Source organism: Alosa alosa, chromosome 16 (assembly GCF_017589495.1).
Source record: "Alosa alosa isolate M-15738 ecotype Scorff River chromosome 16, AALO_Geno_1.1, whole genome shotgun sequence".
In the NCBI taxonomy this organism is placed as follows: domain Eukaryota; kingdom Metazoa; phylum Chordata; class Actinopteri; order Clupeiformes; family Clupeidae; genus Alosa; species Alosa alosa.
Window position 1 is genome coordinate 31,037,871 of NC_063204.1, and position 72,089 is coordinate 31,109,959.

General features: G+C 42.6%; 1 protein-coding gene and 1 long non-coding RNA gene across 4 annotated transcripts; one reads left to right on the plus strand and one right to left on the minus strand.

Annotated features, from left to right (window-relative positions):
• Positions 1–18,176: 18,176 nt before the first annotated feature.
• On the minus strand, positions 18,177–24,822 carry LOC125309688. The gene is made up of 3 exons (XR_007196172.1): positions 24,739–24,822; positions 19,008–19,109; positions 18,177–18,638 (listed from the first exon to the last, which is right to left on the minus strand). It is a non-coding gene; the product is annotated as an uncharacterized LOC125309688 (long non-coding RNA).
• Positions 24,823–33,498: 8,676 nt separating this feature from the next.
• On the plus strand, positions 33,499–40,769 carry slc35b3 (solute carrier family 35 member B3). 3 transcript variants are annotated; one of them, XM_048266980.1, is made up of 10 exons: positions 33,499–33,548; positions 34,823–35,047; positions 35,251–35,372; positions 35,642–35,796; positions 37,154–37,261; positions 37,951–38,048; positions 38,906–38,998; positions 39,391–39,502; positions 39,759–39,828; positions 39,990–40,769. In XM_048266980.1, exons 1-10 carry the CDS (start codon positions 33,516–33,518, stop codon positions 40,138–40,140), a joined length of 1,167 nt encoding a protein of 388 aa, XP_048122937.1. In that variant the 5' UTR covers positions 33,499–33,515; the 3' UTR covers positions 40,141–40,769. The 3 variants fall into 3 exon arrangements, with proteins under 3 accessions (XP_048122937.1, XP_048122939.1, XP_048122938.1); XM_048266982.1 differs by lacking the exon at positions 33,499–33,548 and adding an exon at positions 33,902–34,011; XM_048266981.1 differs by lacking the exon at positions 33,499–33,548 and adding an exon at positions 33,908–34,507.
• Positions 40,770–72,089: the final 31,320 nt, after the last annotated feature.

A 72,089-nucleotide genomic window follows, 5' to 3' on the forward strand; every position in this document is an offset into this window, starting at 1 on the left:
AAACATGTCTGACCTCAACAATAAAGACCCCCTGTATGCGGTTTTCTTTGTATAAAATGACTCCGCGGATTTTGCAACAACACGCCAACACACACACGTATGCAGTGGCTCTTCAAAATTACGTAAAAAATGATGTGCAATAAACGGACACTTCGAATAGCCCAGGCTACTTTGGACTGTCTTTAGACTTTAAATAAGCAAACGACAATTCCAACTGCAAGGTCCTAAATTGAAACGAGCGATAATGGTCCCGAATTAAAAAACGTCTCAGAATGCCACACATGCAAAGCATAACCAGCGACAAGCAACGAGTGGCAGACAGAGTCACTTATGTCACTTATAGGCACCCAGAGACTATTTTTGAGTCACACCGTTGCAAGGTTGGGTTGCAAATTCCATACGATATGATGCATCATTCCACAAAATGGTTTGTTTTCTCTATCAAGTTATTCAATAGGCTAAGCATATAGCCTTGACTCAAAACAGCTGTTAGGATTATGTCATTTTGATTTGTAAATAATGTCACGTGCAGCTATTCTGCTCACTTCACATTTATTATATTATTATATTATCTGTATTCATTATTGAATGCTTACCTGGAATTATGTTTTTCCCTATTTTCGAAGCAGACCTACCTGCAGGCATGTAATTGGGCTACAGGAATAGCATGTTTGAACGGACACTACACTAGTACAGGGAAATTACAACTAAGAATATAATTATCCAACTTACGTTCCAATTCTTCATTGTATTTACTTGTAATTAATCAGATTTTAGCGTGCAAAATAGCATACATTACATGCTCATAATAATGTGATTAAAATAGAAAAAATGCAATTAAGTTATGAAATGAGACGTTGCCAGAATAGTTTGCAATTACACTATGGAGGCAGCACATACAGTGGGGCACTCACAAGTAGCAAAGAACAGGCATGACAGAGTAGCCTAAGCCTATGTCCATACATCATGCAACAAACATGAAAACAGTGCCATAATCTAATCTTAAATAATTAATATTATTTATGTCTGTGTGGTATGTAGCCGGCTGGGGGATGTTTACATGCAGATGCTAAAGTTTTTCTATTTTCATATGGAAGTAAATTAGCCTTATGTAGCCTAGGCTAGATCCAAAGTTTACTTCAATTCATCGTGTTCCCTTACTCTCTGACGACATATGGTGATCATTTTTGGAATGGTTACAATTTATTTTCCATTATTTTCTACATACTGGTCCTTTAAAGGAGTGGTTTGTAGGATTGTTACCAAACGTTCTATAGGCCAAAATCAAAACATTCTCAAGACTACCTAGACGTGAGCCTCTTCTGGGTTGCCAGATGTAATGAAGACTTAGCTAACGTTAGTTGACCTGCAGCTGCTTTAACGTTTCTCCAGCCATGACCCAGCTACACATTACGGAAACATTGAACAAAAAATACCTCTCTAACCAACGTAACATATTTAGCTAAAGTTAGCAATGCAGATGAAGTTTAGCCTAGGCTACCTGTCGTGGAGAAATATGGCCAGCTTTGCGTCAGACTTCTTCGTTTGACCAAGACGCCGCCATGTCAGGAAGGCTCCTCCGATGTCCACTTAATTGGTTTCTGGTTTTAATTTTGGAAATTTGCCTGCCTCTCGTAGGCTACTTGTTCATGACTACAACTGACAGCTGTTGACAGTTAGCCTTTGCTAATCTGGCAACCCAAATAGGAGAACGTGCCAACCCATTATTAATACGCTATTCTAGAATTAAATCGCTCAAAACATAAACAAAAATTCCAAGAGATTCTGCCCGTAACTCATTTTTTTACAGGTTTATACTGGAATAGTAATGTTGTCAAATTTACTTCAATTCATCCTGTTCCCTTACTCTCTGACGACATATGGTGATCATTTTTGGAATGGTTACAATTTATTTTCCATTATTTTCTACATACTGGTCCTTTAAAGGAGTGGTTTGTAGGATTGTTACCAAACGTTCTATAGGCCAAAATCAAAACATTCTCAAGACTACCTAGACGTGAGCCTCTTCTGGGTTGCCAGATGTAATGAAGACTTAGCTAACGTTAGTTGACCTGCAGCTGCTTTTAACGTTTCTCCAGCCATGACCCAGCTACATTACGGAAACATTGAACAAAAAATACCTCTCTAACCAACGTAACATATTTAGCTAAAGTTAGCAATGCAGATGAAGTTTAGCCTAGGCTACCTGTCGTGGAGAAATATGGCCAGCTTTGCGTCAGACTTCTTCGTTTGACCAAGACGCCGCCATGTCAGGAAGGCTCCTCCGATGTCCACTTAATTGGTTTCTGGTTTTAATTTTGGAAATTTGCCTGCCTCTCGTAGGCTACTTGTTCATGACTACAACTGACAGCTGTTGACAGTTAGCCTTTGCTAATCTGGCAACCCAAATAGGAGAACGTGCCAACCCATTATTAATACGCTATTCTAGAATTAAATCGCTCAAAACATAAACAAAAATTCCAAGAGATTCTGCCCCGTAACTCATTTTTTTTACAGGTTTATACTGGAATAGTAATGTTGTCAAATAAGCCATTACTTCAATTCATCCTGTTTCCTTACTCTCTGACGACATATGGTGATCATTTTTGGAATGGTTACAATTTATTTTCCATTATTTCCTACATACTGGTCCTTTAAGTCTAAAATTCTCTGTTGAATTCAATGAGCCCAGATATTCTTTAGAATATTCATTTTCCAACATTCCCGTCACACCGGTGTGACGGTACACCTTTAAGGGTTAAGAGCATCTTAAGAGCAGTGCACACGCGTAAAAACCTGAAAACAATCAGAGCTACCTACTGTAGTTTGAGTTGCTGCAGCCAATAGCTAGAGTAGCCGGGCAGCTACAGTGATTGATTTTAAAGATGCCCCCAGAGTATAGCACTGTAGCTGCCTGGTTTCTCTAGCTGTTTGCAGGGATCGGCAAAAATACATCAAAATGTATTTTAAAATAAAATATTGAATACACTAATACCCTAACACCATGTATCAATATAAAACATTTTGTTGTATTTGGAAAGTGCTAAAAATACTCTTTAAAGGGAGCATGATATCACTTTGCAAACCTTCCATATCTGTCTATTGAATATATTCCTTCGTCAGTACACTGACTCTGTTGATTAAGTGGACAGTGTTTAAGAGCTTTTCTCTGCCTAAGAGACATGCCATAACCTGCAAACAGTCAACAGATCAACTATGCTGACCTGTCTGTTACATCTCAGCCTAAATACTGTATCAGAGATGCACTCAAAAGGTCACAACTGAACTTGTCAAGTGGTACGAAGTGGAGCCAAGTCTCTGACATCGTCAATGCATGCCCAAATTGAGCAATATTACATTATTACCACATAACCGGTTCCATGTCTCACAATTGAATGATTAAAGTTCTAAAGAAACTGATCGTTAACATTCTCAAGAAACTTGAAGTTGGTATGAGAGGGAGTGTACTGTATGTGTGAGCAAGTTACTCATCTTGCACTGAATCATCTTTCTAAATCTCAATGTTATGATCACAAATCTGGGCAAATTACTAATAAAACAGAGGCTTCATTGTTTTGTACTTTTATGATGTCATCACATCACTAAAAGTAGGCTATTGGTTTTGATACAAAATACAAAGCCATTTTCTTCAACAAAATAAAAAAAGATGTCAAAATACTATTCTGAATTTAAAATATTTAATTTAATACATGTATCAGAAATACTGCCCATCCTTGGTTGTTGGCTGCAGCAACTCGAGCTTGGCAGTATAGCGTTTTGTTTGTGTTTGTGTTTTGTGTTTATGTCAATTTTGATCCAATTTCACCGCTTTGCTATGTTGCCCACCACCCAAAATTGATTTGGCTAGAACCGGCCCTGAAGTCAAATGCCAGAAATTTCCATATGGATGAGTTCACAGGGTTATAAACCCCATATACACCAATATTATGATCAATATTTCACTCATTTCCACTTCTTAATTGGTGATTAGTCAATAGCAGACTACAATTTAGCGTTATAAAGCACTGTAATTACAGTATTCAGAACAGACTTTACATGGTGAAAAACTATATCGATAGCAGACTATACTTTTCACAGGAGTGAACAGAGTACTTTTAAAAATGCACTTTCAACAACTGCTAACATAATTGCTCTGAGACTCACTGACCCTTATTTTACATTTTAAATTCCATTTTCAAGGTGCCTTTCCAAGGTAAAATTAGTGACTAATGAATAATATTATAAATTAAGCCCTTTAATTGACTTTCAGTAATTTTAGATTTTCTAGTCGGACATATACATTTTCTTCCCTTTTTTTAAAGAAGCCAACCATTCTGGCTAATAAAGTTATTAATCTTCCCCCATATAGTAATTATCTCTGTAATTATAATGTAATTGCACATATATCAAGGGCACTTCACGTAAAGCGCAGTCGTTTCCTTTTGATTATCCATGCTCCGGTTTGAGACATTATTCCTCCCTCCTTTCCTTCCCTCCCCTGTCCCTGTCCCTGTCCCTGTCCAGCTGACATCCTCTGTGGCCCCTCCGTATAGCCGCCGCCGACTGCACCAGCTCGTGGTGCCATCCGAAGCCATAAAGACACTAACATGATAATGCTGGTTTAATTACCCTTGGTCAGCCCACTTACAGACCTATCCGCTGCTGCAGTCAATATCCCAGAAGATCCATTCATGCCTCAGCTGATGGTTGACTTGGGAGCTTTTGCCGAGTGCTTTAGCCTAATTGATATCCTTATTTAGCGACACGAGCCAGTGGGAGAGGACTTGAGTTAAATGGAGCAGTTTACAGTAGAGTACTGTAAACCACATCCTATTGTAGCCATGGCTGACTGAAGGCAGGCATGATTTATCCACCTAATTTGTCATTTGTTAAAGCACTGAATGGATTGCCACTAGTGTCATAGTTTTATTTTTTTCTCCCTGGATGATATTTTGATCATGTTTTACAGTGAATTACACTTGATTATGCTTCCATTATTCCCAGGCCATTTGTCCTCTTCCTGACTGGTAAGCATGGTGTTTAGCCTATGGATATCAAGCAGACATTACCTCTAGCTTTTTCGTGAACACCAACAATGCCATCTTCTCTGGGGATATTGGGGGAGCAACTTTAGACTATTTTGGCATGGAGTTAATCATGTCTAGCATGTTTCAGGAAGAAATGAAAAACAAAAGCTAAAATTTGATATTTTTGTAAAAATTGTGCGGCCTCATTAAAAATGGAAATGGTTCAAGGTCAATCAACTTCATCATTCACCTTTAATAATACATAATAGCAGAACAAAAACTATAATAGATAATACAATATTTTTATAGCTTGAAATGTTGAAAGATATCTATATTTACCAAGCCCATTGTGACCTAACAACAATCAGTGATTAAATCAAGAACACAAAGACTACCTGCCACTCAATGGAGAAGAGTAATATGTAAAAGACAGTGGAAATGGAAGCATGATTATGCTGTTAAGTGGGTTTGTAGGTCTTTCTCCCTCCTGCATTTTCCCCAGATATAGTTCCCTTAACAACCCAAAGTAATTAGCATCGACCACATAGCAAAGGTATGGCAGCGTACACACTGGCTGGTCTCATCTTTAATTTGAAGTGATATGAATCCTCCACGGGGGCTTCCGATGGAGTTAACAATGAACATCCTCCTTGGGTCCCCTCTTCCAAGGTCAGCTTGTGTATGAAGCACTGTATTAAATGAACGAGAATGAGAGCGAGAGAGCGCAATCTTAAGTGATAACATAGATCACAGGGCGGTATCATTTCGGCAAAGCGTAACATTTCATAAAGGTAAACTGGCGGTGTCGAGGCCGAGTGTTTTCTCTCGTCTGCTGGTGAAAGTTGTTTGTGAGTGATACCGTAGACGCTCCTCCGGGGCCTAACCATTCGTTTTGGGTTTGAGCACAGAAACAGCCACAAATGGCCTCCAATTTCAGGAGCAGAGCCCATTGCATGCTGTCAGAAAGAAACAGAGCATAAAGTCCAGTCAATAAGGCCATCTGATAAGCTTGATACTAACATTGAACAGCGACTGATGAAAAAGACTCAAGACCCGCCATTGTTTTTCATCTTTAGGAAACATGGGGCTTATTAGTATTATCCTGTTTTTGGCCAGACAGGCATGCGGGTGTCTTAAGCCAGCAAACATCTGTTTTTATTACCGTATCAAAAAATAAATAAATAACAGCCCTGGATGAACACAAATTGCTCATATAAATGAACACCTAGTCCTCACTGTGTATGTCAAAAATTATCCCACATGTACACATACATGTATGTGTCCAGTGACAACGATTTTGTGTTGGAAGGAGAATTTTTGCAAAGAAGAGACAGAAGCTCCATTGGAGATTTACACTATTGATAGAATTACACTATTGCAACAGGCAAGACTGGTATTTGTAATGATGACATCTGAGTACAGGCCCTCATGACAAGACCACAAACTTTTATCATTGGCAGAACTAAATGTCAAACTAAACTAGATTCCTGTGGAATCTGGAATTTCCAGCTAAAATGTATTTTATACAGTATGAAATGTATATACAGTATATATACAGTATGTTTCTATAGACTATCTGAGTCAGCACTTGCTGAGTTGCTTTTGGGTTAACAGGTGCTGTGATGTAATCAGTGAGCACAAATTCCATCTGATAATCAGGTGTAAAACGTCATGCATCTTCACTAGTACTGACTATAACTCAGCTTGTCAGCATGAACTTCAGTCCTGAAGCTCTTTTATGTCCTCTCTCTCTCTCTGTTTCTCACACACACACACACACACACACAGTACACCAAAGTTCAGCTTCACACAGTGATGGAAGCCAATGTGGCTCCCGCTCGCTTAGCATCAGCGCTCGGAGGCAAACGATTAAGACAGGCTGCTCAGTGCTGAACATGCAAATGGCCCGTGCCATCAGCCAGCCAGCGAGTAAGCCAGCCAGCAGCTAGCGCGCTAGTCGAAGCCGACACTTCACCCAGCTGTCAAAGGCCGACCCCTCTACTTTTAATGCTGTTTGTGATAGCACTCGTCAAGTTGCCAGGCCTCTCGTTTAGAGAGGTGGTGAACCACCAAATAGTTAAGTCTCTAAAACAGAGAGATGTTTGTACATGCCCAGGCGTTAAAGCGCAGTGGTGACCTAATGCTAATGAGAAGTAATGGGGGAAAAAATGCGTTGTGAAATGGTTTTGAAGATGCATTTGCCTTCCACAGAGACAAGAGCTTGTGAGGGTTTAAGTCAGGAATTATTATTTAGTCATTTGTTTGATGTTGTTTTGTCTGTCGGATACGATGAATGGCTCAATTTAAGAAACACTTGCACACATACAGTGTAATGATACAGCATGTCAAACTTCTGTAACCATTGTATAGGCCTACATCCTATGTTGGTGACAGTTAAGTGTAGCAAAACCTGGGGGGGATTTGTTTTTTTCCCAGTTGACCTGAAATGAAAAACAGTTCATTTAATTCCAACTGACCCAGGCAATGAAGTTACACCCTAGTATGTTTAGTCATTCCCACACTCTTAACAGAGTAGCGGGGAAATAATCAAAAATACAGGCAGAAAAGTTGTGTGATTCATGGAGAGTGGCCTAATGTATTTTTATTGAAGTCAAAAAGATTTATTCTCTGATGTTGGGTGGACGTAAGGACCAAGTCACTGGGGATGATCACGTCCAATTTATGTATACTTCAACAAACATCCGTCAATATAAATGGCTCAATTCAACAAATAACCATATACAAGCCATTATGTCATATTTTGGCTATCCTCATGGGACACTATCAACTTCAATCTATTTAGAAACAAAGGGGAGGAAAGCCCAAAAGGCACAAAACCGCTGTGTGGTATATGAAATTATCTCACTAGATCAAGATATTGAAACTTATTAGTTTAGAACCAAAAAATATGTTTGTGTAAAATATAAAGGGGTTGTGGACCAATATACTGTAGCCCTGAGCTATTCTGTGTTCCCTGGTGCACTAGCATGGGAATCTGCTTCATACACTTAGACAGATATACATCTTTAGTAAAAAAAAAAGAACGGTTGTCAAAAAATCTTATTTTTTAAAATTATGGTGATTTGATTACTAAATGAAAACTGTTTAGAGGATCAACATGTTAACCACAAATAATATTTAAAAGAAAACCCAGAACAGTTTGTCAGTGTTAAACAGAATAAGACTTGGTTGTCATAAAGGGATCAGATTGTAACTTTAAAAAATGAAAATAAACAAATATATTTATATTTGTACCAAGAATTACCAAATGGAAAAACGTTTCTATTTTGTTTAGAAATGTTTTTTTCACCCTCAAGCCTAATTGGAAACATTCAAGATGAGCTAATCTAAATAACAACGGCAGATTTGCTATGTACTTACAGACTTCATGCTGTTTAGCCATGCTATCCAGGAACACATTGTTTGTGTTAGCAGTAATTCTCTATACTCAAATGCTGTTTTGTTAGATTTCACTGTGTTCAATATTTCTTAACATCAGGCCAACTGGACTGAGAAAGTTAAATGGAAAAAGTCTATAATACTGTAGTTCAGTTATTAGGTTTCTCCTGCAATAATGGTAAACCACTTAAAAACTAATCCACCAAATTCTGGCTCATTGTTGTGTCATTTGCAGATGAATAGCTATATGCCTGACTTCCCACCAATGTTTCAGTGTTATTATTGTAAGGCATCAATTGCTTAATGTTTGTTAATAAATCTAAATTTCACTGTTAATGATTGATTTAATAATTACAATAATGGTAAAACGCCACATTTTGGCTGATTTTAGTAAGCATTTTAAAGATTAATAGCTATGCCTTACTGGCAAGAAATCATTTAAGATAGACGTGGGTAGACTTCAAATACAGTTTATTAATTGGTTTGTGTGGTAACATTACTTTTCACCAATGATGTTGTCAGGTCTGTTTTTCTTGGAATCACTGAAAAAGTTATAGATGGTATTTGATATTTGCACAGACTCTAATTTAAAAAAAAAAAAAAAAAAAAACTATTCAACAATTTATGGCAGCAATTCAACCACAGTCCTGAAATGTATTTATAAATAGAAATGCTATTTGTCCTTGTGTATTCTTTAATAGTGATAAACATTCATTGACGGTATGTGAGTTCACATAGTTGGAAGATCCAGGTTGTAACTTTCATCACAGTCACAGACACAAAGGTAAGATGGCACCTGCGTATACACCATGTGATGTTGTTTTCCTAAATTTGACCAAAGTATGTGTGCCGAGTTTGTTTTTTTAAAACACAAGAGTAACCTCCCCTCCCCTACACACACACACACACACACACACACACACACACACACACACACACACACACACACACACACACACACTGGTGACCCTGTGCTTTGTCTTGGAGTGTGATTGCTGTTCTTACCCTGCCATCTGCTGGTGCCATGTCTCCTGTCAGGCCCATAGTGTTGTGTCCTCTCTTCCAGGCCACTGAGGGAGTTTGGCCCAAGTCTTACATAGCACTGTGTCATCTTTCTGTGGAGAGAGTGTGAGATAGAAAGAAAGAAAGAAAGAAAGAAAGAGAGAGTGGGAGAGAGAGAGAAGGAGGGAGGAGGGAGAGAGGAATAGGGAAGAGCGATTGTTATCGAAAAATAAGCATGGTGTTTGAAAGGGATTTTAATTGAGGCATTCGTTATATTTGAAAAGGTGAATTCCTCGGGGCGCTCACAGGAAACGCGACCTATTTCATATCCTCAGACATTAATAAAGAATGGCATCTTTTGACTTTGGCTTTTAAACCACAACCTTAAATGAGCTAAATATAGAGAGAGAGAGGGAGAGGCAGGCAGGCGGGCGAGCAGGCAGGCAGACGCGGTAATTCCCCCCTCGGATCCCAGGGGATGTGGCTCCGGACGGGACGGGCGGAACAGCCAGGGCCCCCAATTAACAGTGCGGGAGGGCGCAGTCCCCGAAAAAAGAGGGGTGCAGAGTATCCACAAGGCCCCAAAGGGAATCTCTGTCTGTATCTGTGTGTGTGTGTGTGTGTGTGTGTGTGTGTGTGCTTGCGCACACTTTTCTGTAGTCATGCCATTAATAATCCACAAAGGTCTGATCACCCACTAAATAAGACTCATCCGGTCTCTGTTGTGGCGGCTTATGTGCAGTAGGAAGTGGACAATGTTTACGTCTGGTCGCATGAGAACAGGGTCTTGGGGATGGGTTACATTAAGTGGGCTTGGCTTGCTATGTTGTCTCGTGTTTTTTTTTTATTGTCTTGTTTATTTTTTCTTTTGATTTTTTTTTATTACAGAAATTAGTCGTAAATGCAGGAGATGGATATCTGTGGATGTCATTATGCGTGTTTGCAGTCGTGACGCTCTGTTGTCAGTGTGTGTTTCGCTCTATCAGCTGACTCACCGGTTTACCTGACTCGTGTATTGTCATTATGCAAGAACATAGCCTTAAGTGAACTAGCGAGCAATTGAACTCATGCTTGGTTTCAGTACTGTACTATTTTCTTTTTTTAACCCATACTGCTGTGCTGGGGAGGTGCTCTCTTGTGAGGCCTATTCCTCCTCAAGCTAAGATAAATCCCTGGCAATGGCACCTTCATTTCAGAGGTTCAAGTCACTTATGAGATTCCAGCTGCAATGCAGCAAGTGAACAGTGATCTTGGAGGGCCTATAGAATGTTAGTGTGAGGCCCATTTGTTCTATTAAGACTGCAAAACATGGCCTTAAAGTAGGCCTAGATCCTTCCAAAGACTATTTGACGGGAAACAAATGAAATGTTTGAAAATGCAAGATGATGCTTATTTGTAATTTTCACGCTTTTTTTCTGTCCAGTCTTGTTCTTTTTTTCCAAATGACGATAATTCTCCACAAATGTTAGCGGCTGATGCCAGCTACTGCACATGAAAGACTTTGATTGCTTTGTAATTGTCAGGGCACAGACTCGGGCCTCTCTGTTCCCCACACGTGGATTGGCCGAGGAGCACATTTCACAGAGGGGGCAATTAATGTGCCTGACGGTAATCTCCGACAGGATCTCTCATTTTAAAATATGTGATATTACATTCCATGCCGGATACAACATGTTCCCATCTCGCCACTCTGGGATGGAAATTGTCTGACGGCTTTAAGTCGACTGTCACGGCAAGGGGAACTAAAGGTTATGTAAAGCGACGAACGTGGGTATTTCATCTCTGGGTGTCATTTGGGCGTTGCTCTCGTTGAGCTTAAGAAGCCCAGTCAGACGGATATTATAGGTTCCAATTTTTCCTGGCCGTGAATCACTATCGGCTGTGACAGGGTGACAGAAGTGGTCGTCATCAGAGAGCTGATTAAACAAAAGGTTAATAAAACACGAGTGTCATGAACGATGATATCACCTTTTGCCAGAGAGTCAACATTTAACTTTTTAAACAATTCCCATCAGATAAGACGCGGCGTGACTGCATTGCGTCATTTGAAATTACACCCATTGTGTCAATTGCAGTTTGAAGGTTGGAGAGTCATATTAACCTGCCATGCATGGATAGACAGGCCACATTTACACATTATTCAAATTGAAGAGCAATAGGTGCTGATCCTGAGACAGCTCCAAGTCAGAGGGGGTTCTGGGTTAAAGGTTCCCATTTGTCCTACTGGATCTCTCCCTAAGGAATAGAATTATAGAACTAAAGTGAGTCTTTGGGCTGAAAAGGGTTAATGCTTCGAGGCTTTGTTTTGAATACATAAACACTGACTTGTATCACTTTGTATAAATATGGCATTACTCTCAGTGCACATAATAAATATTTAAGAAATGAGAACAGAGCAGACAGTCTTCCCCGGTCGAAGCACACATGCAATATGCGCACACACTCGGAATAAGTGAGTGGCTTCAGGTGTGATCTGTTACTTGGACAGGTTCGCTATACCTCCTCAGAGCCGTACATTTCCCCCAGGCGTTCCGCCATTTTTCAGTGTCACAGATTTAAATCTTTGCAGTGCTAAAGCCTTCCAATTACTGAACATACATCACTTACGGTAGCAGGGCGGTGGTGTTTGCAAGTGCTCCAGATGAAGAGGAACATGGAGCACTCCAATAAAAGCTAATGAATTCTGCCCGTAACTCTTCATCGCAATCATTTTGTTTTCTGATAGTTATCTTTTGTCCTGGTGGGGGGGGCAGTGAACAGTGAAGTTAAGGTTTTTGGGGGCAGTTGTGTGGGCAGCTCACAGCTGGCATCTATTTGGCTGGACAAGTTTTCACACGTTGAATTTCAAACGTTTTCCTTGTTTGTTTTTTTGTCTTGATGGAAACAATTAATTAAAATTTTAGTTGCCTTTGTTTTGATTTGCATGAATGATCGCGTTATCAGGATTTTAACCTTAACCAACAAGCTGGCGGATCTTCATATAAATATTTAGGGGTGTCAAGTCACAAATCATCTTTTTTTTCACTCAGCTCTTACGTACTTAACATGGACAAAAGTAATAATGCAAAGCTAATTCATTTAACTTTCTTTAGCACCTCTTGTTTTAAGGTGTCTATTTAACTATGATCTAGAACACGTCAAGATTTTTTCAGCACCTCAAAGAGTGATGTTCAAGCAGAGTAGAGGTTGTCATCTCTGTTAGTGCCGCTTACTTGTTGAAGTCTTTTAACACTAATGCAGAAAGCATAAATATATTCTAATCTCATCAGGTGTCGATTTACACAGGTGTCACCCCTGACTTGATTTCTGAGACAGAGAGCAGGTTTCTCTTCGCCGCCTATTGAAGTCGGCAACGTTATTATCAGGCAAAATGTATTCATGATACCAGAAGTCCAAGTGCCTTCTGGGCTTTGTAATATAATACCGCCCTCTTTATCAAATTTAACAGTTTATTGGAAACAGCTTGTACACATGATTTAACCATGGTGCGGGAAGGCAGGGCCCAAGGACTCTCTTCTCTCACTCTCTCTCTCTCTCTCTCTCTCTCTCTCTCCCTCCCTCCCTCTCTCCGCTCCCTCTGCCCTGGCCGGCTCCATCAGATCTGCTGTGGGCTGGGGGCTGGATGAGGCCTGCTCCCTGGCATGGCCCCTTTTGTGCACTTTGTTGTTTGTTGCTCTGAAGAGCTCACGATAACAAAAGCGTGACGTGACAAATGGGCCCTGTGCCCCTGAGCCAGATTAAAGTGATATGTTGTTGAATGGTAGCAAGTCCGTCATGCTGCTTCTTCCAAACGCACACCCCTAATTCCGCTCTCTCTCACACACACGTACACACACACACACACACACACACACACACATACATTTACTCCATATTGAATAGAGTACATACGTCATTTGGATTATCTCCCAGTGCACTTGATGCACATGATTCCAACAGCAACTGATCAAATGTTATTGTTGATTTATGTCACTTGCGGCCCAGTTGCCACATACGTGCACAGAGACTCTCCTGTTTCAGATGCCATAATTACAGGGAACGTAAAGAAGAGCCTTGCAGTAGTATCTGATAAGCTGCTCTTTTTGGGGCCTGTAAATGGTTTAATCTCTTCCTCTGTGTCAGATCGTTATCTTTATCACCCCTCCTGAATCAGCAGGAGTTTCGAGTTTCACCATCTCTTCACCTCCGACATCATAACCCCCGTCGTCATCTATCTCCCCGTGAGGTTTCTCTTGAACCCGGGGTAACTCCAGTAGCACCCACAACAGCCACCCTTCTCCCCCTACACACACACACACACACACACACACATACAATAAGGAGCCATACCTAGGCCATGGGGATAGGCTATCAGCCCCTGGGTGAACCTGCAGGGAAGCCCCAGGTGTTAGGTTACCCAGAGGAGCAGCGTGGGTGTCTCCCGTATCAAGGCTCAAACACAGCGGCTGGGAAACGCAACACAAGCGGGTGCCTCCCGTGCCCACACCCCATCCTCCCAGGTGCTGCCCTGCGTGTGTGTGTGCTGTTCTTGTGCTCCTCTCATGTGGGATCGGCCGGGGCAGCCGAGGTGGCAGCTGGAACGGTCAGCTAGCCAATCTCTTGTGAATTCCTGGCGAAGCAGAGATGAAAGGTTTTTTTCATATAAAAAAACGGGCTCAAACAGTGCTCTCTCTCTCTCTCTCTTTCTCTCTCTCTCTCTCCCTCATTCTCTCGCTCTCGATCACGACACAAAACGACACGACAGTGTCACCCCCACGCAGCGTTCACGCCAAGTCCGCCGGTGTTTAGCTCACTGGCTCTGGGGGTGTTTTAGGTGCTGTCTGTTCACTGGGATGCTCATGAATGAGGAATGCTTCAATGAAGCCTTACATTAGAAAAAACTAAATACATACTACATATATCACTTTTCCGGTGTTATAGCCTCAAACTACCACCTGGTTCTTTATCAGTCATATAAGCGCTGTATGCATATTATGTGAGAAATCAAATAGGAGTTGTGTGAGTGCAAATCCACTTAGAGTGGCAGTGAAAAAGATCCAATTTTAATAAAACCAGATGTTGATCTGGTTGTAAAACATTAAAATGTGAATTCCTTTAAAAGCAGGAGTGCATGGCCACACTCTGCACCACCACCTGACAGCTTTAATAAAATCATATTATGATAACCATGACACAATAAATGAAATATAGCTATACAATGGTATAAAACTGTAACTGCCTAGCTGTTTGTATGTTAATGCAGATGAGGCTCACTTTGCTTTCCTGTGTTAAGCTACATGGGACAACTTTTTGAGCAATGTTACTGGTCAACCACATAGGCAGTTCCATTCATTCTGATTGGATGATCATGACGATTTGCCTACTGATGATTAAGCATTCAATACAATAGCAATGGAAACATACCCCACAATTATGAGGAACATTACTCATCAGCGCTGCTCCAAACATTGCCCCATGTATCATCATCTTTAGACACCAGGCCCAGAGATGCTGGACGATTCCAGCGAGGCAGTAGTCCAGGCCTGGGCCTTTAAACGCTCCCAGAGGGGTTTTTAAATGGAAACCATGAGGAACCTGTGCAACCCGCGCCCCTAATGATTTAACACAGAGGTCAAAGGCCTTTGCGCCTTGCTATTAATGATCCTCCCCCCTTCTTCATTTTATTTTGAGACAAAAGACATGCACAGAAATGAAGCGCCTGCTATCTGGCTGATGGAGTGTCTCCCAGGGCCAGTGGAAGATTCTGACAGTGGGGACGCTGAGGAACACCAGAGACAAACGAAGGCGGTGATTATGGAGGGTAATTGAGGAAGAGCAGAGAGCGTCTGGCTTCTTCTGGGAGCTGTGGCTGCAGGTCTGAACTCGGAGAGGAGGTCACTTAGTGGTTTGTCAGGGAAAAAGACATGTCAACTCCCCACACCCTCACTCTCACCCCACACACACAAACAAGAAGAGAAAACTAATTTTCAGCTACCCCTGTTTTGAAAATATTTGTGGTGGCTATTAAGGTGCAGGTGGATTTGTGGTGGTTTTTTTTCTGTCTAGTTCCTCTTTGGAATAGTAAACAAAGGCAGTTGGTGGCGAGCGACACTAAAATGTTCCCAGGTGTATTTTTCCAACAAAACAATGGTTCCCCCCACCAAGTTAATTATGGGACACGGGCTGTCAGGGGGGTTGAGGAGATCACTGCCCGAATCTGCATTGCAATACGAAAATCTGGGCGTGCACTGGGGTTGTCCGGCGTGATAAAACGCGGATGGAAGCGCCACCGGGTATATCGTTTATCAGGCAGGTTTAGCATGCACATGTGAAAATGAACGACTCTGTTATCTGCATAGGTGGCGTGAGCTTAGGTTAGTGTACCGCGCCACCATTTATTGTGTATAAGTGGCAAGCTGTCTGGCACAGTACCACATGATTAATCGGGCATCGCCGTCGAACGTAACAGCTGTGGGCAAAAAAAAAGAGTAAAAAAAAAAAAACACAGTTCAAAAACAACAACACCACCCGTGTTCTCAGGTTGAAAGTTGTTGAACATTGTATACATTTGTTGTATACATTTACCCCCAATGTTTTACTTAAGCCATAGATTTTGAGCTTACTTAATGAGTACACTAATCAAACTAATGTTTTAAAAGGTTAAGTTGGCGCAAAAGAATTTTCATTGAAAAATTGCTGAAATACATCTGGAAAGGCATGGCTTCAACAAAAAATTGATTGAATATTAAACAATTTCTCTTTTTGAAAGAACCCTTCAGAGTTAGCTCACCATAATCATAACACATGCCTAATATTAATTTCTGCCCATATGACTCTTGAGTCAAACACACCACACAATAGTGGTCTTTTGCTGCACAGGGTTTTATTAAACATTCTGGATTCGTTGTTAATAATGACAGGGGTAATTATGATAATTCACTCCAGGAGAAAAAAGAAAAAAAACGTTTACACTCATTACGATTCTCAAGTGCATGATATAGCATGTTCGTCCGCACCGCCAATAGCCGTCACCCTTGATGAATGAGCATGTTTGCCTGGCTGCTCCCAATTCGGTATAATGAGCAGCTTTCGTCTGTCACAGGGGGTAAAAAAGGAGCCATGACGACTGTCAATCACCAAGCCTCGCTCTGAGGGAGAGCCGCGTCGAGGTGGGGAGAGGCCAGGCACAGATTACTCCACCAGCCACGGAGGCTCCAGGCACTTTATCCCTGACACACACACACACACACACACACGTCACACACTCACTCTCACACACACACACACACACACACACACACCTACACACACACACACACACACACACACACACACACACACATCACACACTCACTCTCACACACACACACTCACACACACACACACACACACACGTAAGGAGAGAGAAAGAAAAACAAAGCTCATGCACTCTCCCCCCTGTATGAGGAGTGTCATACTGACAATGCTTTATTTATATACTCTTATTGAGTTCACAGTGGGAGACTAACTCCACACTTTTATCAACATCCGCACTGCTGCTCTGCTCTGCACCTTTCATGTTTCAGAACATAAACAGATATTTGTATAAGCACCTATAGGTACTGTATATGATACACTTCTATGCAATATTTGCATAGAATATATGCAATATATATGCAATATTTTACTCACATGGGCCATGCTTGGAATTTATTTTAGCTACACTGAATTGAATTGAATTCAAATAGAAATAAGCATTGTTATATATCATTATATATCATTGTTTCTAAGACAGTTATCTTTGAAAGTCGTTTTTGAGCATGTTCAAAGTTTGACAAAAACATGTCTAATTTCAAAGAGGCAGTGATGGACTGGGAGCTCAGTCCATTAAAGGACATTGTGCTGCCGAGTGCACAGAAATGTGGAGGACAAGAGACACGAGTGGTCATGCGTGTCGTTAATGGTGGGAGGAACTTGGCTGTTTGATGAGCCAGTTAATGCACTGAGGAATACATTAACAGTGATGGCCAGCAGTATAGCAACCCCCTCAAGTCAGGTTTGCTCATTAATCTTTTTTTCATCCTGTCTTTTAATTATTTAACATAAAAGCCACAATGTCACAGATGTATTGGGTCTGTCAAAATAATGAGTCAACTATGAATTTTGTATAACTAAATATGAATCATTCTTTACTTGCACTCTGTTTGAGGTGATGTAGGTGATAAGGCAGCTTCGTAATTGAAGAATAATTACTAGATTCTTTATTCTATTCCATGAGGTCTGTATGACTGAAGGGGTTGTGATGGAGATTCTTTCAGACAATAATGTAATGGGTCACATTACAAAGTACCGGTAGATTTTGTCTTCTCACCTATACTGGATACATTTCAGTTCAATAACCAACATGTTGCCATTCCATTATATCCTCACCAAGACTCATTACAAGAGTGGTGAAATTATCATTTGGTGACATCGCTAAAAATAAGGCTGTTTTGTTGAATAGCCAAAAAACATTTCTACAAGTTCAGACAGCCTTCCAGATCTATGGGCCATTGCAGGTTTCTCTTTGAGCCGTCTGAGAAGGCTCAGGACCATTAAACTTAACTGGTTAAACATTTATGCTGGAATGTTGTCAGTCACATTACTGTGGATTGCCAGTTTGTATTGCTTTGCTATTGCCCCCCCCCCCCCCTCATTAGACTGCTGCTCCTTGTGAAGTTGTGAGAAAAACAAAGAACGGTTTCACAAAGACACGCAGTCATCGAAACTGTCACTTCGGTAACTTAGAAACTACTGGTATGTGGTTTGTTTCTGCTCCCTTTTCTCATCATACACACATACACATAAAACACACACACACACACACACACACACACACACACACACACTTCTTCTCATTATAGTTATTGTTATTATCATTAGGTGCCGTTAAACATGTGATGAGACACATAAATGAGGTTTGATATCCCGTAAAACACTTGTTTGTTTGGTGAACAAAACCCTCCATGGTATCTTGAACTAGCCACAGTCTGGAACCAGAGAAAGGACCTGGTGCATTCCATTCCCTGAGAATGAAGATTAATGATGATGTTTCATATTCCACTCCTTAATCTCCATACAAGCAACATTAAAGTAAGCCACAATTGTTACAGTCCTTATGGTAATTAAAGTCAATTAAAAGAGAGAGGAAATCTTCTTTTGTTGTTAATCTTTTCTTTTTTCTCCCCTCCTCGTAGCAACAGAAGTTTGATACTATGAAAGAAAAGAAAGAGCAAGGTCAAGCATTCAAACTGAAGACATTTTTGGCAAGAAGTCTTGTCAGGAGTTAGAACTTTATAAGTCATTGCAACGTAAATTAATTATTGAACTTGGCAAGAGATCAATTGTTCCACTTAAGTGATCCAATTTCAAACTGGCACCATATTGAGATACCTATGAAAATATTCATCATTACCACAACAGGATGATAATTCCCACATGTAATTAGTCCTCGTATTAATTTATTCGCAAAAGAACACTTTCTTAACTTCCTTAATTATATACTCACACTTAATTATATTTAGTTTGTTTTAGAGTCACAGATGGAAAACATATTTATTTTGGGAGCCCCCAAAACTCCACCTGGAAAAGAAACTGCCTCCACTGAGATGCAGAGCCGTCTGGTAGGAATTTACTGGATTAGTTCGGTCACAAAATGTGAGATGAACCGCATTGTCAATCAGCCTTAGGGCAGAGAGAGAGAGAGGAAGACCTGTCAATCAAAGCAGGTCTTCAATCGTCCCATTCAGAATCCCTCTGGAATTCGTCTCTTCTTAGTGACATCTCTGACATTCTAGAACAGAGGCCACGAGGCCTGGGAAAACAGAGACACAGGTTCCGATTCCCCCTCTTCATTCCACACATTCGCTTTCATCCAGAGCAAATGTTTCAAAACACAACAGTTAATAAGATAAATGGACTAATCTGATGTAATTTCCTTTGTGTATTTGCGAGAATGTCTTTACAAAATGAGCAAAAATAATCAATCCGCCTTTAACATGCAATTATTTAAAGAAATTGCTGTTTACTAGATTGTATTAACAGCGTAATTTACTGATAGTAATGATCATGGTGTTGCTATTATTACTTAATGTAAACTTTCACTGTCAGTGTAATAACAGTGAAAAAGTCTCCAGAGTCGAGACACTGTAATTGTTGTTATAGCAAAGATGAACATTTGCGCAAGTTTTATTTTGTCTGGGTGCAGAGTGATTTAAGGTTTTATTAAGCTCTTGTTCTGGCAGATTTCATATAAGGCTCTACTAAGTTCAGGAAGAAAAAAAAGAACCCCTGAGGATCAGTAATAAAAAGGTGTGTAGCTTCATAAAAGACATTCAAGGAATGAATAAACTGAATATAATGAGGTTCCCTGCGAACACATCAAAATTATAAATATGCTAGTTGTAAATTTACTCTAATTGAGAGGCAAGAGAAAGAATAACAGACATGCAGTTGCATTTTTTCCTCCCTTTCTTTCCCTCTGCCCCTCCACCCCTTTATTTTTTTTGGTATTCCAGTCCACAGCAGTTTGGAATAAGGTATACGAAGCCATTGGTCTTGTGGATGTATCCTTGACACCTTCTGCCCCGGAGTGGAGTCTATTTACCTCCGATCAGATCAGCATCTTTATAGTTTATCAGCCTTGGGGTTCAATTTTGGCTTGGATGGTTTTACAAATGAACGCAATCACGGGTGAGCCTGCACATCCTGATTGCATGGAGGAAACAGTGGCTGTGGAAGTTTACTGGATTATCGTGCCACTTGAGAATGGAGCACACAAACACAGGGAGGTGAGAGAAAGAGAGAGAGAGAAAGAGGGAGAGAGAGGGAGATAGATGGAAAGAGAGAGTGAGAGAGGGAGGGAGGGAGAGAGAGGCACAGCAGTGCTGGGTTCTCGCTATTGGCATTCAGGCCTTGTACTTTGTCTTATTTCACTAAAATAATATAATTGTCCCTCATCTTATTGCTTGTAAAGCCATCTCCTTTCTGCAGGCGATGTAGGTGATCAATGTACTATCTAACAGAATCAATTCTTGCAGGAATAGCGTTTGTTTTGAAAATGATCCTATAGGTAGGACAAGGGGGATGATTCTGGCGCTGCTATTAGTTTAGCGAGTTGGGAACCCATGTTCCCCACAAACTCACTTCCATTTCTCATGTTGTGTCTGTGTGTGTGTGTGTGTGTGTGTGTGTGTGTGTGTGTGTGTGTGTGTGTGTGTGTGTGTGTGTGTGTGTGTGTGTGTGTGTTTGTGTGTGTGTGCGTGTGTGTGCGTGTGTGTGCGTGTTTGTGTCCATCCATCCTTTGAAGCACTTTTTGTTTACTTTACACAGTATTCTGATAATCAACACATGGAAATAGTTGTTTGCTAATTAGAGGATGTTTATTTTATTGTAAGCTAAAATGTGTAACGGGTAACACAACAAGCTTGTCCAACTCTTCAGTTACAAAAGGAACAGTAAAATAAACTATACATCAGTTTTAGAGCTATAGAAAGATGTTTTTATTTTTTTATAATTTACAAAAGACAACAAAAAAGTGGAAACATGTAGCATATTTCTAAACCACAACAAGTTGAAACACAGTGAAGACATCATATTCCAGTGAATTTGTCATCCTAAATGCTGTAAGTCAAATTCCGTATAACATCAATTAATGCAGAACTATTAATTACATAATTATCTGTTGATGACATATCCCATCTAGGCGCAGAGGTTAAATTGAGAGCTGGCTCGAGGTATAGACGTGCAAGTGAAGCATAAGTGGCAGATCAGGTTGTTTGAGGGCTTATTTACTCTTCCCTTAATTGCATGTCAAGTTTGATTTCATAACAGGTCCAAAAGCTCAAAGAGTGAACCTGGAATATCGCACTGTGCAGAGAAAAATGTAAAAGGAAAGGGGAAAAATGAATTAATCAATGTCACATAGCCAGTCCCAATCAGTAAATCCCTATGTGCCTGGCTACAATTCCACATCATTTAAACAATCATATCAAAAGTGAATTAGGGATACCTCTGGGGTGAGACCCTGGGACTAATAAGAGCCAAATAACTATTACAGACCAGGTCTTGGGAAAAGCCCTTTGAAGAGATTAGTCGAGGATTTGGTGAGGGAAATCAGACCAGCAGGATTGGATTTGGCAGGTCAGATCTTCCCTCTATTGCTCCTGAGATTCCTGCACTGTGTCATTTTTACCATGTATTTAAAACCAAGCAAACTTTTATGACCACATGTAAGGCATCCCAGAGCCATTGGCTCGGAGGCAGCCGAATACACAACATCCATAAGTTTGATTTTTTTTTGTTTGTGTGTTTGTTTCTTTAGTTGAATTTTTGTCTGTTGATTAAGATGTGGCTTACGACAAGACAAATACAGTATGGTGGATTAGTTCCTTCACTGGCAGACAGACGGCAAAAAAGAAAAGGGAAATATTATTTCAATCAGGATTATGGCTAACTCTAGGAACATTGTTCTCAAATATGGTTACTTAATATCTGGGCAGTCCCAGAATGATCGAACCAATTTGATTTGTGAGGGAAATTAGAAAGGAAGTTGGTTTCATGCTGCCCTCATTTATTCCTTTTGAACCAAAATAAATTCAAATTTTATTCAAGTCTAGATAATCATCAGGATGATAATTTTTTTCCTGTTTTGTCCAAAGGTTTATTGAATTAAAACTAAACGGTTCCACAAAAAATCACAATCACAACTAATACGGTACATCCATAACATGTTCCCTTTCTCTTGTACTTTCACCAAACCAAATTATCCAACTATAAGTCCCCATGGACAGCCATCTGGATGCAGATAAAGCCTGTTTGTCACTCATACGTATAAATGCCTCTCTCTGACATCCGTCCAGTCAGTGGTATCTCTCAGCCTTCCCCCCGTTTCAGACCCTCGACTTCGCAGGCGCTTCACCAATGCAATCCCAAGACTGACCACTCACTATTTGGGCTGAACAGGATGTGGAACTGTAACTCAGAGTTCAGTTGTAATTGGTTACGGTCACGCTACCCAAACAGGAAGGACTCTGCAACTGATTAGAATTCTTCCTCCTGCAATAATAGTGCCCCCCACACACACACACCCCACCCCCGAAATTAATTACGTTCAGGGGTCTATTCCCACTATTGGTTTTCCTGTTTTGAGGGCCGCTTTTACCGAGGACACGTCCCCAGACAACAAAGCCGAGTTTTCAATTACGGGGGAGTCGTACTGGGCCGCTGAGCGCAACAGACACACATCCATCACGGCCCCAGACGGAGAAGGAGACGCGGCGCTCAGTCAATGCCACACGACCCGGAGTAATCCGCCTGACTCTCTCTCTCTCTCTCTCTGCCCCTCTGTCTGTCTATCTCTCTGTTTGCCTCTCTTTCATTCTGGACAGTTATTTCAGTTAGTAAGGTTTTACTGGTTTCTTTCTCTCTGTGTCTGTGTGTGTGTGTGTGTGTGTGTGTGTGTGTGTGTGTGTGTGTGTGTGTGTGTGTGTGTGTGTGTGTGTCTGTATGCATCTTAGTGTGTGTGTGTTTACATTCTGTATGCATGAGCAAATCCACCTGTGTGTGTGTGTTGTGTGTTTATGAGCATCTACAAGTGAAAAACAAAAGAATAAGATGAAAGACGCCCACTTCAGTGTGTCTGAGATTTTAGAACATCTCGTATTTGTTATTCAATTGACACTTACAGTATTGGTTGCATTTGCAATTGATTCAAAGCTCAAAGAGTCCTCATTGTTCAGACTGTAGTGTACATTGTAACAGCATCAGCAGGAGTGCTGCTTGTACAAAAATAGATCAATGCATAATTTTTGGTGTCCTATATTTACATTTATACGGCTGCTTACATTACACCTACTTCTCCACTTAACAAACTAATCCTATTGATATGGAAATGAGCCGAAGATTCATAAACGACGCAGAGAGTGTGGAAATTCCAGATTTTTAAAAATATTTCCTAAAATTCGGTCTGTTCTTGATACTGGTTATAGGATTACACAGCCCACCGTACTTACACAATGAAGAGCTCTATTCTAGTGAACAAAAGATTCTACAGGCTGGACACATTCTCCACAGTCAAAAGGTTAATCAAAAACAAATTTGGCAAATATTCTGAAAATGTGAAGCTTTGAATGACTATAACAAAACACCCTGAAGAGAAGTAAGCACACTTTGACCATATGGAGCTTACCAGTCTTATGTTTGTAGATGCATTAAGAAATAACATTGATCTCACCATTGTTTTCCTATAAGACTTATTACAGTTATATCGGGTGATAAAAAACTCTTTTTCAAAAATCAATGAAATTTATTTTTAAATTAGAGTATAAGTGAGGGCAGACAAAGAGCAGCAAATAAATTATAGTCTATCAAGTATTCCAATTGTCTAAAGGTATATTATCTTTTTTTCCACAAAGAAACACAGTCACATTTATATGAATATGTGCGAATAAGAAAAGACAGTATACATAAATCTCTGTGTTTAATTTTGCATACCTAAATATGCGCTTAATATCCCAGAATTCCCTTATTCTGCCTCTGATATGGCTCTTCAAACTGCAGCAGCTCAGAATGAAAGTACAAAAAAAACCTAGCAGACATGTTTCAGAACGACCATATGCCACTTGCCACAACTTGCTGGTTGATGGTCACATTACGTTTTAAGGGTGTCTAAGGTGATTTAGTGCTTGGATCTTAAATATTAAAATGCTCGTGATAAAAAAAATGCAGTTACACTGAACACTAAATCCACTGGAGACAGTAAGAGGCAATTATGTGTGACAATCCCTGAAAAAAAGGAATATAGTCCAATATTTTTCTTTTCACATTTCATTACACTTTTATACACACATGCATACTTACCTACAGTACATACAGACAGCATATTGACATGCCTACACATACCTGCACGCACACATGCACTGTGTATAGCCTACATAAATATATACATACATACATTCATACCTACATACATACATACATCCGTGCATACAAAAAACAAACAACAAAAGTCTCTGAGGCATTTTGTATGTGTTCAACTTATAAAATATTTGGTGGCTGTGTACATACATGACCCCACATCCTAATAGCAAGCATACATTTTATCCTTTGCAACTAAAGATGTTACTTCTACTTCTTAAGTATGTCACTTCTACTTCTTAAGTAAAGCAAAGTCAGTGAGGTACTCGTGTCATGTATATAGCAAAAACACATGAAAACAGAATCCGAAGGCTTCCTGTTCTTTGCAATGCAAACTCTTATCATCTGAAAAAATCGCTTGTTTTTATCTGAAACAACATTTTAAACCATCACTTACCCATGCCTTACTTTACCGAAACAGCCGTGCCTGCATGTGTTGTCTCTCATCGAAGTCGAAAATTGGGGAATGGCCTGGAAATTGGAAACATCTAGAATGCGGTCCAGGAGAGAAAGGAAATCAAAGTTAAATGAGATCATGCATGCCAAGAAATGTTTCACCATGGGGCACAGAGGAAGCTGAAGATAAGGAAAAGAAGAGGAGAGACCGCTTAAATGTTGTGCTACTCAGATCTGTTAAGGGAATGTTGTTTATGGCATATGTACGTGTGTGTGTGTGTGTGTGTGTGTGTGTGTGAGTGTGTGTGTGTGTGTGTGTGTGTGTGTGTGTGTGTGTGTGTGTGTATGCGTGCGTGCGTGCGTGCGTGCGTGCGTGTGTGTGTGTGTGTGTGTGTCATTGTGCTTGTTGATGTGTCATCCCCATGCACATGTTCATTTGCAAAGGTGCATGTTGTGCAACAACTAATGCAAGCCACATGTGGGTATAGCGATAGCTAGTTCATGTTCTTAATGCTTGTGTGGATTCTCATCCTGTTCACCACTTACCCTACTAAACAGTCATACATTTCCCCCTTGCCACACTGTGATAAGCCGTTATATACAGCCAGGTGCTTAGAAGTCTTAAAGTGCACTAATGTTGGGTCAAAAGTTGCTTAACAATTACCGCTTTGTGTTTGGGAATGCAGAGATCATTTCAGACACTCAACTGCATATTCACCTCCCGGTGTGTTTGAAGTGGTGTACCACAAACAATTAATCACAGGATGTGCCCTGGCATTCAGTTCCAGTGACGTGCAACAGCAGAGCTCAAAGTGTCTCTTCAAAGGACCACAAAGGCTTCCAAAAGAAATGATCCACCCCTGTTAATGAAGGATAGATTCTTTTGAAATTAAGAATGATATTTATTTGGCTTAATTTGAAAGTGTTTTGCTGGCACTTTTTTGAGTGAAGCGTTGCAATTATTAAACTGTACAGGTACACTTGTGGGACATTTGGCTGACATTGAGAAACTGCAGTACTAAACATTTCTGTGGAAATAAAAAAAACGTTCTGGCTCCTCTCTCAGCATTGTAAAGCAAGAAAAAATTGGACAGCTTTGAACGGAAGGTGTCTGGCTTATGTTTATTCAGTTTAACCTTGCATTTACCCTTTAAGGTATTCCTTCACAGACACGGCTGTACTTTACATCTATATATGAAAGTCAGTGCAAGAAGGTGATCAAGAGGAAGCATGACATACCAAAGGATCCAGTACATAGGTGAAGTGAGCCTACATGTGAAGAGATCAGACTGCCAGGCACATGTCAAGGCGGAGGCATTCACCCTCAGGACCCTGGAGAAAAGACAGACAGCCGTGCAGATTTCTCTCAGACACACACACACACACACACACACACACACACACACACACACACACACACACTCACACGCACACACACACGCGCGCGCGAACACACACACATACAGAGGCCCCTGCTCTCATGTCACCTATGTACTTTAACACTTCAGATTTGAAACTTTGACTTTAAAAAGGCTTTTGTTTTGGGCTCTGCTGCCATACACATGTTTAGCACTCTGTTAGGGTACCTCTGGCAGAATATTGTTCATAATCAATCAACATTATCTGTAAACAGTGGTTAAAATCAACAGATAAATATTAAAGGGACACCAGGCAACATTTTCGTGTTAATTACTCATCTTCGTAAGTCGGTATATGGTTAAATGACTCATTACAGGGCTAATGAAGACTCTCTCGCCCGCCCCTACTGCCTGTAGGAAGAATATCCCGCTTGCAAGTTCAGTGTATCGTACCCGCTGACCGAAGCAGGATCAGTTTACATCCTACATCCACAGCACAGAGGCAGGCTAACGAAACGCTAGCGATTGTTGCAAACGTGTGTTATGGTAGACCCGGTGAAGAAGCAGCGAAAACCCTTGACGGAAGATGCAAAGAAAAGGAACAGAGCTTCAGACCAAGCGAGGGGGAGTTTCGTAGAGAAAAAGCATCAGGCTTGCCTGGTGTCCCTTTAAACATTAGGGGATATTTTTCTGTGATTAAGTGTGTGAAGATGCATATACTGGTGCAGATAACAAAGTGAAACCAATCATTTAATAATAAGATATTAAGTCATCCTTAGCTGCTATTTTCCTCCGTTTCCCTATAGGTAAGCCACTGAGCCGGGAGGTAGATCCTCTTCAAGTATAAACTAGTTCAAAGACATTTTTTGTGTCTTTTTTAGCCTCATCATTACTCTACTGTGCTGGAATCAATTCAACAGCAATAACTTTTACTGGACTTTTACAGTACTGACGCTTGTTGAAACTCTAGTGCCCTAAGGCCTGTTGGGTCTATTACATTTGTGCATATACTGTGTGAAAAAGAACATTGGTGAAAACTAAGTTTACTGTTGCAGTTCCAGTTATGAAATCAATGGATCATACAGATTGTATGTTGGTACATTATGTATGTTGGTACATTACCTGGTTATATTAATTACATTTATTCATTGAGGTCTCCTTAATTTCCTGAAATATGTTTTTTTTGTTATCTTTGTAAAAATCCTACTATCAAACTGATCTTGTGGCCTATCTTGTGTCTATCTATCTTGTCAAATGTGTCTTGAGTGAACATTTCAAGTTGTGCAGTTTTAAAAGATGTGTGAAGTGTTCTTGGTGAAATAATAACAAGTTATTTTTCAATTTCCTTCTATGTCTTTTGTTTATGTTTCCAGTCCATTTGAGGCAAACGATGAAAAACGACTTTTGTCACGATGACTAAAACATTTTATTCCTGCTCATGTGTAGTGCTGACAGTCGACTTCCTGAGTGAAGTCATTTCCTCAAAGAGTCATTGAAAGAGAGATTTTGTAACCTCTGCTGAAAACCAGCTGAATAGAACATGCAGCAACAGTGCACATAGTTGACAGAGAGGCATTTCACAGCTCCTACTACTATTCCAAAGTCTAAAATAAAAACTGAGGTATGATGTGATTCTCCATGACACATTGTTACTATGGTGAAGAGAAATATTCAGACACTCAAAACAAAAAATTGGTCATGGATGCAACTTGCACCAAAAATGTATTTCTGGTCACAGTGAGCATCTATTAGAAGTTATATGGACTTCATTAGCACAATGTGATGCTTTTGAAAAGCCGTTAGTGTTGCCAAGTTCTTATGCTACTGTAAAAAAGCACAAGTGCCCCTTATCCTGAAATTCCAACATCCTGCAGCGGAAGGCTTTTAAAATACTGTCTGTAAGGAATGCAACATTTATGAAGCCCACTGCCTCACCACGCAGCACACACCAACCCACCCACCACTACCATCACATCCTTGCTTGATTTATGTGAAATAATAATACACTATTTAATGCTTAAACATGGCTTGGAGCAATCTTCGGCTATCAAGATGTACAATGGAGAAACGGCTGGGGAAGACAAATCGCCTGGTCGAGTGGTGATGCTTGTTTAAAGGTGTTCGGCAGATATTAAACTATATGTAATTGTACACTAACTCCGTGCTGTGGGCACCGCAGGCTCAGGCAAGGAATGATGGGAAACAAGGGCCTTGCCGATGCACATGAAGAAGAAGGGTAATCAATTTGGCTCAAACATCAAGGAGGAGGGAGAGAGAGAGACAGAGAGACAGAGGCCCTGTCAAAGCCCTCCCAAACACACACACACACTTAGAGTTTCTCTACTTCTCTCACACCAATACACACATACACAAACACACACACACACACACACAAACTTCTCATTCCTTCTCTAAAAGGGGCTGCTTGCCGTGCGTCTCAACAATGACCAGGGGGGAAACCATCCATAGGGTTTTTACAAGAATGCAAACTCCCTCCAACTAAATCCCCAGTTCCCTCGCTACTTGTTAGTTTTCAGCCGTTTTCCCACTACAGTGGTGGAAAGCGATGTATGACCTTGTTATACCAGTATATAAGGTACACAGATATAACAGCATACAGTACGTTTAACATTATAATGAGCTTTAACATCCTTTTCCATCTTTAATCAAGCCTTTTGATGTATTTTTTTACTCTCTCAGATGCAGACACGAGCATTTTTACACTAATGGATTAAAACCACAACATCATCGCAGTGAGGATCTCAGATGTACAGTATGTTTATCTGAAGACTTGTAGAGCGAGATGCTAACTAGCTCAAGGTCATGGGGTCAGTTCTCATGCATGAATCCTATTGGTCATATATATACAGTGTATGTGATTCCCTTGGCCAAGAAGGAGGGTAGAAAATTCAGGGAAACACAAAGGTGAACATGTCAATACTGCATTTACCATGAATTATATGTCCGAAAGGTGCCGATTAACACAGAAACAGAGCCAGGCGTTAAGCTAGATTTATGGTTTCCTGGGTGCCGTCTTTAATTAAAACTCATCCCGTGTTGTAATATAAAAAAGGGGATTCAAATAATGTGTGTTCACGAGTGCTTCACCAGATTCCTGGCCCAGGTAAACAAACATAGCAATTACCCAGCCAAGTGTAGCAATGGCGTTGTGGGGAGTATAGTGAGCTGTGGGTGGCTCACCCTCTTTCACAGGAACGGTGCACTGGGCGTTCCTCTACCACTCCTTCCACTCACCTCCCCCCTCTCTCTCTCTCTCTCTCTCTTTCTTGCTCTCTGACTCTTTCTCTCTCACTTCTCCTACTCTTTCCTCACCTGTCCGTGCCAAGAAAAACACCTCCTCTAAATCTGGTGATTCACATGCAATTATAGCACGGGTGAGCCACAGGTGTTGAATTCTTTTGGCGAGCTATAAAACATTATATGCATGATTTGTGCAGTCAGCGAGCTTTGTAATTTCATTTCGCCCCTTTCATGTCTTCCTCTTCTACACCACACCATCCATTTCACACATCGTTTTTTTTTCTTATACTGTGATAAGAGACACCCAAAGAGGCTTGCAGAGATGCAGCCCCACCCCAGCTTCATACCCACATACACACACACACACACACCACCCCACTCCAGCCTCATACCCACATACACACACACACACACCCCTTCCCACCCCCATACCCACATACACACACACCCCATCCCATACCCACATACACTAACACACACACACACACCCATCTCAGCCCAATACTCGGCCTGTAGTACCCCGGTCCCTGCCATGGCCTCTAAAGTGTCTCCCTGCCAGTCACGTGGGACTTTTCAAAAGATGTCAGACGTCAGATACGCACACGAGCGCTGCCTGTTGCCACGGACACACGGAGATGTCCTTGGGGTAAACTAAATAAACTTTCCCCTCCACTTAGCCCCGCTCCTAAATGTGCCATTGTGAGCGATAATCCTGGCAACGCGCTGCTGTTCATCACTAGAGTGTGTCTGGTGTGTGTGTGTGGGATGGGGGGTGCATGTGTGTGTCAGTGTGTGGCAATGTCTGAGCATGTGTTTTGCTGACACACGAATGACACACAAAGTAACACATTTTCAATGCAGCCATTGCATAAGCTAGCCAAACTATTTCATAATTTGTTAATTCATCAACCATCAAAGTGATGTGAAGGACTTTATAATTCCCTTCTATAAGAATTCTAGGTAACCAATGAACTTTACTTTACTTCATACATGTTCCACTCATACCATATCATACAAAGGGATAATGGATGTCTCTGCTGTGATTTGCATTTTGCACCTACTACACTCAAAATAATTACAAACTCGAGAGAATCGAGAGCTATAAAATACATAATGTGTTTAAAGGTCACATGAACAAGCAAATGTATTACTGCTCATAGCAAAACTCTTAATTAACTAACACAACATAATTTGCTTTCCTATCCTTGCACAGATGCATACTTCATTTTAAATAAAAGGACAATCAAACATGTTAGTCATTCCTTGAAGACATATTTGCACACTCTTCCCTCCCGCGTATTTGTGTTCCCATGGTTGAGTATGTTATGGAAGACTGACATTTGACTTAAGGAGAAAAAAAAAACAGATTTGCTCTATCACAAATTGGGTCTTTAATTACATTTCTCCTCCACTGTCCTTGGTGAGTTTGCAAAGAGGTATGCTTCCCCCTCCTGGCAGCCAACATTAAAGTCTGTTCCAGTCTTGGGCTTTCACGTCACCTTGTTTTGAGTACACCATGCCACATGTTCTCTATACACTATCTGACTTGGTTACTTTGGATGTACTAGTTATTACAGTAACTGAAAATACAGATCTAGGGTTGCACAGATAGATGATACTTACAAAAGTGTACTTTTTTATTCCCATATGAGATCAAATTGGCATGGTGTGCCAATCCTTTACAAATGACTTGGCTGAGATATATTTGTGTCATCTTGAGATATTGTGTATCTGAGAAAACTTTGTGACATCTTCAATCCAAAACAAAGGCACGGAGTTGCTGAGTTTCTCTGCAGAGCTACATGTCTGCGCTTTGATCAGAAAGACATGAAATATAAATAAGGTCAACTCTGACCATCTCAGTGCATGGAGTGTCAACATGGCCAAGCTTTCTGTGATGAGAGTGAGAGAAAGAGAGAGGGAAAGAGAGAGAGCAAGAGAGAGAGAGAAAGAGGAGAAAAAGTGAGAGCAGCTAGCCCAACAGATCAAAGAAAATAACATGAGAGAGGATATGAGTGCTTTGAGAAGTAATATAGCCGAGATACCATCTGTTTTCCGTATCATGCAGCAGGCTTCAGACAAGGACAGGAAAAGACAGAGCAGACAGGCCACTTTAGCCGCGGATAAGGGCGAGCACAAATAGGTTATTAAGGAACCTTCAATTTAATATAAGATTGGTGGACATTAAAGCGTTTCTTTGAAAAAGGGTCCCTTCCCCCATTGTTGGGAGAGATAAGCATTATATGACAAATAAATTTGGAGGATTATTTTATAAGATGGGCGCCTGTGTCATTTTCCTTTGGTATTTTCCATTTTGAAGGTGGCACTTTGAAATTGAGAGTGGGCGATGATGTATGGGTTGATTTCCTTCCTTATAATTTGAGAAAAGTGGGTTAGTGTGAGGATACAGAGGGGTCATCGGAAGAGGATTAGGAAATGGACACATTGACCATCCGCCATGGAGAAAGCCTCTGCTCTCAAACATACACCAGGGCATCTTTCTCTCGCAGCTTCGTTCAGACACCATAAAATAGGACAGCACTAGTAAACAGCTGAAACATGGAAGAAAAACGTCTACATTTCTTTTTCTTTCAATTCTCAAACATATAGTGCAGAAGATTAACAGCTATTCACATATTTGAACACTTTAATTGATTATTTAATGTGCATTTTAACCATTGTCTTTTCTGTAAGGTATAGCCATAATGCAAAGTAAAGTATTTGTCTTATTCCTTGACAATGCAACATGCAACCCCTTCAGAACAAGTCATCCTCTGTCAGCCTGACAGACATTAACCGGTCTTGCATCCTAATGCAGAACATGCAGAGGTCACTCAGCTGGTGTACTCTTCCAGAAGATTTAAAGTTCCCTCTGATCTGCAATGCAACAGGCCATATTGAATCCAGATCTGACTGGTGCGGGTCATTCTATTACCCTTCCACGCCTTCTATGCTTTATTTATGATAGGTCCTGTAGTCTGGTATGAGGCCATTACAAGAACGCGTAGCTCTCTGAATAATCAATAAATAGGTATTTTATCATTTGGTGAGCGAACTTGAGGGAAAAGGGTGGAGAATTCATTACCCAAATCCATCAGCAGTAAGAAACAGTCACACTTATAAACTCAGATGGAGAGAAAAGTGCTTCTTCCACGAAGACAACCGAATGCTGTTTAACAGGCTGTAAATATGGCATTCAAGTCTCATTGGGACTATCTTATGGAGCACGGCGCAACACAGCAAAGGGTTGTAAATTCACAGTGGCCAATTAAGGCTCTGGTCTCGGGACCTAGAGAGACTCTTTATCTCCTAACCTGTAAATGGCATGGCTGAGACCTGACCACACTGACCGACGAGGAAGACAGAGAGCCCTCATTCACAATGAGTTATTAAGCATTTTTTTGAATAGATGGAAAAATTGTAGCCTGGCTATTTAGTGTCATAAAGCGTGGTGGGGCCCAGGCAGGCTGGAGGCCTCCTAGGGACAGAAGGCAATACCATTACAATCAAATCTGAGATGGAAGAGGGATGGGGCTGTCCACTCTGAATTTTTATATTGTCAAAGAGCTGGGAGGAAATAATGCCATCCTGGAGTGAATTAACCTCTGGTGTGGGGAGAGACGCTCGATGTCATCTACTGGCACTGGGCTCGGGATTGGACAGGAAGATGGAGGAAGGGGGTTGGAAAGAAGGAGAGGGAGAGAGAGAGAGAGAGAGAGAGAGAGAGAGAGAGAGAGAGAGAGAGAGAGAGAGAGAGAGGGGGTGAAGGAGAGGAGGGGGAAGGGACGGAGGCTTGAGGTCTGTCCATATTTAAGCACAGGCCAGGAGCTCTGTTACAGGAGAGCACCGGTTCCAGTTTTGCAAGTGTGTATTTCCATCAGTCATGATGTGGTTGAATTGATAAACCACTACACAAAATAATATTTTGACATTTTTGAGGGCTTTGACATATTATGAATAAATTATGAAACACATATTATGTATAAATTATGAAACACACACAGCCAAGTAACCTACTAGGCCTAATCTACGTAAGCAATGTAGGCTAAGAGTAGGCCGGATGCTCAGATGCTTGATGTTTGATCTTGGAAAACAGGATATGCCAGTTCCCAGAGTAGACAAAACTAGTTCATCTCCACAGAGAAGAAGCCTAAAAACAATGGATTCATCGGAGGAAACCAAAATTATTCAGGTGCAGTTGCCTAGATCACAGACCATGACCATTTTTAAACAATTGCAATAATGATCATTGATGTTGCATATTTTCTAAATTATCTAGATTAGCATACACCTTTCAGATGTGTTTAGGTAGTGTTTTCAACATGAGCTAAGCTAATGCCAAATTGTGTAGCTTACAGTAATATGATATAGTCTGTGACCCAGTTTTCTCATTTAACTGGGCAATATTTGTATTCAGAATTCCATCTGTAACATTTCTGATGGTACCATAGTGTTGTCAATACCTGTAGAATCATATGTACACGTCGAGGGCTGCCAACCGCTTAAACAACCAATTGGAGAGCTCTATGTTACCAGGTTAAAGTTCAATCAGAGAGGAAGTTGTTGGCTGCTGCCGGGGGAACAACACTAGCAGCTATGGAGTAACGAGCAGGAGTACTTTTTCATATTAGCAAATGATGTCAGCCCATAACTAGGTAATTGCATGTCTAAATAAGTTGGACGATAAACGTGCACACGTAAAGATGATCAGTACGTGTATCAGACAATAAAAAAGACTTGCCTGTTCCATGAGTACCCCGGAAGTGTTGCATACAGAACTAGCTCGCTAATTATTAGCTTGGTCAGTTAGCTAGCTACATGTTGTTTTAGTCGCCTGTGAAACATTTCCATCACGTTTTTGTCGCAAGTATTGCAGAAACGCAGTGCTGATAATATGGTCCGTATCGATCATGTGCAATCCGTAGCCTCTCACCGAAGATAGCAACTGTCATATGGCAAGGAGGCTGTTCTACAGTTCGCTTATCTGCATGATGATGAGACAACGGACAGTGTCCGTCTTTTATGTCCGGTACCAAAGGCAGGTTTAAACACTGCACTGTACACTACTCGAAAGGCACTACTCAACCCTTAGGGCATCTCCGGATATCATATCAATGATCATTTGTCTCCAGCTGTCAGAGCTTGGATCAGGTATGTGAAACCAAGGAATCACTGCTTCCTGTCGCTCATGCTAGTGTTATTAATGTATGTAGCCTAATGCTTGAAGAATATACCAACGGTTGTATAAAAATGGTGTAATCTTAAGGGCTAATGTTTCCATGAAGGTAGGGTGTCTTTATGATTAATCATTTACAAGAAAATGCTTCTTAACATAAAGAGGAGTTAGGTCATCATCTTGTCAAAACAGCAACCTTGTCTTCACAAATGACTGTCAGAAGCAATCTGCGGGCAAATCCTCTAACCCAGTGTCATACACTAATCAAATGCCTTGACCTTTGCTTGCAGCCTGCAGACATCATGAGTGCCAAATTCGGACTGATCAACTACAACTCTCGCAAGCACATCTCCATATCCGTGCCCTCCTCGACGGAGGTCATGTCTCCACACATCAAGTCTGTTGAGGAGCTGAAAGTACTAGGCATCAACCTCAGCACCTTCAACCCCCCTGTGCAGTTCTTCATCTGTGTGGCAGGAGTCTTTGTGTTTTACCTCATCTATGGCTATCTGCAGGTAAATAAGCTCATGCCTCATGTATTCTAGACTAGTTAAAGTCTCTGTCTGCATGCCTGTCTATACATAAGGACAAATGCATGTTCAGTTTAAAGTATGTTAAATTGTAATAATTGATGGATCATGCCACTGACTAATAACACGATACTTTCTCTAGAAGAGGTGGCTGCATGGTCTCAAATCTGTGTTGTTCTTCCTCCTAGGAGCTTATATTCTCTGTGGAGGGATTTAAACCCTTTGGGTGGTACCTCACTCTAGTGCAATTTGGGTTTTACTCCATGTTTGGCCTGGTGGAACTGCAGCTAACACAGGATAAACGGAGAAGGTGCAGTTTGCTTGTGCTTGACCTTTCTCTCTCTCTCTCTCTCTCTCTCTCTCTCACTCTTTAAACATGCAGTTGGTGGCACAACAGCCAATCAGATAGATAGATAGACAGATATATATAGATAGATAATTTATTGATCCCCAAGGGGAAATTCAAGCTGATGTATCAATATTTTAGATTATATCAATTATTGTCAACAGTCTAATGAAGCAATGTTTTTATCTACACCATAGTCATGTTGTTAAAATTGTGTTTACATCTATCTGCAGAATACCTGGCAAAACGTACATGATGATCGCATTTTTAACTGTTGGGACCATGGGTCTGTCGAACACCTCTTTGGGATACCTGAACTATCCCACACAAGTCATCTTCAAGTGCTGCAAACTCATTCCTGTTATGATAGGAGGGATTTTCATACAAGGTAAATATATTAAGCGCTACAGGATGATTGATTGATTAAGTGATTGATGTTAAGTGTTTAGCTTTAGACTTAATCAGTGTAAGTAATTAAATAAACTAATCTAGGCCTCGCTCTTGGATTTAATTAAGTATCTGAGGCAGTACCTGTGTGTACCACGTTTGGTTTTTGGTTTGTTAACTCATTTTTAACCAGTTTACAACTTCTCATGGAGTTGCCATCCTCTCCTCTTGTCCTGTGTTATATTCCGACAAGACCCTGGACTCTTCTCCTGGCCTTTGAGATTTCCATCTCTGCATCACACTTTCAAGATTCCTTATCCTCATGATCAGAAGTCTTTTTTTCCCTTTATTTATTGTGATTTTTTTTATGTGTGTGTGTGAGAGAGAGAGAGAGAGAGAGAGAGAGAGTTTGTGTGCCGGTGTGGACCGCAGGTCCCTCAGGGGCGTTAGTGAGTGAAGAGCAGCGCTGTGTGTGTGTGAGTGTGTTCAGGAACGCGGGAGGGATCTGATGCGAGCCCTTCAAAGGGGTGAGCCGAATCAAAGCACGCCAGACCAACCTGCTGCGTCACCTTGTCATCCCCAAGGCATTGGCCTGTTTGGGAAGACTCCTTTTTCCTCTCCTTGCCCCCTTTACACTTTTTGCATGTGTCCAATCTGAAACCTTCCTCACCCTCTTCACTCGTTTCTGTGATTGAGTGGGAGAGTCCAGTTCAAACTTTTCCCCCATCTTCCTGTTTCCTTCTCTCTCTTGAGCATGCTTCCTATGCCTCTGTTCTGCGATGGATACTTGTGTGTGTGTGTGTGTGTGTGTGTGTGTGTGTGTGTGTGTGCACACTGTATCGCCTGAACTTGTTCAAAGGGGCCGCGTGGAAAGCCAACCTGCAGCCAGTGTCACGGAAGCTCCTCTCAACTCCTCAGATCAGAGGCTGGCGTTGGCGACTCATTCGTTGAGAGCGGGGCGAGCTCCACGAAACTCGACGAGTCGATTATTTCACCTGACCACAAAAAACAACAACTCCCACTGAAGACATCTGCACTGAGCCAATCAAGTCAATGAGCTCCCGTCTCAGGGGTGAAACATGGCCATAAGCACACCACACAGCAGTGTTGTACAGTGCAACTTGAAAGGGTCTATTCATCAAGATGACAAGTATTAGACAGATCACACACAACCTGTCACACACCTGTCAAACAGAGACAAACCACTCATAATGTTCAACTTCTAACTCGATGCAAAGTCTTGTGCTTGTGCTCAGATGGACTCAGATGCTCTGTGTGTGTGTGTGTGTGTGTGTGTGTGTGTGTGTGTGTGTGTGTGTGTGTGTCTGCGTGTGTGTGTGTATGTTGATGTGTTGCAGGGAAACGCTACAATGCGGTCGACGTCTCCGCTGCTCTGTGCATGAGCTTGGGACTCATCTGGTTCACCCTGGCGGACAGCAAAGTGGCACCCAGCTTTAATGTGACTGGTAGGGCACAATGCTCAGCGCTTCTAGGCCTCCCCACATAGGCGCAGACATGAGTGTGCTGCACTCCTCTTTTGATGTTAGATTATGTTCGATTTCATTGTGTTCAACTGCACACACTAGCCGCCGCCACCGTATGCATTGTGATTCAGTTCTATTTCTGTCGGGGCTGCTCATTAAAATCCATTGTTTATCGAATGCTTGTCGGTTAAACGGTTGATTTTGCCACTGGTGTGTGTGGGCAAGTGACGGAACTATCATGTGGAACCATCATGCAGAACACTTATGTGTCTTTACACCTGGTGGATCAGGGCGGATAACCTGTCAAAAACTAGCAATTGACTGTACAGTAGCTAATTTTCTATTTCATTTACTTTTGTGGTCCCAAATACATAATTGAATGCCCTGAATTGGAGAGAGCTGACGGCTAAAACAAACTTGGATAACTTTTGAATGTAAAACAGAGAGTGTTGCCTTGTTATTGTGGCCTTGAGAGTGCAGATGCCGACTCGCTATAAGTCTAGATTGCTTGCTCTGAAGGGGATATTGTTGACCTTCAGTGCAGACAGCTTGGCTTTAGGGTGTGGGCTCTGAACGAGAGCTCATTTGTTGTTTTTGTGATATAGTACACATGAGCACTCCTCTTCTTACTGGTGTGTGTGTGTGTTTGTGTGTGCACATGTGTGCCTCAGGGGTCTTTCTCATCTCTTTGGCCTTGTGTGCGGACGCGGCTATCGGAAATGTTCAGGAGAAGGCCATGAAACTCCACAATGGCTCCAACTCCGAGATGGTAAGATTCAAGATTTCTATTATTACATCTCATTATAGGTTTATAATAGAGTACAATTCGTTGTGTTTTTTTTCTCCTCAAAAAATAAATAAATGAAAGGGTGTGTGTGTGTGTGTGTGTAGGAAAAAAAAAAAGTACCTTGTTGTCTTCAGCATGAGTTCAGCAATCTAATTGCTTGGTGAAAGAAACTACTTTGGAGTCTGGTGGTACGAGCTTTCAAGCTTCTATATCGTTTGCCAGATGGTAATAGCTCAAATAGTTCATGGTTGGGATGACTAGGATCATTCAAGATTTTTTTTGCCTTCCTAATGCATCTTCCCTCAAATAACTCCAGTATGGAGGGTAGGTCACAGCCGCATATGGTCTGTGCTGTACGCACAACTCTGAAGTGCTTTTCTATTGTATTGAGAGCAGTTCCCATACCATGCAGTTATGGTCCCAGTGAGTGAGTCTCCTCACTATCTGTTTGGGTCTGTGATTTGTGTATCTGTGTTTGTTGTGTAGTCCTTGGACGGTGCCACGTTGCTAAACACAAAGCAGAGTGCATCCTTATTCCCTGCCTAGCTGAAATGTTTGGAAGAGAAACTTGTTCACTGGCTTTGTCCAAGGAAGCAATGCGAGTATTTAAATGCTAGTTCATGAAACTCCATCACACTGTACAACCAATCATTTTCAGTCTCATCATCATGCTATGGCCTTACCTTATTCATGTCTTTCACATGTGAGCGCCACTCTCCTAGCTATACCCTAATGTACTGTAGCACAAACTTCTATTACCTTTAGCACAGTGCTTAATGGGATTCCATGGCGAGGCTGACCTCTGTAACCATGGTGACCGGGCATTGTGTCGTCCTCAGGTGCTGTACTCCTACTCCATTGGCTTTGTTTACATCCTGTTTGGCCTGCTCTGTGTCGGCGGATTGGGACCAGCCGTGGCCTTCTGCTCTCAGGTAAGGAAATGGGAGTCTGGGTGTCCACTGACGTGCCTATCAGACCCGCACATTTTTGTTTATGCAGTTGGGTCTATATGTGAAGCATTTTAGGCCTCTGTGTTGTTTAGTGAGTGTTCATGAACTCATTATGGCAAGCCAGCAAAAAGACAAACGCGACAAAAAAAGAACAAAAAGGTATGTGTGGGTGAATAACTGAATGATACGTTTATCTCTCTTGCGACCCATCTCTGTCTCGCACCACCACCCAAAATAAAAGTAAAATTAAAATGATCTAATTAACTATTATCCTAATTTGTGTTTTTAGTGTTATTTTAGATCTCCCTGTTCATACACAACCCCTTTAGTCCTAATATTTCTGTTGTCTGAAGCGCTGCTCCTTTCCCTTTCAGCACCCTGTGACGACGTACGGTTATGCCTTCTTCTTCTCCCTTACGGGCTACTTTGGCATTTCGTTTGTGTTGGCCTTGATCAAGCTGTTTGGCGCCCTGGTTGCCGTCACAGGTGAGATGATCACTCATCTGTTTTGGAACACTCGTGGTTACTATAGCGAACAAAAAAAGAAAAACAGCATAATGACTGAACTCTAATAAAAGAGTGGGCAATGTTTCATACTCAAATGGTTGTGTGCTGTGGAGTTGTAATTCTCTCAGAGCTTTGCTAAAATTCATAATCTGCACCCATGCTTGTGAATCAGAGAAGACACACAGGAAGTTACCTTCCCTCAGTCCTTGAAGACATTTCTCTCCTTCTCTTGCAGTGACAACGGGCAGAAAAGCCATGACGATAGTGCTGTCCTTCATGTTCTTTTCAAAGCCTTTTACATTTCAGTATGTATATGTATTTTACATTATTTCTATCAAGTAACCCACCATATATTTTTGTACATATCTAACATATTGACATATTGTATTCATGTAAGAAGAAACTATGTGAAAAATGAATTCAAATGTCATTTCTACTCTGTTGAGGATTATTAATATCTTTACAGGTATATCTGGGGAGGCTTGCTGGTCCTGCTTGGGATCTTCCTGAACGTTTACAGCAAAAACGCGGACAAGATGAAGCTGCCCTCCCTGGCAGAGCTCCGCAGTCAGCTGCTAAGGGAGCGCAAGGTGCGGCTGCTCTCCCAGAACGTCTAGACACTGTTTTTAGGGGCCCCCAGATATATTGGACCTAAACAAATGGACAGGGACTTTGGTTAGGATGTGGGGATGTGGGTCTCCACACTGGCTTAACCTCGAGGGCATTGGTCAGTCACATTCCTATCAGGAGCCTCTCACGGACGAAGACTTTTTACTATCAAAGGGAAACTGTTGACAAAGCCAAAAAAGCAGTTTTGCACTATTAATGGTGACTTTTATCAATTGTGCAGGACTTGAAGGAAGGTGAATGGTTTGATGGTTCAAAGTATAAACCACAGACTATAAAAAGGACAATGTCTGTGTTGAATGTGTACCAAATGGAGTCATCTTTAACAGTGAATCTTCACCTGCACGTGCCACAAGAAAGGACTTCTTTTTTCGTTTATGTTTTTCCGAATCAAGTTTGCGAAATGGATAAATTTCCATATTCTTTTTTAATTTATATTTCTTGATTGTACTGAAAGTGGGGATTTAAAAAAACAAAACAAAAGTGAGTTGCGACATCTTCAGGTGCAGGAGCAGGGATGTGGATGTTTATCGACCAACGTGTCAACTGCCATATTTGCTAACCATTTGTTTGGTGAACGGACAGCTCTTTTTGCATTAAAAACAAACGGGGAAGTTAAGTCAAGGCGGGTGGATGTGTTTTCATAAATTTCAGTGTGGTAATTAGCTTGCCAGATGACTCGTATTCATTGGTTGCAGCCAGCCAAGGATGTTGAACGTCTGCCAAAGAGCTTCTCAGATGTTTAGCCATCAGATAGCCCTGGGCTTGCTTGATTAGTAACCCTTGAATAAGATAGGACCAGAAAGAAAACAAATATTGTTCGGAGAGCTTGGCTTTAGACCTAATTTGGATGAGCAGAAAATGGTGTGTGTGTGTGTGTGTGTGTGTGTGTGTGTGTGTGTGTGTGTGTGTGTGTGTGTGTGTGTGTGTGTGTGTGTGTGTGTGTGTGTGTGTGTGTGTGTGTGTGTCAGGGTGATACTCCGCTCTTGAAGGAGAGGTCTGATGTCCCAAAGGGATTGATAAAAGCTCAGCAAGCAACAGCCTTTGGGATTGTTCTTCTGTTTTCTCTGGGCAGTTTGACAGTCGGAAGAGAACAGAGCTAACTACCTTACGACAAGGAACTCCCATTTCAGCTGTGCTAGATACAGATGTCAAACCACATAACTATATTTGGCACCCATCTGGTTTTGATGTTTATGAAACCAGAGCTCTGGTTTATCCCAGGAGAGACTACATGCAGGAAGTAAAGAATCTCACTGGTCCTCCACGTAATTCTGTCCAGTTGTGCCTGTTTTAACCTACTCACCATACACATTTATCAAATATGGCGTTCTAGGCTTAATGCTTGTCTAGTGAATTCAACATTTTCAGTCTCCAAAAACAAGCCTACCAAGGACCTATTTCATTGGCTCCCATTAATTATTTATGTAGCAATTAAATCACTCGAAAATAAGTGTCTCAATTTTTAAAAACCCTTCAACCACACTGCAGCAGGTGTATTCACTTGCTATTACAACTAGCGGCTGAATGTGTAGGTGCTCCTTCTGTAGGCAGCAATTATGAAATGTTTTCACGTTCTGCCGATGTCTTTTGTTTTGTCCTTCATGCATCTTGCTGGCTCTGTATCTATCAAAGCGTTGGATGAAGTTATGATATTTTTGCCAGCACGGTATGAGGTAGAGTGCCGCCCTGCTGGTGGTCTAATGGAGTGGCAGAGTGACAAGCCGACGGCCGGGCAGGAAACCTAACACAAAGCAATTAGAAATGTGCTATTTCATAGAAAGCTGGCGCCTCTTCAGAGATGACACACTGGCAGATCCTTCTCAAGGGTCTTGGAGCTTCCAGCACCAGGCTGACTTACACAGGATGGGACTAATGTCCTCTCTGTCTGACATGAAATATGTCCAAGACTTGGAAATGTCAAACCTCAAACTCAGTCAGTCACACTCAAAGTCTTTAGTATCTAACTCCTGTAGGAGTATTTAAATGATGGTGGGTTGTCATTGCAGAAATTCTGAATTTGAGATTCAAACAAACTTACAAGTTGGTGTTGTTGGGTAAATGAATCTCAGTTTGCCAAATTATAAATTATTGACATCAAATTGCATAAAATCATGAAATGTCAGCTATAATTTTGTTATTATTTTTTGGGAGAGAGGGGTCATAAAATACATACATTTTTTCCATACATGACATTGTCTACTAGGAGCACACATTTGTTTAGATTTGTTCTGTCATAAAGTCCTCTAATGCATCCCATTCATCTTCATGTGCCAAGAAGTAGTGATTGCCATACTCCCCACGCAGTCCATTTGGATGTATTTGGGCCTGGAAAGCGCTGTTGACTCAAGCCAAATGACACTATTCATCTTTTTGTTCTCTATAGAACAGGGAAACCAGAAAAGCCTGTTTTCAAAGAGCAGAAGTCACATTTGTCAAGTGACACACTTTGTCTTTGCCCCTTAACCTCCACCACCCTCCACTGACTGCTCCAAACTAGTTTTGCATGTGTACAATGCTTAAAATGCTTTTTGTATGAATGTGCAAAACATTGTCAATTCTTAATGGAGGACACGAGGCACTGAACATTTTTAAATGAATTATTTGAAGTTGTCAATGCTGTCTCATTGCTTAGAGAAGGAAAAAGTACATTATTAAGTAACATTGCATTTGAAACCCAAATCCCTAAAGATTCATAGCATAGGATCCAACTGGGGCAACCTTTTCAAAAGAACAGGGATACCTAACCAAAAGGCTTCATGCACCATTCCTGTTTTTACACAATAGCCCATCCTATACCCCCCATCCCCCACCTATCTCTCATTGTCCATTTCTCAGCCCCTCTCTAGATCTCTATTGGTCATCCTCCCACTCCCTCTCTTCAGCTCCCCCTCTCTTATTAATGTGGCCCGTTTACCTAGGTGCAGTGACCTCTGTGCTGTTCCGCTGGCCCCCTGCAATAAATAATGGGAGGTGTCCGCAGCTCATCACAACAGCAAATAGGGTGGCGCTGAACGGGTCGTCCTCCTCCGATTGCCCCAGCAGGGGGTCCTGGCAGGCCATTCATTACGGCCACCGTGCACTTGTTCGGGAGGTGCTCTAGCTAGCCGCGGCCCCCCTTTCCGTCCTTGGGCCCGGCCAGGGTGAGCTTTACAGGCTGGACTGGACAGAGGCGTGTGGAAGCTGGACTAAAGAGAGCGTCACACGCAGACACAGCCGACACATTCGTGGAGGCGCAAGGGCATGGTAACTGGGTCAGGAGCTTTGTTTGGGATTGCAGATATATGCTGTGTAGGTTATAGGGATGAGAGCCAAGCCAATGATCATAGCCTGAGATCTAAGACAAATGACGGTTTATTTGGGGCAAAGATCTGATTTGGGATGCTCACCTATAGTTTCCTGATACAGAACTGGTGTGAGCAGCTGCTATTCTGTGTGGCACTATTTTGTCGACAACCTGATGTTAAACTGTAAGAAACTGGTAGCATATAAACTAGTATCAGTATTAGAGAATATATGAGGAGACGAATCAGAGGAATCAGTAATAATGAATGCAGTTTCACAACAAACATTAAACAGCGGGATTAACACACACATACACACACAAGTGTAAATCTTTCATGCGAACTGCCTGAAATCCTAGCTTGGCTCTGCTTGCCTGTATCAGTTCATTTTGTCACTGAGATGATCAGTCTGGAAATGCTTTTCGGACCAACACTTTACTCTGCCAACAAGTGAACCAGTCAGCGACCACAGGGGATGACCTTACAGTTTCAAAACAAGTGGCAGTGGTAGAGCCACAGACTAGAGATAGATGAAGCAATGAAACAGTAGGAGCATCAGAAGCAAACAATAGAATTGTAGCCGGAGGAATGTATAAATGTGCACACAGTAAAGCTGGATAGTAATAGTGTTTCCTTGCTGCCAAGCCAGTTTATTATCCATTTGCCTAACCAATTACGTTGTTCATGAATTCCAAACTTTACTTCCTACTTTGCCTAACCTTACAAACTGATGATAGACCGCATCGGCAGTCAGGAAACAATCTGTTTAGGCCTACCTTTTCTGTTCATAAATGTACACATTCTTCTGACTGCAATTTTTATGTTTGCATGAGTTGTTGGTTTTGAAACATGTCTTGCCCTCTTGTCACTGGTTGGCCAGGCACCCTGGTGGATGAGGGCGTTGTCAGGTGCCAGACTAGTATCTCGATTAAATGAAAATGAATGAAGAAACTAGGCGGACCCAGACCCTATTCACGAAGTGAGACCAGGCTACTGAAGTCCTCCACACACACATTCTGTGGCCTTATAGCTGCTGAGTAAGAAGACTTGTAATCACAACTAAACATCATCAGCTACATAATCACAAGCTGAGTGATCTCAGCAGAACTTAGAGTTTTTAAGCTAACTGATAGCTCAAACAATCTAAGTGTCGGCATATTGTTTTTATTGATGGTAGTGCAGGATTTTGTGGGCCTTTTATTTAGTCTGTATGCAATCTCAGGAAGAATGACTATCTTGCCAGTATTAAATTCATGCAGCATAAAATGACACGAATGTTCAGGCTTGTTCAAAAAGCATTTTTTCATCATACTTGTTCCCACGATGGCAAGTGTAATGAATCAGAGTTATGCAAACACCTCCCACTCTTATCAAATGGTGTCACGGTCTGTGTATTTGTGTGTGTGTGTGCGTGTGCGTGTGCGTGTGTGTATGTGTGTGTGTGTGGTGGTACAATAACGCTTGTCATGATGGATCCTCCTGCATAGATTTGCTTTGTCAGCACCCCCACACCAACATCAAGGCAAGGAAGGATTGAGCTCCACACACACACACACACACACACACACATACACACACACACGCTTCACTTCATTCACATCGGGACAGAAACAGCTTGAGCGGGGCCCCGGAATATTCCGCAGTCACTCACAAAGAGAAATTCTTAATAATACATATCACCCTAATAATGAATGGCTTGAGCTGCAGCAGTTGTCTTGGGGGCATAATATCTAATTTCCTCCCAACATTTCAGAGCCTTACTCCGCCCATGTCACCAGCAGTCCATCATTAAACCAGAAAATGCAGGTTTCTATCACTTTTATTTATTTTTCAAATCAATGTATAAATCCATGCCAGGGCGTGTTACAGATGAGCTCCAATAAATGACCACTGCTGGGCAAACCCGGAATGTTAAGCACCGCGAGGAGGCCGGGGCGGGCGAATGGCGGCAGCAGCACCTTTGCGGAGCACAAAGGCACGCCTCTGGGCGGGCACGGTCAGATAATCCCCTGTCCCTCACACACACACACACACACAAATACACACAGATACACACAACACCCCTGCAAAGCCACATATTTAATTATACAGCACTTAAATAATGCACGCTGCATCCCTTAGTACCCACTAAAACACTGCGCTTTATGGCTGGGCGTGTAGCAATACCATGCTGGTGGGACTGGGAGAGCCAAAGATAGACTGGCTGGCTGGGGATTTCATTTACTCAGGCCTTGTGAACGCTCTAGTCTGTCTGTAGAGTTTATTGGGACCCAAGCACACAATCAAATGAGAACACATTTCACAGTTGCACGTGTTTCATATTTAACAAACATGGTAATTTCATACACAATTTGAAAAATGTAGACACTTGTCAAGGGTTTTTTTCTTTTCATAGTGAGGTTTGTGGGAGCATCTTTGGCTTGCTTGGCTGCCATCGGAGATGTGGAAAGCAGGGAGATGGAGGAACAGTAGGAGAAGAGGAGGTCCACAAACACCATAATGGAATAAACAGCGCTGCCATGTTGCATCGTGACTCAAACCCAAGGCAATCCGGGAGGCCCTGGCCGCTGACCTGGTTTCCTATGTGGCCCTGGCGCTGTACCTGGCCACTGTAATCTCCTGCCATCAGCAGGGGGAATATGTTCCCATCAGGGCCCATAACGTCAGGACCCACCTTTGCACTGACACCCTGTGACACACATATGTGGCGAGGCAAGAGTCCCCAACCAACTACGTGGGCTTGAGGGAGATGGCACCTGACGGTCGGTCCGAGGGGGTGACCCCCTTCTCAGCGGCTCCACGGCGAGGTGGAACTGACGGAGGAAATGGAGGGGACAAAGACGGGAGGCCGAGGCACGGAGTGTTGAAGATGGCTGCTGTTGTTGTTGTTGTTGTGGTTTATAGTTGTTTTTCTTTTTTATGGAACTTGGAGAGAAGAAAGGGGGGGGGGCTGTTGTGGTTCTGGAAGGACAGAGGACGAAGAGAGATTGTGACGGTGAGCCGAAACAGAGCGAGCAAACGCAGCTGGTGTGCACACACGCTCTTTACAGGGTATAGATTTATCTTGACAATGGATGTAAGTACCCAGCGCAGCTCAGCTCAGCTCAGCAGAGCCTGCTCACTCAGTGTGTGCATGGAGGCCTCCGCACCGCACACACACATGCATACATGCACAAATCAAGAAGGCAGCAGCCACAAAAACACTGCTTTAAAATCCCAAAGCAGGCCATGTTCACACCACACACTGTCCAGAGCATAGTGTAAGATCAATGAATAAAGAGTTTGTAAATAAAGGAAACATCCCAGTGTTCTACAAGGCTATTAAATAGAATATTAACATGTTACTCAATGCTATTAGGTGGTTATTACTTGGTTATTATTAGTGTAATGATGCTGTAACAAGTTCAACATTATCAGATAAGACATTTCATTTATATAATGTATTAGCCAAGAATCCACATCCACAATGTAAATGTGCATGTTCACTATATGATATCTACACTCCCTGCTTCTTAATCTGAGAATATGCTTTAGTTGGCACCGTGTGACATTATCATTCACAAAATCGGGGGAAAAAACATGTAACTGAATGCTGAAAACTTCATTATATTTTTATCCTAACCTTTGACTATCATATCATGGCCCTACCAATCACAAAGGCGAATGATGAAAGAAAACCCATTTAAGAGCCGGAGTGGAGTCAGGCGGCGAAGCTTTTTGCTTTAATAAAAAATAATAAATAATCCAGTTGTCAGCAGCGGCAAACGCGAAGCAATTTAACGCATCAGTGGTGGTTGCCTATTAATTTGTGTAGAAAGAGAGGGGGGCCTGGGAGCACAGATTTGAGGGACAACCGGGCTGCATTATGTATCGCTTTGGAGCAAACAAGCCCCACACACACACACACACACACACAAACACACACATGCATGCACACTTTTTTTTTTTAATTATAGGGCTGTTTCCCACAATGTAAATGCTAGCATGGGAGAAGTATATTACGGTGAATTAATAAAAGGCTCAGAGATAGAGGCCCATATGTGCGTGTCCTTGGGGTGTAGCATCAATAATGCTAGCCCCGAGGCGTGTTTTGTTCAGTGCTGTTCCTATGCATGCATTTGAGATCCGTGTACGCAGTAATTGGGTACAAAACATCTGACCCTCCTCCCCACCAACTCAACCCCACCCCCCATCCCACAAAGAGGATGCGTCGGGACGCTGAAGCCGAGCGGGTTGGGTCCCTGGTATTGCTGGAGCGGAGCCAAGAGCACTAAATCCAGTGGCGTTTGGATGGGAACCAGAGCTGCTCCCAGGCGTCTGTGGTGATGATGCATGTTTTGGCTGCGCTGGCTGGGATGGAGCTAGTGGTTGTCTGGGGGCCGAGGAGGAGATGGAAGGGACCTCTGCTCAGTTAGTGCAGATAGAGGCAGCTGCTAGGCCTATACATTTAGCCCTGTAACCAAACTAAGCAGGCAGCACAGATCAGTTGAAACAAACGGGCTTCCGGCCAAGACTACAGGCCCAGTGTATAGTGATGGTAATAGCCTTGGCTTTGTACTGGTATCATACTGAGATAGATGATGAAAGAAACACCATGCAAGTTTCACAAAGTTTTGATTCATCGTCTGTTTCCATCCAATTAAGCTGACTGTGTGAAATAATCCAGTTTGATTAAATGGGCTTTTGGTCCTTCTGTCAACATTACAGGACAGGTGAGTTGGGTTAATGGCAGATAGCGGACAGGTGTGTGCTCCTACCATTCTGATGGCTCAGAGAAGCAGTCCTGTATAAGTCTGGATGAATGGGGACACTGAGTGAATGGGTACCCTACTAACAGCGTTTCCTCTGCAAAATTTGCCAGTCTTCTCATGTTCTGCTCCACTGTTATCATAAATACATCATGTCATATTGTTCTCTGTCCTGTTTTACAGATGTTTAGATGTTTAGAGCTTAATGTCTTATCAAACTCTCCAGTTTTCGTTAAGTGAAGATATTGCTAAATGATACAAATATATTGTTAACATGAATATAAGAGCACTGTAGTATATGAGATAATGAATAAATAATTCTTAGAGTATAACAACTTCAGTTCAACAAAACATCAACTAATGTGTTCTGCACCACTTATCCTAAATACACCACTCAACATACGTACGATATTATTCTCTGTCCTGTGTCACTGAAGAGAATAGAGAGGATACAGAAGTGAAGATATTGTTAAATTACACAATCATATTGTTTATTGCCACTATAGGTGCTAAATATTCTGTGCTCTACAGCAATGTAATTGAACAAGTTAAGTTAATATACATACAGTAGTGTATAAATCATTTTTAATAATCTCAGTTCAAGAAAACATTAAGAATTGAAACATGAAGAGTTCAGATGCAAAACCCTCTAAATGCCACCTATGTCAAAAATGAGATAAAGATGGTGAGGGGATGCTCTCCACACATAGTATACGCTAATCAAATAATTTAACTTCTAAACCCACTAAATACCACTCCTTTCCTGGTCTGAAATATCGATTTATAGGCAAAACCCTATAGGAGCCTGAATTTAAATGCTCATTTAAAAAAAAAGTGGTCAGACGGATTTAGAGGGTTTTGCATCTGAACTCTTCACATATTGCCAATTAAATCAGATGTCAAAGTCCTACAATATAGAAAATAATAGTGTATCACAATAGTATCTCAGTCTTAGTCTGTTTTGCTCCATTTATGAGACACAAACAGAAACACAGACAGAATTTCAGAATCACAATATTTTAACAACATATGGAACAGAAACAAAGAAAAAATGCTGCCCAAGGACCTCTGAAGAACTGCTTGAGAAATAGGGCACCTCTGGCTTCTCTCGTCTCCTATATTATCTATGAATGTCAAGTGCAATTAGTGCAATTATCCAAAGCATCGTTTTCATCACCACTATGGCTATCTTTTTTTTTGTCACAAAAGACTTTGCTGGATCGGTTGGTATGCTGTTTTTCCTCCCTCTCTTCCCCCCCTTTCTCTCTCTTTCTCTCTGCTCCCTCTTTTGGAGGAAAAATCTGCCCTATAGACATAATATGTCTGTGTTTTCCTGCAATTAATTAATGGATCCCCAGCTAGTTAGCGGTAGCATTTGTTTCGCGATCGCGACAGAGGAAGGGCAAAGGGTTGGAGCAAGGCTCGTCTCCAGTGCTGCAGGCCTTTAGCAGCGAGCCTCTGGATTTGGACTATTTTTAACAAAATCCTTTTAAGAATAGATAAATCTGATTTTATGCAAGAAAAATCTCCTGGGTTTCAATTAACTGGAGGTCACGCTACTGATCTATCAGAAAAGTGAAGAAAAAGAAGATGAAGAAAAAAGAGAGAGAGAAGGGTAGAGAGTGAAAGAAGAGGATATTCTTTTAATTAATTGGGTCTAATTAAACATTTGTGAAATGCGTTTACAGAACTGTATTTTTTTTGAGAACTTGCATGTCACCCCACTTTTAAAGTCTGTAATGACTGAACTTGGGCTTATTTACTGTCAAGAAAAGTGTTTGCCAAAATACAACAAGGCCACACTCACCACAGCAGAAAGATTTTTTTTTTTTTACAAAAAAGCACACAAAAGAACTTTCAGAACTTACTACTTTTGGCCTATAGTTAGTTTCAACTACATCTCTCAATGTTCCACACATACGGTGGCAGTCAAACACATTTCAAGCCATTTAGAACTCCTGATCTGTGGTGACATTTGAGGAAGGCCCAACAGGGTCTGTTAATTCAACCCACCCCATGGTGAAATCAAATTGACCATAATCACGCACGGCAATGCCAGAGCGCCAATAGACCTGAGTCATATGCCAATCAGAGAGCACGGGGCAGGGGGGAATTTGAAGGCCATTAGGGGATGTTTGGTCAAAATACGCAGCATGATGTGTGGCTTGCTTTCATGTGCACCGCCCGCACAAACTGCACAGTGCTTTCTGTCTCTCTCTCTCTCTCTCTCTCTCTCTCTCTCTCTCTCTCTCTCTCTCATTGTAATGCTACCCACAGGGCAACTCTAATGTGAAGTTGAACTCAGGTTAGAGTCGCTTTTACGCCGCCTCACTAGAAGCGAAAAGCTGACATTTTTCATGTTCAGTCCCCAGAGAAGGCTGGCCGAGTGAATTACCCTGTGCTTATTGCCCAGGAATAAAGAATAGCAGGTAATGGGAGGCAGGGAAAATGGCCGGGATGCGGCCGAGTTTTTCCCCCACCACTCGTGTATACGTGCGTGTCTGCGTGCCTGTGTACGCATGTGTGTGTGTGTGTGTGTGTGTGTGTGTGTGTGTGTGTGTGTGTGTGTGTGTGTCTGTGTGTGTGTATGTGTGTGAGCGCCTTCTCAGGGCCAGCCAAACGTGGCAGGAGCGCCACAGACAGGAGACCATAAGTCCTGATTAATTGAACAGGTTGAGGGGTGTGAGCGATGGTGATTGCATTACCTTTCATTATCTACCCCCTACACCTCCCTCCCTCCCTCCCCCCATCCGCTGGATAGATAGTACCGGCACAGAGAGCGTGTGTGTGTGTGTGTGTGTGTGTGTGTGTGTGTGTGTGTGTGTGTGTGTGTGTGTGTGTGTGAGGTGGGGGTGTAAGGTGGGGGAGGAACGACCTTGGCTACTCTCTGCTTCTGAGTGTGACAATGTGACCTGCCTGCTTATCGAGGCAGAGATCGGCTGCTAATCTTTTACACCACACTCTAATCTCTCTCTCTCTCTCTCCTACTCTCTTTCAGTCCACCTCCCTCTCTAAATGTCTCTCTCTCTCTCTCAGCTACCCCTCCTCCTCACTAGAAGGTTGTCATTTCTGACTCCTACATGCTCTAAGCAGCCCTTGCATTCTGCTGCTGAGGCAATACTGGCCAAGGCAAATGCCTCTTCTCTCCCACACACACACACACACACACACACACACACATACACACACACACGCACGCACATAGATACACACTAATTAGATCAGCACTCTCTTCAATAGCATAATCATGCGCATCTGGGCCTCGCAATTACTTAATAAGATATATTAACATATTCCTGGCAGGAGAGACAGGGGGAGGCCGATCGTAGGAGACAAATTATCCAAATTAATTTCTAATTTAAAATCCTATGCCTTTTATTATAAGCTGTGGGCGCCCCTTGGTATAAAAATGAAGGCAGGGGAAAAGAGAGAGAGAGAGAGAGAGAGAGAGAGAGAGAGAAAGGGGAGAAAGAGAGAAGTCAAGGATATACAGGGAGTCCTTAATGATTCAGGCTAGTTTCTGCCCACAGACCAAATGAATAAACAGCAGTACGAGGGCCCAGGACAGAATTAACGCTCCATGGCTGGATGAGCAGAGGATCACCACGCGGGCATGCCAAGGAGCAAGCTAGGGCAAAAATTACCGATTCCAAGACATGGAAGGGGAAATTTCTCCCCAATTAGGGCTCGCAAATTTGTACAATAATACGCTTTTATGCACTTTGCTTGTGTTTTGCCACGAGTGGTAAGCTACAGGGGTTGTTCTATAGGTCAATCTTTGAAGGAAATTGTAGTTATTGGGGTCCTCGGAGCTCTCGCTGCTCCTGGGGAGAGAGGAGAGTTAAGAACATGGCCTTCTAGCACCCAGCCAAATGAGGACGAGGCAACCGGGGATGGAGCTGGCTTTGCCTCCATCTGTGTGGAGGAGTATCGGTTGGGAGGGGAGTCCTCTCATTTGAATAGATGATGCCAATTACATGGGCGGCTGCAACTTTCCTCTGTAAAAGAATCATTTTAGTTCCATGTGCTGTGGTCAAGAAGCTCAGAGAAAGATGCTGTGTCCCACTATCGGCATTATAGAACTCACAGACCTAAATAGAACACTAATTCAACCATACTCATATACTGCTTTACAAACATTGGATGCGTTTCAAGAACTGTGGTCAGTTTTGTGTATATAGCCATATGTAAAGTCATATCAAGGCTTTTTGATTCGTATATCTGAAGTTTCACTCTGCTGAAGCACGCAATGGGCTCCTCTTATTTAATTAGAACATGAAAAGGTGCCTGGGCCCTACTGATCCAAGGCCATGCATAAATAGAGTTAATGAGGTCACTCTCATCTCTCTCTCTGCGTGTAGCCTCCTCAATTTTCACTTCATTTCATGTCACAGAGGGCCTCTTGACAACAACACACCAAATGTTCACAACCTCCTCTATTCACTTTGAACCTAATTGCGACAAAACAACCACAAATATATCAAAATTGAGGTGATTTACATGTAATTAGCGAATACTTCGCAGCTAATAAATTGACAATGAGAAACACAATGGACCTTAAACAGCCCTAATGAAATTAGATTGGTGGATGTTATGTATGTTTATGTATGTAAAACACGAGAAAATGTTATCAAAGCCATTTGCTCACGCCAGAGTATGTTTCTATTTGAACTGTATCTCTGTCAGTATTGAGATAGTTACACAACATAGTCAAGTCCAAACAGTAGACCCCTTGGTTTGTTAGACCAAATCTGGTTTATTAATGAATAAAAAAATAAACGCTCTACACAATTATCTCATTACGGCTGTTGACCCTATGAACACGTCTATCGTTTAATGATGCGAAACCAGCTAAGTTCACAAGTCCACATTTGCTACATTTGACGTCCATGTCCAAACAATGCAATGTTCAAATGGCCCATGGCACCATTTACACTGATTCACCATTATTTTAATATTTACCCCACGAAAAGTAAACACACCAATCAACAAGCCCCCTCATCAATGCCTTCTGAAACCATATGGCCTCCATTTTTGCTAGTTATTGTTTGTTTTTCAGCGGTTAGCCTAGCGTCTCTGCTCCTGGCCGACTTTAAGCAGTCTTTCGGAGCCTAGCATGTGTGTGTGCGTGTGTGTACGCCGTGGTGTGTTTTTTGAAGGAGAGCGCACAGGCAGCTCGGTAATTAACGGCGGAGGATATTCTATAGATGTGCTGGCCTCATTAGTGCCTCTCTACCCGCAGGTGCTCACCACAGCCTCCTAATGAGATGCATATTGTAACGAGGGGGACTGTGACCGCCTGGGTTTTACCTCAGACTGGGAGGAGGGGGGTGGGGAGTGGTACGGCTTAAAAGGAGGGGGGATTGGGGGTGTGTGGGGTGGCATTGCATGAATATGCTTAGCCCACTGGTACCTTGTTATTGTCTGATATTTTTAAACAAAAGCTTAGAGAGTCCATGCCTCTGCTCTTTCTTGAATACTATGCAAAATCGGGAAAAAAACAAGATTTAAACCAAGTGACTGATATTAGAAGTAGAGAATGATGTCTTCTCTAATGTTTAACACTGGAAACCAGCGAAACAGCAGAGAGTAGGAGGAGGGAACCAGACATAAAGAGAGAGGAAGAGACAGATATATCATATGGAAGAGAAAGAGAGAATACAGAGAGAGAGAGAGGGGAATGAGGGAGGGCATAGACAGATCTATCATAAGGAAGAGGAAGAAAGAATACAGAAAGAGAGAAGGCAGAGACATATATATCATAAGGAAGTGATGAAGAAACCCAGAGAGGGAGAGAGGAAGAGAGAGAGGAGAGTGGAAAAGATTGAGAGAGAGAGAGAGAGAGAGAGAAAGGAAGACAGAGGTAGGGAGGCCAGAGAGCTCGCCTAGTGACACGGGCAATATCATATTCATCATGTGCAGGCCTCATATCTCAGTGTGGCCCACAGAGCCTCCTCCCTGGGGGCAGAGGCAGTGTGAGAGCCCAGCCTGTCACGGCCAGTCACACAGGTATATTGTGAAATGATTTAATGCGATAATAACCTCCACTTTGCCAGATAGATGACGTTTCCTCGTGGCGGCCAATGCTTAATGAATGATACATTAGTAAACACCGACGAAAACGTTATTAGAGGCCGACTCGCCCGGAAAAACAGGGGAGCGAGCGTGAAAAAAGATGAGTACGCAAATGTGTCTTTCGTGGCCCCTTCATTCGTTTGTTTCCCCTCTCTCTCTCTATCTCTCCCCCTCCTGTCTTTTTTCTCTCTCTCTGTAGCTCTGAATAAAAGATGAAAGAAAGGAGGAGAGAGAGAGGGAGAGAGGGATGGGAGGAAGGTTACGCGCGGTATTTTATGCTCCGGAGTGATATGTGTACAGAGCGTGTAGCTGGGGGAATTTGCACGTTGCATTTATAGAGGCTTTAAATGGCTCTGGAGATATCTTTGCAGAAATCAAAAGTGAACGGTGACAAGCACTCGCTAAACAAATAGGCACTGACTGTCACTTTCTAAACAAAGTAGCTCTAAGCCTTTCTGATTTATCAGACAGCATGTTACATCCCACTGAGTATCATCATCACACAACACACACACACACACACACAAAAGAAATCCTTCATGTCGTGCGTGAGGAGAGTAGCAGCGCTGAGGGATGACTGGTCTGTCCACACCATCACAGCGTGTCCTGCTCTCTGTGCTGTCCAGGGTGACGTACAGTATGCTTCTGTGCTGGGGAGGCTTTGGTGTGCTGTCACCATCATGAAAGCGTCCATCTCAACGCCAGGGCCAGACATGCATGTCTGCTGAAGTGAAAACATGCAAACAGACTGTGTATCCAAATGACTCATTTAGTTAACACAAGATCCTGCTATTTGAAGAAATGAAGATTGTATATTAGTAATGCAGCTCCTGTGATATGAGCATGGCAAGAAACGTGATTTTATACCACAGCAGGATATTCACTGTCCTAATCCAAATGGCCATACACCAACATAAGCACGAACACTAATGCTGTTAGCTCCACTGTGTAATAACAATGTCATGTGATAATGTGGTCATGTTACAGAAAAAATATCTATCATCAAAGCTATAGCTAACTCTTATATTAGTCTTAAGGTAATTGTTGCTTATTCTAGCACAACTGGAGGAGTATTGGATTAATATTATGCTGTTAACTGATTGTTGAAGTTATCAACAATTTATAGAAATGATAAAAGGTAAGGTTAGAAAGTAAGGTAAGGTTCCCTGGCCATGGAGAGTAGCCTGCATAGCACTGTTTCCAGTGTGTGAAAGCAGCAGGTAACTGATGATTGTGTTGTTTAAAATGCGATTGCTTGTTCTCCTAAAGTCACCCGGCTCACGGGGAGGAAAGGTGAACAAATCACTCACTATGGTATATAGCCGCGGTCAAGCAGACAAGGTCAGCTGGCAAATTCCTTTCTGAAATGTCCAGCGAGCGAGAGTGGATGAGAGTGTGTAGGCGGCGGCGGTAGAGTTTCCTGACATTGCGCCGGCTCACACACAAATTGCATCATTAACGGCAACATTAAAGTCAGCACCCAGCCCAGGAAGGCAGACAGACGCAGGAGTCAGCAGCTGAGGTAACAACACAGCCCAGCTCAAGTAATCAGGACAACACGCTGCCAGACCTGCGCCAGAGTCGTGCCAGAGCCGTGCCAGGACTCACTCTCCTCTCTCCTCTCCTCTCCTCTCCTCTACCCGACCCTACCTACCAAACAGACCTGCAAGTGACATTGGCGAATGGAAGAGAGCAGAGCGAGAGAGGACACTACAGCAAGGACAGATTAGGCCAGGCCATCTCCGACTAAATGGTGTCTAAATTAGGCACACACACACACACACACACACACACACACACACACACACTTTGTGACAAATAGAGGGCAGTCAGGAGACTTTGACCACTGATTATGTGCAGTGCCTTTCTGCCCAGCTGAGGGGTGAGGTTGTTGCACAGGTTGTGGATGCTGGTTTGCTTCAGACATCAGCTGCTTGGCTGTGAGCCTTCATTATTTATTCAGTCAGAGGTGTCAGTGATGGAGAGACTACAGATTGACATCTTATTCTCTGTCACGAGACAAGAGGAGGAGGTGGAATTGTTGTAGGTGTTATAGGCAGATGTCTATCAAGGACCCAGACAAAGGGAACAAGTAATTGCCCACTTTGAAGTCAAGTGATGTGATTTGAAGTTCACGAGAGGAATTTGCATGCTTGTCATGCATACTTATTTGTATGGTTATGGATAATTCAGTGCAGCTTGGGTAATCAGCCGACATTAGAGGACTTTCTATGAGGTTGAGATTTGATTGGGTTGGATTTACATAATGGTGCAAAACCCAGTTGTATCTGTGAAGTTATCTCCAGCATGTTATAGGAGAGGTTTATGGATTCCGAGTTGAATTGCTTTGATATATATATTTATTTTGTCGTCCTAATGTTCCACAGCTCTCAGACAATTATGGGATTTATGAAGGTACAGAGGTGTAGAGCGACACAAACTGTCAAAATCTAATTTGTAAGGACATCACCAAAAAAAATCTCATGGATTGAGATGTCTTTCAGAATGCCAAACCTATTAAAGGGAATGGAAATGAACTAGGTGCAAATTATTGAGCAGAAAATGGTATTAGCAACACGAGCTTCATGACATACAAAAAAAAATATGAGTCCTCTTTTATGTTGATATTTGCCTGAATGCGCTTGTGTGTAGTTTGCATTTCTCCTCACTAAATCCATGGCAGGAGGGGTTGGTTGTATTTCTATTATTTTCAGAGGGGTCTCAGTGGATATGGTTTACACATTCTATTCCCCATCAGAGGGAGGCAATTCAAAACAGATGAATCCAAGATCATATTTTTTACATGTCGGAGAAAGATAACACTTTTGCCTGTATCAAAGGGGCATTATGCCCTTAATGGCAAGTGCCCTCTATTTGGTATTTGGTCTGTATCAGTGTTCAGAGAGGCTGTCATTTGGTGGTAGAATGAGCCAGGCTAAAGAGATAATATTTCAATAACATACTGCCCTGATCATAAACTAACTCAATGGAAATGTGTAAGGGCCTGGGGCTACTCAGCAGGACAGTCAGCAGTCAAATGATTTCATATTCCCTTTTTCTCCTTGGCTGCCTGCACTGCCATTTCCCAAAGAGCACTGACACACACACACACACACACACACACACACACAGACACACACACACACACACACACACACACACACACTTATGCATACACAGACATTTTGTGCTTACAGTCACACATTTGTCATGTCCGCATCATTTTAGATCTGCACGATGCAAACCCTCACACATTATTTACATCTATTCAGTGCATGTACACACATATACACACAAACACACACACACACACACACAGAGAGAGAGAGAGAGAGAGAGAAACCCACATACACACTCTGGCTTGAATATGATTCAATTGGGACCACACATAGACCATATAGTCAGCTAAATCTTTCCTCTGATATTTCATAGATTTTATCAGTAGTATCGGGGAAGAATGAGAGATCGAGTTTAAAGCTCCGCTGGAACCTGAGCTGCTGAGCGAGAGCAGAGACACGGCGATGTCAACGCCAGGAACACCTGGAGAGTATGAGTAATAGGGCCTTGCCTGTAAAGGTGAGGCCAGTCGACCAAAGGGAAATACGCTGTTGTACTTGACAGCTGTCTGAGCCCTGTATCTCTCTTTCCCCTTTGTCCCCATCACACCAGCAGTTAAGAGAGATCCTTTCCGGAGCTAAGTAAGCAAATTGCTGGGCCACGATAAGCAAAACAGGTCAGCAGTATGACAGGAGCTCAAAACCCCCGGCATCCACAGCGGCTCCTAATGAGGGGACTATAAAGTAGGGAGCCGCAGTGGAGCGAGGGGCCCAACACATTCTCCACATCCACACGCCACAGCCTAACAGAGGCGCTTCTCATGTAGCCGCTCTCCCTTCGCTCTCCCAGTCCTTTGGTCTTTCCCCCCAAACACACTCCTTGTTTTCCTCCTCCACATACTCAGGAGTTGCTTAAAGTCAAAGAGCGCCATTTGAAAGGAGGAAGAGACAGAGAGAGAGAGAGAGAGAGAGACAGAGAAAGAGAAAGATGAGATTTTGTTGTTGCATGGCAGAGCTGCGGGCGTCGGCGTCGGCGTCGGCATCGGCGTCTCGTTATGTGCCCGGGCGTCTCCTCGTCTTCACGCCACACTGAGCCACGCTGTGAGCCTCGCCCAGGTAGCGTTGGGGCGCAACTTCTAATGGCGGGATTTGCCTAATGCCTACCTGCCGCATGTCAATCAGGCGCGGGGGAGAACTTTGCACCAAAGCGAGCCCTCGCCCAGAACGACTTTGTGGTGCCAGGCTGTTTATGCCCCGACGCCTCTCTTTAATTGGTGCGCAGGCAGAGGCATCATCTCTCTCAAAAAAAAAAAACGCAACCAGGAAACAGCATGATAAAATTACAAAGGATGATGGGCATGTTTTTTCATCCTGGTTTTCCTCGTTGCGTCAAGCAGCCTTTCTGCTTTCCTTGTGCCGTTCTGCTGATCTGGGCAGTTAGAAAAGGGCACAAATTGGCATGCCAAAGATGCTGCCACCCTTCCCACGCACGTTTAATTTCTGACTGATAAAACTGCCCTTGTACTCCTCTCTTTTGACAGACAGTCACTTCAGCTGCTTCATCAAACTCCACTAAAAAGTATAAAAATCATGATGTCGTTTGATTGCTTTGATCCTGATAGGAGAGCATAAAGAATTGCTCCCCTTCACCTTCTAATAATAATACATTCTTTCTCTGCAACACCAAAGAAAATACTTGCTGAGCAAGCATTTTTTATAGCCTTTCATCCAAAGGTAGTTTTTTTTTTTTTTTTTGGGGGGGGGGGGTCTCTGAAAGTAATACCTATACATCTGGAAATCTCCCAGTGCCTGAGAATATCCATCCAAAACTGAAGGACTGACCTCTGATTGACTGCTGATAAGTTTGGAGGTTTGAAGTTTCTGGAGTAACTCTGGAACAGTGCTCCAGACCATTCATACGTCATCCATTGCAGAAGACAGACGGCCCATTGACAGAGGATAAATATGTCTCTTAGTCCAGGTGAAGCCTATTACTTGATACCAGGTGTGCTTCTATCTGTGTGGGAAAGAGAGAGATAAAGAGAGAGAGAGAGAGAGAAAGAGAGAGAGTCTGTCTTTGTTTTGCTTGATTAATCATCGTAAACTTTAGTGCCTGCATACCAGGGTAATTAGTTCATGGAAGATGCATCCTAGTAGACACTGACATCAGCAAGGTAGCTTGTCAAGACTGAGTCAGATCTTCATCCTTCAACTCCTCAAACCACACAGATACACACACACACACACACACACACACACACACACACACACACACACACACACCATCCTCTGTGCGTATATCCCAGTAGAGGCGTCCTGACAGGCCGAGTCGACACACACAGGCCGTTGGATGAATTGTTTCATAGCCTGGGGCAGTGCTTGGGAAAGAGGAGAGCCGTAAATAGGATTGAAGTTTAAATGGAATAATGCGTCCTGGAAAAAAGAGAGAATGAAGAAAGTGGTGCGGATAGAGAGGTAAGATGGAGGTGAGAAGTTCGTGGAGAGAGCAAAGTCCGTGTGTCATTCAGAGAGGAAGGGGAGGAGGTGCTTGTGGGGATGTTGGCCCTGAAACAGAGTTAGCCGCATCCTGATGGGTGTCAGACAGAGTACTGCTCAGGTTATTGACTTAGCTGCCTTTATGGAGATGCTCATCATTTTACAGACAAAGGGACCCAAGTGCAAGTAAGTATGTGTGTGTGTGTGTGTGTGTGTGTGTGTGTGTGTGTGTGTGTGTGTGTGTGTGTGTGTGTGTGTTTCCCGTATGTATGTGCGTAAGTGTGTCCCATGTGGTAACTGCAGTGTCCCTTTAGTCTCACATTAAAAGTAGGAGACTATCTCGGTTCCGACTCATTACTTTCCTGTAAACCAAATGACATGGATGTGAACAAGATTAATATATATGACAACAAGGAATTTATGCTGTGAACCATGGATTCATGAAGGTTAAATTGCACAAATGCAATTAACTCATTTTTCTGGGCCTTTAGTGAAAGATAAAGTTTATAGATAGCACTTGGCATGGAAGAGTAAAACGAACATGTCATTCATTAGCCTATATGACTGTAATAATTATTTTATAACCTGATCATGAATCATGCGGTCAGTCAGTAGTATTAAAATAAAAAATATATCATGTTTGTTACATGTGGCCTTGTTAAATAACTGTGTTGCTGTATTAAAGCAAGATCTACTGAAATGGCAGTGAGTGTGGCTTCAAACGCCATGCTTCCATAAACACCGCATGATGCAAATGAACAAACTCCCCAAACAGTTGTTGAACCAATTACACACTAAATGAGTCTCGCCAGAGAGGGGGGTAACAAAGCAAAAATTTTACTTATTTTCGTTGTTATTGTTGTTGCAGTTGCTGTTATGGGCAATTAAGCCCAGGAAAACACAGGTGCACACCTTTAACACCCCACCATAGCCTATCACTCCCCACTCGCTAACATCGCTGAACTAGCTCACCCCTCAATCTGTCCCCACTCCACGATTCATTCGGCAGTCAATGGGTTTCGCCTGTCGAACACAAGTACTATTAGGAAAGTCCCAAAACAACGCCAGCGCCACAGATAAACTTCACAGTAAATTAGGCGCAATTAGTATTAGGCTCCATCAGCGCCGCTGCCCTGATAATGGCATTAAGGACCCACCCAATCATAACTTACACTCTACTGGATAATTTCTCAAATCAATGATCTTGGTAAGTACTTGTAAGAGGGCCCGATTGCCAGATCAGCTGGATACGTCCAATTAAAATCGAACGGAGGCGGGGGATGTGGGGGAGAGAGGACTAGCGTTGATTAGCGCTTCGCTCGGGGGCACTATAGTGTTATTATGCAGCAGTGACGCTGTGCCTCTGTGGTAGTCAGGTTAAATGCTTTTAATTCGCAAACCTCCCCCTGTTGGCTTGACAGATGGGGTAGGGGTGGGGAAGCTAGAGTGAGCACAAACATGGATATTTACTGATATTTGCAGATTGATTTTTTTTCTTTTGTGAGGTAGAATTTATCGATGGTCCATGATTTAAAACCAGTGACTGCATTATGCTGTGAATAAGATCTGATGACAGTTTAGAGTTAACACTACAGAGGCCTATGTCTTTGAAACAGATAGAAAATGGTTCTTCAGTAGAATCAGCTGATAGTTAAACTCATGATTTGTGCTTACAGTGTCTTATGGTCCTATGTCATCCAGGTGCAAACGACCAGCCTCCTGGCACCTGCAGACTGAGAGGAGAAAGAGCTGCAGAGGGCCTATCAGGTCAGAACATAAATGACTAGAATTCATTCAATATCATAGAAGCTTGTAAGTTTAATTGGTCAAAATATTACATTTCTATACCTCCATGCACAACTAAAAGGCTTCTACAGCTAATATTTACAAAGCAAAGCACATTTAGCATGTTTAGCTAAGCGTGTTTAGCTCTCTAAGAATAATCTCTAATGGAGAGCACACAGGCTGTTAGCATAGCTCCATTCTATTCATGGCACTGTTCTAGAATTCCGCTATTACCATGCAAGACATGTTGATTGTACTCTGAACCGCTGGGCCACCATAGGCCTGTGCCATCTGCCTACACATGCATTGTTCTCCCCAGGCACCGAGGACCCCATGGGGCTTAAGGAGTGCTTGCACCATGATCTCTGCTTCACCACCCAGCGTAGGCACCAGGTAGGCAGCACTGCACCTCCATGAAATTAAGCAGAAAACATCGGCAGAGGCAGATTAGGTCTTAAAATCTACCTAATGTAGCATGAAATTCAGCTGCCATGCTCTAGCGATCAGAGGCTCTGGGCTCTGACCTATTTTACACCGCTGTGCGCTGCCCACCCCACACACTCTGTGTAGGCTGTGTGTTTGGACTCTAGATGGGATTCATGAAGAGTCTCTTTATGGTGGCTGGGAAGCATCTGATTGACTGATGGCAATTGATTTTAATGAACTAATTAATGGCAGAGGAAACACGGGATGGGGATAGGGTGTTCCTCTTTATAAGAGCGGCCGACAGATGGACGGGAGAGAGGTGGGGAAGACACAAGAGTTCCATAGGAGGGAGAAGCCACGACACGGAAGGAGCCGGGAACAGTGGAGTGACTGATGCCGGGGAGTGATCGATACAATGCAAGCTAAGGTTTTGATTAAGGAACGTCTGAACTGTCTAGCCCGACGCATGTTGACACTATAGCCGCTCCTGTAGTGGATCGTGCCTTGATTTTTGTGTGTTGACAGGATGTGCAACGCCGACTGGACACCGCTGCCCCGGTGGTGCCCTGTTCCATCTGCCTACTTTCCTACAGTCCTGTATTTATTTTGTTCTTGTTCAAATAAACTTTTGTGATAAATTAGTCAATCTTGTGTGTTGCCTGTGTATTGGTGGATTTGTTTAGCCTGGCGGGCCATCCTATATCATTGAAATGTATAGTCTGGCATCGAACCATTCACCTCGCTTAATCCAAGGGGCGGGCAGAGAATTGTCTTTCAAACTGCCTAGGCATGCAATAGGCCAGCACTACGACCATATCCGTATCTGGTCGGCAAAACGGCAAATACATCCTTCTTCGAAAGGAATGACTTAAGTGCATTGTGTTGCTCAACTTTCAAAGAAAAGCACAAGTCCAACTTCTCCAAAGTTGACGCCAACGCTGATTCAAACAACCGCTCTTCGTTCGCCATAGCCACCTTCCTTGATGTTCACCGTCGCAGGACTGTCATTATCCTGTTAAGCCCGCCTTAAGACTCTCTAACAAAATAGAGCGCTGTGATTGGATGAGGTCCACGGCGTCAGCCAATAGAAATCCCTATGGTTTGATACTAGACGTACAGGCTGAGCAAATTAATTTGCCGCCGCTAGGGTGCGTCTAGATTTCTAGGCTAGGATTTGTTTGTATTGATCAGGGGAGTAGCCCCTCGGCACGACTTACATACACACAAAAAACATACCAGTATGTACATACTTACTCATCCCTGACATCTGGCCAGTGTGGCTAACATACTATGGACATGTAATTATTTTTTAGTAGATTGTGCTGATTTCCATGAGGCTGTTTTTTGGTTCTAGTGGTTTTCCTGGAGAGAGAGAGAGAGAGAGAGAGAGAGAGATTAAAACTAATGAGGGATGGAAAATATGCAGAAGAGGCAAGAGAGTAGAGGAGTGCAAGAAAGAAAGAGCACAGAACAAGTAAGGCATAGCTAACAGATTATTTCCCCTCTCTCTGTTATGGGGGCACAGCTGCAGTGGTAGTCTCCCCCTCAGAGGGGAAAGTGATTCGGAGAGCGTCGGCAGAGGAGCCGTTGTCCTCCACCAGCTCACAAGAGCCTCCAGGTGCTGATCGGTGATCAGGGATTAGAAACCCTCCTCTGCCCAGTTCACGTCTTAACCCAAAAAACACCAAAGGCCAGAGGACAGATCTGGGATCTGTGTCGTTGCAGGACTCACTTCAAGCGCCAAACCCTTTAAAGGCACAAAGTAACAATGAAATCAGTTATCTAAGATGCACTGTGCAGCAGATAATATGTAAATATGATGGGCATGTAGTCTGATAATATATGTGTTGCAGTGTGTGGATGGATGTTCATGTTGACTTGTGTTCAGCCTGTGTGTGAGTGTGTTGGTTGTGACACCCTGTGCTGGGGGGAGATGTAGAGATTGTCTGTTTTGTGTCTCCTTGTGATGTGTCACAATCCTGGCTGATCAGACTAAGACGCAGGGACGCATGTGTGACGAAATTAGACAAAAGCCAGAGCATGCAGTTAGCATTTTGGGTGGCAGCTCTACTCGACCCCCCACCACACACACACACATACAGACACACACAAAGCCTATCCCATCCAGCAGGCCACAGACAGAGAGACAGACAGAGAAGAGAGCGAGACAGCCGAGCCCTGTCTCAAGTCGGTGCGTGGCACGGAGTCACGGTGCAGCGAGCGCAAACGATTTGAGGCATATGTCAAGTTCTTCTGGACTCAAAACAAAGCGCTGTCACCGCGGCCGGCAGCCCGGCCCGACTCGGCGCACTCACCAAGTCAGAAGACGAAAGCCATCCTGTCCAATCGGCCTCCGCAGAATGCAGCTTGTGCTCCCTTCTGAAAGGCGCATCCAATTTGCCTGCAAGGGGAGAGAGGGAGAGAAAAGAGAAAGAGAGGGGGACAGAGAGAAGAGAGGGAGGGAGGGAAGGAGAGAGGGAGGGAGGGATGAGAGAGGGAGGTTGTAGCGTCCCTGAGACTGAGTCCATTCACATTAGCACACTGCAGGAGACACCACACACAGATCCAGTCCTGCACCAGACTGAGAGAGCCAGCAAGCAGAGCCATGTCTACCCAGTAGCTGGCAGAGCCATAGACACGCTCTAGAGGAAGACAGAGAGACAGAGGCTCACAAAGGGAAATGTACTCAGAACCATACAGTGTTCAGTGGGTTCATTTCTACAATCCTTGATATTCTTTCAACATAAACTTCATATTTCTTTGTAGGTTTCTCTAAGGTGAACAACGCTTCAATTGTCATGTTCCATACAGAACATAAATATCATGTGTAGGATGTACAATGCATCACACAACTATACAATTTTTAGATATTCATTTAGGTTTCTATTTGAGAGGGTCATACATTGTTAATAGATGTGGCTGTATACCACTGTTTGTATTTTGACATGCAGATTTTTAAATGTCATCCAAAGCTTTAGAAATACTCTTATTTTAGTCCGGATTGTTCTGACATGTGAGACGTCATTTACTGAAATGGGATCACTTCGGTGTTTTTGTAAGGCAAAAAATCAAAAGAACAAATATTTTTTCTTTGAAAAAAATGTGGCTGACAATCCCCCACTGTACATTATGTATTTTTAAATGTTGTTCTACTTTTCATGTGTCAAATTTAATTACAAAAACAAAAGTAGTGGGACAAAGGACTTCTCATTGGGACTTCCGTGCCATGTCTAATAAATTTCTCCATTATTTAGAGTCAGATACATCTCTAGTCTGTCTTCGTGGCTAACAAAATAGTGAAATAAGCCTTTTTGTAGGGTAGCTCCAGGGCATTGCTCGGCTCTTGGGCTTGCCATGTATGTAGTTGGCTAACCTCAATAATAATAATCCAATATTGCAAATGCAGGGCTTCAGCTCTCTAAGTCTGGGATATTAGCCCATATTATTTCCCATATGTATAAATAAATGTCTGGGAGTGTGTTTGTCTGTCATAACATAAGCGTTGGGCCAATTCAAGTTTAATTTTTCCTTGCTGTGCTGTTGTTGTGTCTCTGATATTACAAGCCAAACACATTTCTTTTTCCCTATCTCTTATGAATTGAATAATGCATATACTTAAGGGATAAAATAATGAATATTATTCTGTGTTTCTAATAATGCGCTGTTTATTCTATTCTCATTTCTGGCATTTTTCAAAGATAATGGCACAAATAAACCACTGCCACTTTAGAATTAAAAATAGACTTGTGCTGCTTGTTGGAATATTAACTCCTCCCAATGGACACCGTCAGCATAATGAACAACAGTGAACAAAAACATTCTTTAGCCTGTTCAGGTTGAGAGAGAGAGAGAGAGTAATGCATGGTAAACATAACTCAATAAGATGACTTATGTCCCCAATTTTCTTTGACTTTGGTCATCAGATATACATATATCTGTATAACATTTTTCTGCTTTTCTCTAACAGTCCTGGAACCAAAAGGCAAGAGGCCTCATATTACTAATTAGTATGCATAATATTCAACAAGATACTTTATCCAAATACATTTACAATTACACATTTACATTGACTCGTTTCTCCAAAGCGACTTAGAGATGAGCATTGACATTCAAGCCACAGTGCAAAAGGAGACCATAGAGTAACAATAAGCACCTTTACACACAAGAAAACTAAAGGATGATAGTGCAGTTTAAAGGTGCTGTGCGTTTTAGAGTAAGGTGTAAGTTTTAGTTTAACCCTTAAGCCGGTATGACGGGAATGTTGGAAATTGAACGCTCTATAGAATATCTGGGTTCATTGAACTGAACTTCTGTTAGAATGTTCAAAAGTCCTCTGCTTAAGGGTTAAAACATCCAAAAATGAGCCAGAAATAGCTAAGAACGTGAACAAACCTCCGTTTTTGACGTGCTGTACATAAAGTAAAATACATAAAGCTCTCAGAGCTTGCACACAGTCACAAATGAAACTTGATGAGATGGTGCCACTAATACCGTCTCCATATTGGCAGCAAAGACCAAAAAGAACTTGAGCGAAATATCAGTAATACACTGGTCTATTGTTTGCTCCGTGTGTTCTTGTCTTGCTCTTTTTTCAACCTCATCCTAAACAGAAGGGTGGGGGTGGGGGGGGGGGGTGGAGGGGGGTCTAATGATCTTCCTTCCCAGCAGCAAGTTTGTGAAAGTCACTTGATAAATGGACGGAGTTAGAAGGTGTAGTGGTGGTGGCTCCGCAAACAACCCAGTGGCTCCACAACGAGAGGGTCTGTGGGAGCCTCGCCTCTCCACGCCCCCACACCTCCCCCACTCCCCTCGCCGCCCCTCTGATGCCCTTAACGACTCGACGACGGTGCATAATGATGATAAACACTTTATTTTCCTCCACCAGTGAGTGCGCATTACCTAATGATGTTCAATGGCAGTTGTGAGTGGTAAAGACAACAAATGCATTATGCCAATGCATCTTAAATGGGAATCCCTAAGGAAACCCATCTGAATTGTAAATTTCGTCCCGCTCTCATTTTTCATGTAGAAACGCCACGCAGCGAAGGCAAACTCCAAACAACTGTGTACTTAATGTGTGGTGTTTCTTTTTTTTCATTTTCATGTGCTACCACTTAGGTGTGTGTGAGTGTGTATTTATTTGTATATAATGTTCTGCATTTACTACTCTGATCATGCTAGGAACAGGACGAGATTGATGTCCCCACTAGAAGCTCTGCTTTGCTCCAGCTTAAGTATCCACTTAGGAAGAGTCAGCGCTGCATACCAAGAAGCAGGTATGTAGTTACTGATATCTGCAATTTCGCTTGGATTTTAGGGAAAACTTTCCATTTTGGAGAGGCCTCAAAGGTCTTTTAATCACAGAGGCGAGCTGGTGATTAAGGCTATGCACAGTACCTTTTCTGATCCCCCTTTTATGAAAGAATGGCTGGCAACGTGTCCCTTGTCATTTGGGACCATGGCTGGCCTTCAGAGACTATAACACAGCCGCCAGTACCACCGCGGAAAACTGGGCGGCCATTGTGCAGGGGAGCATGGGAAGGCTTCCTGGCAGCTGGGTGAGGCACGGAAACAGGTGAGGTGGTGGGTGGGGGTTAGGGTATCAAGTTAGAATCGCAGTGGTTAGTGTGTGTGTGTGTGTGTGTGTGTGTGTCTGTGTGATGGAAAGTGGGGAAGGCAGCTTTAAGACAAGAGCGCTGAGAGGGGGAACACGATCTGATAACCTGGAAATAAGTGCGCCGATACCCTGCGTTCTCAGTGGCATCTCAGCTAGCCGCCTTTCAGCACCTTTGATTTAAGCGCCGGGTCCGCGTTCCCCCCTGGGAACAGCAGCCCAACAAGTGAGGACATATCCCTGCTAACATGAGAGCCGGACGGGGAGAGGCACAGGCCACAATCCAGCTCTGGAGAAAAAGCAAAAAAGAATACTAGGCCTGGTAAACTGATAGTTTGATAGGGGTAAAGATAGTCATTTCCTCTCTGTTTAAAATATACGTCTACTTCCACTACTATTTGTAAGGTAGTACAGCTACTGTTACTACAGAATATTTCATGAATCTTAATCGACATAAACATATAACATTATCTCTGATAATACAGATACACCGTTAGAGGATATTTATGTTGTGTTCATTTTCGTCCGTTCGAGTTGGTCACCGAATTGTTTTCCCGAGCTATGAACAGGAGGTTGCAAATGGAACGCCCCCTGAAGTTGTATCCTGACTCATTCAGCTTGTTCAAACCCGAGTTCGAAATTCCAAGATGGCTGCGTCCATTAAAGGCCCGCTCTGTTACTCTAGTCATTTCTTTGCGACTTCTCACATTTTTCTCTACGGAGCCCCCCCCCTACTAACTTGACTCTCGCCAGATGTATTTCGTTCCGCCTAGCTCCACTCATCCATCTGGGATCGATCCATTGGAGAGGTGTTTCAGAAGGCTGGGCCTTATCAAAAATGATTGCATATGCATTGGATAAGCCACTTGTCCGTCATCTATTAACGTGCTACTTCAACCACTCACATCTAAGCCAACCCGTGACGCTGAGAACAGTCTCACAGTCACTTCTATGCTACGTCACATCTATGAAACTCCCGTCCTGCGTCCTGATTGGCTCTACCATAAAATCTGGTGCCGAAATCACTCTCAACGGAAGCAATCCCAGATGGATGTGAGTGGAGCTAGGCGGAGCGAAATTCATCTGGCGAGAGTCAGGTTACCCCCCTACAGTTTTGGGGTGCATATTTTACAGCCATCTCTTTGGTCTTTTGGCTTGGTCTGCCATGGTGAACATCTAAAAATGATGAACCCATCGCTGCTTGTTCTTATAACTAGCCGGCATGGCTAACCGGTGCTTAAGGAGGTGTGTACTGTATGTCCAGAGGATTTTAATCATTTTATGTTTCTCGCTCGTTTTCCCGTTCTCACGAGACTTCCTGATTCAGATTTTGCCGGGATGCAGATGCAGATCTTGCAAGGCTGGTTTTCCGCTTGGAGATGGTAGGGGGAGCAGGAAAAGCCGCCATTTTCGGTCATATAACCATCACAATGATTTCTAAACTGTTTTAGTAAGTTTAAAATGTTGCATAGGGGGCCTTTAACAGTAAATGAGAGCTGTAGATATGCTCTGTTTATTAGCAGTTCTGTCAGATGTGTGTCTTATTAAATTTGTCATAGTGTCCAACCTCTATCTGTCACTATGTTGCTATCATGTTCATTTGTGTAAAATACTGTGTAATGCTTTGTTCCAAACTGCTATTGCTATATCTGGTAACAATTGCTAACAATAGACAATTGCTAACAGTAATTTTGTCACGACTTGTTGACTAATTGGAACGCAACCAGCTCAGGTTTTTACAAGGCTGTGACATGCCGAATCACAAGACGTTTTACGAGACAACTGGAATGCAGCATTAGATGGCATCACTTTTCTTTTTTAATATTGGCCCCTTTGACATGGTTCTTTGCTGATGCTAACCTTCTCCCACTTTAGCTTCCTTAGGTTCCTGCTGTCCAGAGGTTTGTTCCGTGACTCCTTTCTTATCTCTTATCCTTAGGAGGTCATTGCAGATCTGAGAATGACTTAAATGGACCATAGTCCATTTCATATTTCACTAGTGATAGTATCTGTTGCAGAAAGGGGACCTTGAAATAACTATCACTTGTTATGTTGTCACAGGACAGAGATATTTTGGGAAGCACTCTCCACAATATCATGCAAAGCTCCAGAGATTTCAGAGCTCATATGAAACTCCTGAGTCTGTCATTTATAGCTTTTTCCACAACAATTTATTCCATTTATCAGAACATCACCAGGCAAATTAGCAAAGGCTGATTACATAGCTGTCTATGGGGAGGGTGTCTTTATTTTTGAGTCAAATAGAGTCCAATATGCATTTGAAATTAAAGATCTGATTAAGAGCGACTGTACACACATTGTAGCGGTCCTCAAGAGAACAGCAAACTGCTCCAATTTCTTGGCGGAGAGCAAAATGGAACACATCAGATGTTCACAGGCTGCAGAAATGTTGTCAGTGACCTTACAGAGTTTGTGTCTAAGGCACCGGTCCTCTTGCATTTCCTTTGGGTTCCTGTTCCTGAAGACTCAGACGTACCTCCATTGGATCCCCATGGTCAGACAAAACATATTAAACTCCATGTTTTGGTCGAGCGCCCCCTTGAATTGTCCTTGATGCTTGAAAGTGTGTCATAACGACGTCGGGGGAATCGCCTGTATCATGTCACTTGGGAGGACTGGGGACACTGAAAACAGTCGGCCGCGATCAACACGCCGCTCAACCAAATGTCCTGCTGTGTCTTGGGCTTCCTCTTCGCCGAGCACGTTCCCCAGATCTGACCGAAGAAAGGCTGTTTAATGACACTAATCCACTAACCTGTGCCTGTCACGGTCACCCTTAGGTCCAACACACCTTGGAAGGCATGGGGCAACGCGAGTGCATTACCTTGTGCCAGCTCATCCTTCCAAGGGCGTCAGGCAGAGTGGAAGCGTCGAGGGAAGTGGCGGACTGTCACGGTCGCTAAGACGACATGGAATGGTGATGGGGAGACGGTGGGCCTAACAGCCTGGCCTGCTGTCATGAGTGGCTAGACCTCACAGAGAATCATGGGAACAACATTGACAATGTACACACACACACACTCACACACTCAAACAACACACACACACACACACACTCACACACACACACACACACACAGACATACACACACACACACACACACACACACACAGAGAGACACACTCACACACACACACACACACACACACAAACATATGGTACATGCTCATAACCACATATACACTCAGACATGTGTGTGTATTACATAGGGAAGTCCAGGATCATAGCACATTGAAAGAGGTGTGCTGGCATTTCTAGAGATCTAGCTGTCATTGTATAAAGCAGATACCTTACTGAGCATATGTCCTCTCTAATAGATTATAACAGTTAACAACGAGCAGTGCTTTTATCCTTGATGTGCTTATGTGACACCAATCAGCTGTAAGCTTGTCTATTGACATAACTGAAGAAAAAAACACTGTTTTTCTTTCTCTAAACAGCATCCTGTCATGTAAACACAAAATGAGCTCACACACAAACAGATGAATGCACATAGAGCATGTGAGCTCTCACCTCTGTCTCACACACAGACACCCCCATGCAGTGAGAGGTGACTTGTTTCTCTCAGAGGCGTTGATAATCACGGTAGCTGATTAGGTGTGCCTTTCATCAGAGAGCAAATATGCCATATTTGGTAAGGCATGAGGTAATGATGATATCTCCCTTTTTGCTCTTCAAAGGGACAGCCTCGGGCGGTACTTAAAACAATAGATCAAATACACAGTGTTGCAATGCAGCCACGTGTGTAAAACATACTGAAATATTCTCATAAGAAGTTGCACCAACTTGACTCCTCAGCCACCCAAGTCACACCCCCCACCCCAACTCTGAGAAACGCAGACAATGTCACGCCATTGGTCTAGACGCCTCATCGCCATGGCTACGACCCTGTTCCTATGGCCACTGGACCTCCTTCCTGTCTGCCAGGTTCGTTCCCCTTCTTTTCCCCATCAGCCATTGTTGCGCCATCTGTCTGGCCCCTCACTGCTATGGCATCATTTCCCTGCCCAGTAGGACTATGTAGATTCCTCGTCACTGTGGCTCTTTGCTTATAAGACCCATGTGGAGGACCTAATTAATCTACTAGCTCCTGGCATTGCGGCGGCATGTCCCTCAGCATCTGACATGGAACCGTCATCCCCCTTCTCCCCCATTCCCCTTTACTGCCCCCCTGCCACACACAAAAACACTCTTTTTGATGAAAGTTTGACATTTTAGAGTGCCGATCTGAGCCAAAATGACTATGAGCTTCTTTGTTTTTTTTTTTTTGTTTGTTTTTTCATGATGCACTCAATGTTTGTCAAAATAATGGGACAGAATGGAATGAAAAGCAATGATATTTGACGTATATATCCCAAAAATAGTTCACATGCTTTAGCAGGTATTTAAATGGTTCTCTCTTGGTGATTGTGTGCAACATGGCTAATTAAACA

Coding starts and splice junctions, on each gene's coding strand:
- slc35b3 (XM_048266980.1), top strand. CDS start 33,516: ATGGATTCATCGGAGGAAACCAAAATTATTCAG. Junction 33,549..34,822: donor AGGAAACCAAAATTATTCAG/GTGCAGTTGCCT, acceptor CTTTGCTTGCAG/CCTGCAGACATCATGAGTGC. Junction 35,048..35,250: donor TCATCTATGGCTATCTGCAG/GTAAATAAGCTC, acceptor TCTTCCTCCTAG/GAGCTTATATTCTCTGTGGA.